General features: G+C 39.7%; 1 protein-coding gene across 3 annotated transcripts; it reads right to left on the bottom strand.

Moving 5' to 3' along the window:
• Positions 1-37,977: 37,977 nt before the first annotated feature.
• Positions 37,978-43,435, bottom strand: LOC107815729 (uncharacterized). Of its 3 annotated transcripts, XM_075220100.1 has the most exons (6): positions 40,338-43,435; positions 40,184-40,271; positions 39,874-40,088; positions 39,472-39,783; positions 38,422-38,692; positions 37,978-38,341 (listed from the first exon to the last, which is right to left on the bottom strand). In XM_075220100.1, the coding sequence occupies exon 1, from the start codon at positions 43,313-43,315 to the stop codon at positions 40,340-40,342; it is 2,976 nt and encodes a 991-aa protein (XP_075076201.1). In that variant the 5' UTR covers positions 43,316-43,435; the 3' UTR covers positions 37,978-38,341; positions 38,422-38,692; positions 39,472-39,783; positions 39,874-40,088; positions 40,184-40,271; positions 40,338-40,339. The 3 variants fall into 3 exon arrangements, with proteins under 3 accessions (XP_075076201.1, XP_075076200.1, XP_075076202.1); XM_075220099.1 differs by having other exon boundaries at positions 39,523-39,783; positions 40,184-43,434; XM_075220101.1 differs by lacking the exon at positions 39,472-39,783 and having other exon boundaries at positions 40,184-43,434.
• Between the last annotated feature and the right edge of the window lie 28,654 nt (positions 43,436-72,089).

Here is a 72,089-nt window from a genome sequence, read left to right as displayed (position 1 = left end):
TAAACAAGAAGGAAAGAGAAGTAAAACACAATACTAACTAAACAGATAGCCAACACCGTAAGCTCCCCAACAATGGCGCCAAAAAGTGATCGCTGCTGACTCGACACTACTCTATGGTAGGAAGAGCGGGTCGCAATAGCTTTTACCCGAATAGAGGTCCGAGATCGAATTTCCATAGGGAGCTAGTAGTGGAGTTGTATTTTTTGTCTAGCCTAGAGTTGCGGTTGTGCTTCTAATGTCACTTCAAACATTTTTTGAGTTTTTGTATTTATAACCACTATTATAAAACTAAGGATTAAAGCTAAATTATGGTAAGAGAATATTGCTAAGTTGTAATTAATGGGAAGAAGAGCACTAGGGTCGTAGCATCACCTAGGTGGCTAATTGATGAGTAGATGTTACTAAGGATAGATTAACATATTTGGGGATTATGCTGAAACCGTTGCACAATTGCACCCACTCTCACACCTCTCAGTAGAGAGAATGATTTTGCCCAATTGACTCTCTCAAGACCAATTGGATAGGCCAATGAGACCAATAGGGTTCAAGTAGGGTGATTACTCTCTCGAGATTTAACCCGTTAATTGGGACTACCATTTCTCATGGGTCCATCCCAATTTCTTGTTGAGTCAAATTTGGGGTCATGGACTCTCTTTCTCAAGAAGAGTTAAACCCACTAAGCTTGAATCAGCGTTTGCAACCACCAATTTTTGAATAAAAACATAAAATCAACCCAAATAGCAAACACCTAATATCAATCTAATCCTAGATAGCAACACCCATCAATTACCCATACTAGGGTTGAGCCACAACCCTAGCTAATGAGTTTAGCTACACATAATTAAAGAAGAAACTGAAGAAATAGATGAAGAACTAAACATATTAATTAATTTCTAAGAAAAAACTACAATAATCTATTGTTCATGGGAAGCAAAATATGCCAAAATGGCTACAACACCAAGCAGATCGCGTGATCAAAAGTTCCCTTCTCTGAACCTTATGAACGCGGACCGCACAAAGCAGGAGTGCGGCCGCGAAGCTTCACCACAGATCGGGCAAATCCTACCGCGACCATGTGACTTTAAGACTGAATATGTCATGTCTCTGAACCTCCTAGTGCGGCCGCGATCACTGTTACGCGGTCCGCACTAGGCCCTTTCTTCTTCAATTCTCTTGGTCTTTGATACTTGCCTGTTTCACTCCTTTTTGAGCCGATATTTGATATTTCGTCACTTTGTCGATCAAACCTACAATCAATCACAACTTGTGAGCAATTTGGGACTATTTTGTACCAATTTATACTCAAAGCATAGGCAAGTAAGGGCATAAACACGTAAAAAACCTAAGTTATCAGCAACCCGATCCATATATAATATTGTTGCGGCATGCAACCCGATCCATATATAATATTTACAATTATAACGAGAGTCCCGACAAGAGATCAATAAGGTCTACACTGTCCTGGAAAGGGATTCGACAACATAAGCAATCACGTCCCGGCAAGGGAGAAAAAGCTATAACCAAACTTGATACCACACCTAGTTACCTCAGCTATAACCAACCTCATTCCAATACCTAACTACCTCAGCTATACCCATAATCCCTACCCAAAACAAAGAATCATCAACCTAAGCATCCGTAATATCAATTAAGAACACAATGCAAAGGAACCACAATTCAACAATAGCCCGGCAAGGGGGCAACATAATGATCTCTTGTCTTTCTTACTTTTACTTCACAATTCACTTCACAACTCAAGCCAATGCTCTATAGTTTCAATTATCACTTATACTTTCACAACTCATTTCACAACTCGAGCCAATGCTCTAAAAGTTCAATTGTCACTTAAACTTTTACAATTTCGCTATACAACTTGAGCCAACGCTCCTCAATGTTCATAGGTCACAATTCTTTCCACAAACTTTATACAACAATTAAAAATCTTCACCAAGGCATGAATAATACAATGAAATCATGAAAATCACAATATAAGACTCACGATCATGCTTGACACTAAAGTATAGATACTCGTCACCATGCCTATACGTCGTACTCAACAAGAAGCAAATAGCAAATAGGACACAACTCCTAATCCCTCAAGCTAAGGTTAGACCAAACACATAATTCGATGCCACAAACACAATTCAAGCCTCAACTATCACTTTACCTCTTGATTCCACCACCAACTCGCTCGTATATAGCCACAAGTTACTTAATTATATTAATAAACGCTAAATGAATCAACCCCAATAGATGAAAATGAGTTTTCCAAAGTTTTACCCAAAAAGTCAAAATTGTCCCTCGGGCCCACATGGTCAAAACCCGAGGTTCGAACCAAAACCCGATTACCCATTCCCCACGAACTCAAATATATAATTTGTTTTGAAACCGGACCTCAAATCGAGGTCTAAAACCCCAATTTTGGAAAACCTAGGTTCTACCCAAAACACCCAATTTCCCCCATGAAACTCATTGATTTGAAGTTGAAATCATGTTAAAAGATGTTAATGATTGAATAAAACTAGTTAAAAATGACTTACAATTGATTTGGAGAAGAAAGGTTGTTTGAAAAATCGCCTTTTATGTTTTTTGTGTTTTTGAAAATTGCAAAATAACTGAAAATCTCGTCTATTTATACCCCTCTCAGACCCCCTGTGCGGACCGCATAAAAAGAATTGCGACCGCAAGAAATTGAGTGCGACCGCGAAGGCTTGGCCTTGCTCACCGCTGACCGCACAAATCCCACCGCAGTTGCGAAGTCCCCACCGCGGCCGCGAAGCTTCCACTGCGAGACCTGGCTTCAGAGAGCTGCACTCTCTCTGAATCTGTAACTTTTTTCCTATGTGTAAAAACATCCCGAAACTCACCCGAGCCCTCGGGGCTCCAAACCAAATGTCATACTAACTCAAAAACATCATATGGACTTACTCGTGTAATCAAATCATTAAAATAACCTCATGAACATCAAATTAAATCTCGAGATCAATGAAATTTTCTCAAAACTTCTTTAAACATAAATTTTGCAATTTAAGTCCGAATGACGTCATATGACATCCGTTTTCACCAAATTCTGCAGAAATGTCTTAAATCATATATAAGACCTACCGGGTGCCGGAACCAAAATACTGTCCCGATACCATCATGTTCTAGTCAAATTTTATTTCAAATTTCTTTAAGTAATTCCCGAAAACAATTTCCCTTAAAAATTCATTTCTCTGGCTTGGCACCTCAGAATTCGATTCCGGGTATAAGCCCAAGTCCCATATTTTCCTACGGACCCTCTGGGATCGTCAAATCAAGGGTCCGGATCCGTTTACCCAAAACGTTACCGAAGTCAAATTAGCTCATTTTACAATCAAAACTTATCATTTTTCACAAATTATCATATTTAAGCTTTCCGACTATGCGCCCGGACTGCGCATGCAAATCGAGGTGACTTTAAATGAGGTTTTCAACACCTCAGAACACAGAACTTGTCACGACCCGAAATTCCCACCACCGGGAGTCGTGATGGCGCCTACTCGTAGAAGCTAGGCAAGCCACAAACTTAGAAATCTTTAACTCTTCTGTTTTAATCCTTTTTACAACTTATATTAACAAGTGATAAACATCTAAATGACAGCGGAATGTGAGATTTAAGCGGAAGTCTTACATAAATATAAAACCAAAATATTTCGAAAGTCAACACATGCCTCTACCCAGAAACTGGTGTCACAATATCCACGGACTACTAAGAGTACTACATATAACAGTTTGAAAGAAAAATAACACTGTTTGTCTCGGATACATGTGAAAACAGAACATAATAAAAGATAGAGGAGACGCCGGGCCTGCGGACGCCTGCAAGGCTACCTCGATGTCTTGGTGGACTGAAGGATAGCTCCCATACTGCTACTGATCAAATGCCGCTCCGGTATCTGCACAGAGTGCAGAGTGTAGTATCAGCACAACCGACCCCATGTGTTGGTAAATGCTTGGCCTAACCTCAGCGAGGTAGTGACGAGTCTAGGACCAGACTCCAGATAACCTGTGCAGGTATATAATAAATGGCGGAAAAGAAATAGGAATAAGCAGTTTAAAATGGGAGGGGGTACATGCTTCGGGGAAACATATCAAGACCAACAGAAACTTAATAAAATATGAAAGGACAGCTCAATATCTACAACAATACAATAGCAATACTGTTTCAGCACACAACCCGATCCCTTATCATTTAACATTGTTGCAGCGTGCAACCCGATCCAATATAATATCTGTTGCGGCGTGCAACCCGATCCAATATAATATCTGTTGCGGCGCGCAACCCGTTCCAACAATACAGTCAACAATAATCATAATTAACCGTCCCCACAAGGGATCAACAATAGACTACACTATCCTGGCAAGGGATCAATAATAGACTACATTATCCCGTCAAGGAAACTCAGCAGTACAAGCATATATGTCCCGGAAAGGGAGAATCAGCTATAACCAATCTTAACTCAACTCCTACTTATTTCAATTACCACCATTTCTCAATCATAAGTGAATCCCACGATAAACGAACTAAGTCTTTGCTCAATATCAAGGATTTACTCACTATTTCAACCATAGTAATATTCAAGAATACAACAAGTATCAATTTAAGACTTACGGTCATGCTTGACACCAACGTATAGATACTTGTCACCATGCCTATACGCCGTACTCAACAAGAAGCAAATAGCAAATTGGACTCAACTCCTAATCCCTCAAGCTAAGGTTAGACCAGGCACTTACCTCAATGCCACTAACGCAATTCAAGCCTCAACTATCGCTTTACCTCTTGATTCTACCACCAACTCGCTCGTACCTAGTCACAAATTACTTAATTACATCAATAAATGCTAAATGAACCAACCCCAATGCATGAAAATGAGTTTTCCAAAGTTTTACCCAAAAAGTCAAAATCGCCCCAGGGCCCACATGGTCAAAACTCGAGGTTCGAACCAAAACCCGATTACCCATTCCCCCACGAACTCAAATATATAATTTGTTTTGAAATCAGACCTCAAATCAAGGTCTAAATCCCCAATTTTTGGAAAACCTAGGTTCTACCCAAAACACTCAATTTTCCCCATGAAAATCATTGATTTGAAGTTGAAATCATGTTAAAAGATGTTAATGATTGAAGATAACTAGTTAAAATGACTTACAATTGATTTGGAGAAGAAAGGTTGTTTGAAAAATCGCCTCTTATGTTTTTGGATTTTAAAAAATGAAAAATGACTTAAAATCCCGTCTATTTATACTCCTCTCAGACCCTCTCCACGGACCGCATAAAAACACTACAGCCGCGGAGCTCCACCGGATCGCATAAAAAGGACTACGACCGCGGAGCTCCACCTCTAGCACCTTTACCCCCACCTCTAGCTGGCTGGGCGATCTGTGGAACACTTGGGGCCTGAACCATAGCGCGAGAACCCTACTGCTGCGACTGAGTACCCACCAACCTCGGACAAGTCCTCCTGATATGACTATACTCGCCACACTCATAACATACACCTGAGTGCTCTAATACCAACTTGTCACGACCCAAATTTCTACCTCGGGAGTCGTGATGGCGCCTACTAATGTGAGCTAGGCAAGCCAATTATTGAATTATCTACCTTTTTACCAATTTTACTCTCTTTAATAATTACGAAGAAATAACATTTAAACGACGGAGTAAAACATAAGTGGAAGAAAACAATAGGCCATCGGAACATGAATATCTATTACAACTGTTTGAGTTTCGACTACCCAGAACTGGTGTCACAGTTTAAGAGACGATCTAAGAATACTACAAATAAAGGTCTAAAAGAATTAATTACAACACTATTTCTGGAAATACATGTAAGAAACAAAAAAGTAGATAGAAGGAGACGCCAAGGCCTGCAGACGCCTACAGGATTACCTCGGGTCGCCTGATGATCAAGAATCAACAATCTCACTGCGGTCCGAAGTCTACAACACTAGGATCTGCACAAAAGAGTGCAGAGTGTAGTATCAGCACAACCGACCCCATGTGCTGGTAAGTGCCTAGCCTAACCTCGGCGAAGTAGTGACGAGGCTAGGACCAGACTACCAAATAAACCTGTGCAGTTCAATTATATACAATGGAAAAGAAATACATAAATAAATAACTAAAGTTTGGAGGGGGAAACTTGCTTCGGGGAATAGCAGGTAAAACAAAATATCAAGAGAATTATTAAGGAATCAAAACCACCCGCTAACAAGAAAAGGGGAACAAAGGCAGATTTCACTTTCTTTTCATATCTCATGGCAGGCATGCCACCTGCTCCCATTTCACTTGTCTTGTGGTAGGCATACCACCCGCTCCCATTTTATTATATCCTGTGGTATGCGTACCACCCGCTCCGATTTCATTATATCTTTGTTGCGGCGTGCAACCCGATCCACATATAATATTATTGCGGCATGCAACCCGATCCACATATAATATTGTTGCGGCGTGCAACCCGATCCACATATAATATTGTTGCGGCGTGCAACCCGATCCACATATAATATTGTTGCGGCGTGCAACCCGATCCACATATATTTTTATTGCGGTGTGCAACCTGATCCACATATAATATTGTTGCGCCATGCAACCCGATCCACATATAATATTATTGCGGCATGCAACCCGATCCATATATAATATTGTTGCGGCGTGCAACCTGATCCATATATAATATTGTTGCGGCGTGCAACTCGATCCTTATATAATATTGTTGCAGTGTGAAACCCGATCCATATATAATATTTACAATTATAACGAGAGTCCCGATAAGAGATCAATAAGGTCTACACTGTCCTAGCAGGGGATTCGACAGCATAAGCAATCACGTCCCGACAAGGGAGAAACAACTATAACTAAACTTGATACCACACCTAACTACCTCAGCTATAACCAACCTCATTCCGACACCTAACTACCTCAGCTATAACCAACCTCATTCCGACACCTAACTACCTCAGCTATACCCATAATCCCTACCCAAAACAAAGAATCATCAACCTAAGCATCCGTAATATCAATTAAGAACACAATGTAAGGGAACCACAATTCAACAATAGCCCAATAAGGGGGCAACATAATGATCTCTTCTCTTTCTCACTCTTACTTCACAATTCACTTCACAACTCGAGCCAATGCTCTATAGTTTCAATTATCACTTATACTTTCACAACTAATTTCACAACTCGAGCCAATGCTCTAAAAGTTCAATTGTCACTTATACTTAACAATTTCGCTATACAACTTGAGTCAACGCTCCTCAATGTTCATAGGTCACAATTCTTTCCACAAACTTTATACAACAGTTAGAAATCTTCACCAAGGCATGAATAATACAATGAAATCATGAAAATCACAATATAAGACTCACCGGTCATGCTTGACACCAACGTATAGATACTCGTCACCATGCCTATACGTCGTACTCAACAAGAAGCAAATAGCAAATAGGACACAACTCATAATCCCTCAAGCTAAGGTTAGACCAAACACATACCTAGATGCCACGAACGCAATTCAAGCCTCAACTATCGCTTTACCTCTTGATTCTACCACCAACTCGCTTGTATCTAGCCACAAGTTACTTAATTATATTAATAAATGCTAAATAAATCAACCCCAATGCATAAAAATGAGTTTTCCAAAGTTTTACCCAAGAAGTCAAAATCGCCCCCGGGCCCACATGGTCAAAACCCGAGGTTCGAACCAAAACCCGATTACCCATCCCCCACAAACTCAAATATATAATTTATTTTGAAATCGGACCTCAAATCGAGGTCTAAATCCCCAATTTTTGGAAAACCTAGGTTCTACCCAAAACACCCAATTTCCCCTATGAAAATAATTGATTGGAAGTTGAAATCATGTTAAAATATATTAATGATTGGAAAAAACTAGTTAAAAATGACTTACAATTGATTTGGAGAAGAAAGCATTTTTGAAAAATCGCCTCTTATGTTTTTAGGGTTTTTGAAAAGTGCAAAATAACTGAAAATCTCGTCTATTTATACCCATCTCAGACCCCCTATGCGGACCGCATAAAAAGGATTGCGACCGCGGAGCTCCACCGCGGACTGCCTCAAAAGGACTGCGGCCGCAGAGCTCCACCACGGACCGCAAGAAATTGAGCGCGGCCACGAAGGCTTGGCCTTGCTCACCGCGGACCGCACAAATCCCTCCGCAGTCGCGGAGTCCCCACCGCGGCTGTGAAGCTTCCACCGCGGACCGTGAGACCTGACTACATAGACCTGCAACTTCTCTGAATCTGCAACATTTTTCCTATGTGTAAAAACATCCCGAAACTCACCCGAGCCCTCGGGGCTCCAAACCAAATGTCATACTAACTCAAAAATATCATATGGATTACTCGTGTAATCAAATCATTAAAATAACCTCATGAACATCAAATTAAATCTCGAGATCAATGAAATTTTCTCAAAACTTCTTTAAACATAAATTTTGCAATTTAAGTTCGAATCACGTCACACGACATTCGTTTTTCACCAAATTCCACAGAAATGTCTTAAATCATATATAAGACCTGTACTGGGCACCGAAACCAAAAATACGGGCTCGATACCATCATGTTTTCTTTAAACAATTCCACAAAAAATAATTTCCTTTAAAAAATTCATTTCTCGGGCTTGGGACCTCAGAATTCGATTTCGGGTATACCCCCAAGTCCCATATTTTCCTACGGACCCTCCAGGACCGTCAAATCACGGGCCCGGGTCCGTTTACCCAAAATGTTGACTGAAGTCAAATTAGCTCATTTTATAATCAAAACTTATCATTTTTCACAGATTATCATGTTTACGCTTTACGGCTACGTGCCCGGACTGCGCACGCAAATTGGGATTACTCTAAATGTGGCGTTCAAGGCCTCAGAACACGGAAGTTCGTTTTAAAATAAGTGATGACCTTTTGGATCATCACACTAAGATGGATAAGATTAAGAATGAAGATATTCGGGAGAAGGTGGGCATGACCCCCATGGGTGACAAGCTGCGGGAAGCAAGGCTCAGATGGTTTAGGCAAGTTCGGAGGAGAAGCCTAGATGAGCCGATGAAGAGGTGTGAGCGACTGGCTTTGATGGATACAACGAGAGGTAAAGGGCGTCCAAAGAAGTATTGAGGAGAGGTGTTCAGGCAGGACATGATGCAACTTCAGATTACCGAGGACATGACCCTAGATAGGAAGTTATGGAGGTCGAGCATTAAGGTCATAGGGTAGGAGGTAGTTGTGCATATTTCTACGGAGCTTTAGAGAGAGGCTAGTCTATTATGACTTAGTCTTAGACTGTTACTGGTTAATGTTGAATCACACTATTCGTTCCTCTTAGTGTCGGACTTTATCTATTGGTTATTGTTTTGTTTTTCTTCTATTTTCGGGTTCTGGTGATGCTGTTAATTGTTCCATGGTTTCTATTGATGGTACTGATATATTGCCTCTTTTTGTCTTCTTGGACCGAGAGTCTTTCGGAACAGTCTCTCTACCCCCTTGGGGTAGGGTTAAGGTCTGCGAACTGATATATCACTTCCAAATCTGTCTCGTTAGCAAATCATGGCGTTCTCTATTATCCACACCCGAAATCGCCACTCATATCAGTGTAGTTTCTGATAAAAAGTACACACTATTGAGTTACAATGATGTTACAAGCCCAATGATGTGATTTGGAAATTCAAAATTCCAATAGAATTGCTACCTTTTGAGTATGTGTTATTGAAACCTGTTAATGATATACTTTGTATTTGTGGACCATTATATTCCCATGTTTCTTATGTTTACTTGTGGAACCCTTTAACTAAGGAATTCAAAGCTATACCTAAGCCAAAAACTCATTTGGGATATGTTGCTGTTGAATTTGTCGCTGGTTATGTTCCTAAAACCAATGATTATAAAGTAGTGAGGATAGTAAATCATGAGAGAAAGACCGATTCGCGAATTCATAAAATTTACTCTTTGAATCGCAATTCTTGGAGAAGGGTTAATAGTTCGCGCTCGAATAGTTGTGCACCTATTGATTTGGAGAAAGAAGTGATCATTGATCCGGGTTATTCATATAATAGAAGAAGGGATCAGCAATGTGAAGATCAAATAACTTGGAGAAATGAAAGAGCTAATGCTATGTTATTGACATATCCTGAAGATGATCTGGTTTTATGTTACAATGGATATGAAGAGAGATATTCGTATTATTATATATTATCTGCAAGAAAATTCGCCTTTGTTGGGAGCCTTGTTTCACTCAATAGAAATCATGACAATCTTGGTTAATAGGTGGGAATCCTTTGAATATTCTTGATATTTGTGATTTGAGTTATATGAATCAACTACATATTTTTTTTATACTGTCAGCGTATAGAACATAAGTTCTTTGCGTTTTGCTTTTGTTCTCAAAAGTTTTTGGAACGTAGTGAAAAAATGGAATGTTAGGCCTTGAAGAGCTAGCATAATCTTTGTTATTGAGTAATAAAGAAGCTTTTAGTGGTGGTTTTCCGTTTGGCTAATGTAGCTAGTGATCAATTACAATAAATAATGGTAATCATTTTCCTACTAAAAAGACTTTAATTTAATTATAATTTTTAATACATAATTTACCAATTATATATAAATAAAATTATAAATAAGAATCTCTTAACATTAGAGATTTAATAGGGAATAACTTAGGGAAAATGCATAAGTACCCCTTGACCAATACCTGTATTCGCAACTACACACGTTTTCTTTGCGGGAATCCTATTACCCCTTCCCTTCCCAAACTTATTTTAAATGGAATTATTTGTACCCTTAATGCTGACGTGGCAGAATGTGTGTAAGGAGAGTGAGAAGCAAGAAAAAATAATTTTCAAATTATTTTTTATTCTTTTTTACCATTTTTTTCTTACTTTTTTTCCTTTTCCTTTTTCTTTGTCTTTTTTCTCTTACTTTTTTTTCGTTTCTTCTCTAATTCCGGCGGATATTCATTCACCGACGACTTTGTCTAATCGTTTTTCTTTCATTTTTTCTTTTCACACACAAATTAAACTCTCAAAAAGATCTATTCATAAGCAAAGCAAAATACACTCAGATTTGGGGGAAAAAATTTATCATCGGAAAACCTTCCCACGCCGAAAAAATGATGTATTGAAATTTTAACTGAAAAAAGTTTTCTCAGCCTATATTCGTTTTTATTTCTTTTGCTCTTCCTCCCATACATAAATTACACTTTCAAGAAATATTTATATATATATATAAAACAAAACACACTTAGATCGGGATAAAAATCTGTCGCTGGAAAAAATGTTGTTCGTGAAATTCCGACGACCACCATTTTATGCCGCCGGTGACCAAACAAAAAGAAAGAGAATGAAATAACCAAAAAAATGAGAATAATAAGAAATAAGAAAAAAGGATAAGAAAAGGAAGAAAGAATAAAAAAACTTCTAAAAATACATGTGGGGGCGCGTGTAGCTCACCACTTGCCAAGAGTTTGGTTGTCAGCGTTAAGGGTGCAAATAATTCCATCTAAAATAAGTTTAGGGGAGGTAATAGAATTCCTGCAAAGAAAAAGTGTGTAGTTGAAAATCTGGGTATTGGTCAGGAGGTACTTATGCATTTCCCGAATAACTTATGCACATATATATCTCTTTCTTGGTGTCTCTCTACCGTATTATACATTCTTTGGCAATTTTTAGTTTAAGAGGTCAAGAGACAGCTGTTTTGGTTAATTCTTCAAAATTTATTATTCATTAAAGTGCTTTGAATTTTATTAGGTTGACTAGCCAGGTGCAATTAAATTATAATATTAGGCTTTTCCTTTTCCACTTATGTAGTATATATTGATAGGTGTGTTGGGATTGTTGGTCATCACATCAAAAGACTAGTGGACCATGGCTTCACAAATTTACCAAAAAAAGATAGCTTGAAATTAAGGGATGTGATAAAATAAAAACTGTAAAGTAAAGAAATAGAAGACAAGTATAGATAGAGATTGATACATTATTAAATTTCAAACTGATGTACATAATGAACTGAAATCTTCTCTATTTATAGAAGAAAAGAAGTAGATGTGAGGCTTTTTAGGAAGCAGCTGCAAGGCTTTTCTTGAGCTGGTTGTAAGCTGTCTGCATGAGTTGCTCGCAACCTGCCTGTTTAATAAGAAGTTGTTGCAAGTTATTTCATTGAGTTGCTTACAACCTGCCTGTATCAACTGCTTAGAGATAAACTTCAATGCAATACTAAATGGATAATCTTTTTCAGGAAGATTATCTACAGCGGAGTAATAAATTGATATTCACAATAATATTTTCATAACACTCCCCCTTGGATGTTCATTATTAAGTGCCTCGTTAAAACCTTACGAGGAACAACCCCGTGAGAAAAAAATCCTAGTCGAAAAAAGTACAGTAATAATATTCATTGCAAGTTGCCTCATTAAAATTTTATCAGGAAAACCCAGTGGAAAAAAATCCGGGCAAGGGGAAAAGAGTATAGTGCATACTTTACTCCCCTGATAAAGATGTTGTTTCAAATACCCAAGTCTCCGCATTCCAATCTTGTATATCATCTTCTTGAAGGTTGTAGTTGGCAAGGATTTGTTGAAACAATCTGCATGATTTTTACTTGAACGGATTTTGTACACATCAGTCTCACCATTTTTCTAAAGATCGTGTATGTAGAATAGTTTTGTGAAATGTGATTCATTCTATATCCTTTTATAAGTCCTCACTTTAAATATCACAATGTATGCTTAATCCCGTTCTAATGTCCCCGTGTAGGAGAAGAACTATATCTTGCTAGTAAACTAACAAAAAATGTTATGTTAGGCCTTGTAGTATTAGCAAGATACACAAGTGCACCAATTGCGTTGAAATAGGGTATTTCAGGACCAAGGAGTTACTCATCATCTTCTGGAGGTCGGAACGGATCTTTATTCACTTCTAGTGATCAAACAACCATTGGTGTACTCAATGAATGTGTTTTCTCCATGTAAAAGCATTTTAAGACATTTTTTATATAGGCAAATTGATGGATAAATTTTCCGTCTGCTAAATATTCAATTTGCAGACCAAGATAAAGTTTTGTCTTTCCAAGATCTTTCATCACAAATTATTTCTTAAGATATTCAATTGTGTGAGTACGTGATTTTTGTCCTATATGAATTACTCTCATAAACTCTAAGAAAATAGTTTTTTCCCATTATTTGCAATTTTATAGATTTTTCGTAGGATTTTTGTTAATTGTTTGCATTTGTCTGTGCATGTTTATTTTATTTAAATCATGAAAAAAAAATACAAAAAATGGATTTATTTTTACATTTTTAGGTTAATTAATAAATTAGTTATCTTATTAAAAATGAAAATCACAAAAAATGGTTTACTTTTGCATTTTTAACCTCTTAGATTTAAATTAGTAATTTTCTTTTTTCAGGAGTAATTAATTTGTTGTAAATATTATATTAGATAATTATCTTAATTGTGTAAGTTAATTTAATTCAAGGGTTTAATCTAGGTTTTAATTAATTTAACAAGGAAAAGGGAAAAAACAATCAAAAATTGAAAAAAAAAAGAAAAAGAAAAAAGAGAATAAAAAATCAGGGCTGTTAAGCCCAAACCCCATTTAAACCCAATTTACCCGCCTAGTCCAACCTGCCCAATTCCCCAACCCGGTCCAGTCTCCAGCCTAACCAAACGACCCCGTTTGAGCCCCTCCCATCTCAACTGTTGGATCAACGAGATCCAACGGACCGGAATTCAAGCCCCTCATGTATAAATCTGTCGGAACCGGTCCACCCCCCTCCCGGTTTCATCTCCCATTCCCAACTTACCCAAACCCTAATAAAATCCACCGCCCCAAAATTCCTGCAACCCTCTGCCGGCGGCGTCACCCCACACAACCCCAATCCTCCCCAAAATTACACCATAAAATCCCTTCCATCCCATTATTCCAAATATCCAACTCGTTTCCTTCAAACCATCATCAAGTTCCTCGAATTTTAGATCAAAATCGGATCCCCCAAAACTCTAATTAACCCCAAACCCACCAAAATTAACATCCTACAGTTCCCAGGCTTCCCCAAACCCAAAGCCCTTGATGATTTTCCCAAGCAAGCTCTAGAGTGCGTTAGATTTGGAATTTAGGTTTTGACCTAATTTCAGAGTCGGAGTTGTCTCAAAGATTTCCACTCATCGGGGCTCGAAGCTTGCCCTGATAGAGCACTCCTGACTAAGGGTGTTCATGAGGGTAAGTTTTCGGCTTTAATGAAGCAGGTCGAGTGGCCATGCCGTTCATCTGCTGCTCTTGGCTAATGCTTCCGTTTGGTCAGTCAGTCTTTTCTTCTTCTTTTTCTCCTTGTTAATTAGTTACTTATTTCTGTTTCTTCTTGTTTCTTTCTTCTTCTTTTATTAGTTCAAATCGACTTCTGTTTGCATGTTAGACTTAAGTCATATTAGGTTATAGTAATATTAGCTTAATAATGTAGTTAACAGTTTCTTTTTAGTACTTTTGATTTCATACTTGCCTGTTGCTCCATTCTCCTTTTGTTTTGCTTCTTTAGAATTTTGATGCCAGGAGTTTCAAAATTCCATTGATTTGTTTGCTTGTGGGTTGTGGTTTTTGGACCAAAAATTGAGCTTTATAGTTCAGAAGCCCGAAGCAAAGGGGGAAGGTTCAAGCATGCTGGGGTCTAGCCCAATTAGTGGTACTTTCTGAAAAGGTTAATAACAGAAGTTTAAAGGGTATTTGGGGCATTTTTATTGAAAGAATCTTTTATAACTGCCTAGAAAAGTTCTTGGAAAGTGGGGAATGGGTTGGTTTTAACAAACTGATTCAAAATGCAGGGTCTAAAATGAAAAAATAAAAATTGGGGAAGGGGTAAATGGTGAAGTTAAGAATCAGATTTTGCTGCCCTAAAGCTGTATATAAAAAGGCTCATTTCCTGTATTTGTGATCAGAGATTAGAGACCTAAAAGTTAGCAAATGGCTGAAACTATACACACTGATATAAGTACCAAAATTAGAAAGAAAAATACAAAAAAGGATCATCAAGTACTGTTCTATTGCAGTTGGTTTGTTGATATTTCTTGGGTTTTAAAAGCTAGAGTAAATTGTTGTTTTCTTTTGGGTTCCAAACATGAAAAGCTGATTGATGAACTGCTGAATTATTGTGAGTATTTTTGGTTGTTTCAGGTATGTTTCGGACTTTGAAGTGCAAAATAAAGTTGGAGTTTCAATGTGTTTAAATGAAATTAGACTTCTCTTTCAGATTTTGTCTTCTTTTGTTTAACATTACTTGTATTAATTAGTTTGGTAGCCAATGTTTCTAGTTGTAACTAAATGTTAGCATCAACACCCTATTCCCTAGTAAGATTCAGAATTCGAGTGTTCAAAATCTAAGTCTGTATAGTACTCTAATTGCGATTTTGAGACTGTGCTAAACCATGGTTTGTGAGGCTGTCATATGAGTTTGGGCAGCTGAATATTTTGACATGTTTGGCATGAAATCAGTAAACATTCATGTTTTAAAGGACTGAAATTGGACAGGGTTGAATCCATGCTAGTAAATGTATTTTTTGAAATCATGTTAGTGTTTGATTAAAAGTCGAATTCTGTTATGTTTAACAATGAGATAAATTGTGTATGAGTTGTTATAACATCAGGGGCTGCATATTCATTATAGTAATGTGATTTGACATTGAAATATGCTTTACATTTGGTTAAAACTTGCAAGAACTTGGGTTGTAATAGGGAAATTTAGCCGAGTCTTCAAATGAGGCTTGTCATGGGCCTGAATCAAGGTGGCCCATTCCCCAATTAGGGCATTTTTTCGTTTTAAGTTGATCGGACGTTTTATTTTCATTCATACTTTGTCAATACATGATTCAATACCAAGGTTATCATGTGATGTAATTTGCTTCAGGCAACCACGACTAGTTGTGCAACTGGGCCGTTGTCGTTAGCCCATTTATGCCTAAATACCTCTCGTTGATTCTATTCTTAGTCTGGGCTTCATGTTGAGCCTGGTTTTCTTTTTATTTTGTCATGGAAGCTTGCAAATGACATTGGGCTTTCTGCTAGCCTAGGCTCTTTCAAGTAACCAAATACCTGGATCTCGTCCAATGTGGGTCTATTAATCACTAGTTTTGGATTGAACACTAACTTGGAATAAATTTGAACTCCTTTAGACCCTTAAATTAATTATGATTCTTTTAATTAGGTTAAGGTGTGACATACCAAATAAGACCTATAATTTATGGCCCTCAAAGATTAGATCAAAGAATCACTTGAAGAAAGAGAATTGAAGTGTGCCATAAACAAATTAAATCATCTATGGCCCTCATGCGTGTATAATTTAGTATTAAAATGAAATTCATAGTTTGCTTTAGGCGCGCTAATTATATAATTATCACACTTACTACTAAAATCCGAGGGTACATTTCATGTGACCCGGTTCTAATTTCCAACAAGGTTAAATAGAATGTGTCGTGAACCACGGGTGCATTTCATGTAGCGGGGGCTTGCGATGTGTTTTAAATAACCTTGAAATTTTTCAAAAAAATATTAGAAGCGGTTAGAAAGTTAAAAGGGCACTAGGTTTAAAAGTGTTTTAAAATTAGATAATTAGGCCAATAATAATAGTTGAGCGATCGTGCTAGAACAACGGAACCCGGGAATGCCTAACACCTTCTCCCGGATTAACAGAATTTCTTATCCGGATTTCTGTGTTCGCGAACCATTAATACATAGTCAAATTTTCTCGATTCGGGATTTTAAACCGGTGACTTGGGACACCATAAATTATCCCAAGTGACGACTCTGATTTTTGAAATAAATGATCTCGTTTTGATTGTCACTTAAATTGGAAAAATCTCCCTTATACCCTTTCCGGGGGTAGTAAAAAGGAGGTGTGACAAATTGCCTTTTGGAGCTCTTCTAGAGTTCCAACAAGATTTATGTCATCAACATAAACAACATGTATAACAAATTTCGATGACATTTTCATTATAAAAATATATAGACAAATATCGTCACTTATGTAACCTTCTTTCAACATATATTCGTTGAGACGATTATACCACATGCACCTAGATTGCTTTAAATCATACAAAGACCTTTGTAATCTGATCAAGTACATTTCTCGAGATTTTGAACTATATGCTTGATCTTTATACAGATTTAATCAAATGAGTCATATAGGTTATGACTTGCATTTAAATGGCATGACATCTTCAGGTGTTTGGACTGCAGGTCTGATCCTCACAATCTTTTACAATATTGTGAACTATATTGTATCAAATATATCATCGACGATCATTTCGTCGGTTCGCAAGCGACATAAGTTGTTGAGATCTCATCACTTTCTTTATTAGGTACTTGAACTTCTTCTGGAGTTTCATGAAATTTTATGTTGTGGGCTCTTCTAGAGCTTATTTCCTCCTTATTATGATCATTTTTATCATTTGTTCCAATTCTTCTCAAGGATTGTTACTTTTGGGACCGATTGGTCTACCACGCTTCATGCGTACAGTAAACTCTATCCTTCAGGGACTTTAATTTTAATAGGAGCATTTGCAGCTGAAATATGATATTTTATTTTGAACCAACAAATGCTTCTGGCATTTGACTTGAATTATCTTTTGATAAAGGATCATACTAATGATAATTCGATTCATATAACATATTTTTCAGCTACTTATTCTATCTCCCCTAATGTTAGAAAAACTAACATATATCCAAATCTTCTTTGGAAAACTTATCTTTGTGTTTTGTGGTAGAGAAATTAATCATATACGACGCATATCACGACCCTAAATGCCCGGTCGTGATGGCGTCTATCACATTACTAGGCAAGACAACCTAACCACATAACCACAACGAATTTCCTTTCATAAAATCATCTTTCTAACACGGATTTGAATACCAATTTTCATAAAGAGTGTTTAAAACAACTAAAATATGAGAAAATCAATAAAACATAAGACAACACAGCCCAGACATCTGGTGTCACGAGTCTAGAGCCTCTAAATATATAACAGACTGTCTAATACATCATGAGTCTAAAAATGCAGAAGAAGAACAAGATAGGAAGGAGGAAAGCAGGGCTGCGGATTCCATATAGCTATCTTGCAATCTCCGGCAACCTCTGGAAATGTTGAGGACTCCCACTCTGCCACTCGGGCACCTGGATCTGCACACAAGGTGCAAGAAGTAACGTGAGTACGTCAATTCAGTAAGTAATAAAGTAAATAAGGTCTGGAAGCAGTGACGAGCAGTTAAAAATCATATAAAGGAATAAAGAACAAAATAACAGATCAAACTCCATAGTTTAAAACTAGTTTTGTCATAAAATCATCAATTTCAGTTTAAATACTTGAAATCATATACTTAGCAGTTTTTCAACAGAGGCTTATTTTTAAAGAAGAGCGAAATTAGTGAAAATATCATAACTGGGTCCCTCGGGCAAGGTATCACTCAGACTATGGCCTCTCGGGCAGCCTCTCAGTCACTCGTGACTCAACTCTCGTCACTCAGTACTCACTCTCAGCACTCAAGCTCATTAGTATCTCATAATAATAATAATCATAGTAATCGCTGCGGCGTGCAGCTCGATCCGTAATTTATAGTCCACTACGCTCACTAGGGGTGTACAGACTCCGAAGCAGCTCCTACAGCCCAAGCATCATATCGCTGCGGTGCGCAGCCCGATCCAATATATATATCGCTGCGGCATGCAACCCGATCCATATAAGTATCGCTGCGGCATGTAGCCTGATCCACAATATATATAGACATATATGTATATATCCTCACCATTAGGTCCTCAACCTCTTACAGTCATTAACCTCATAGCCTCTCGGGCATAATAATAAAAATCAAGGAACTCAGTCCGAACAGTGCTCACATTTTTAATAAGTACGGTGGTAAAACCAGTTTTAAATAATAACAGGTAAAACATGACTAAAGATGTGCTTTTCAAACAAATAGAGTGAGAAAAAACAGTAGAAATACCCCTAAAGGTCTCAACAGGTCGACACAAGGCCCCAAACATGGAATACAATCCATAATACAGTATAAATGTCTAAAATACGGAATATCATAAGATTTCAAATCAAATACGCAGCTTCATAGTCGCTACGGGACGGACCAAGTGACAATCCCTACTGGTGCACGCCCACACGCTCGTCATGTGGCATGTGCATCACCGCATTTATCAAAACAATTCGAATACCGAGATTTTATACCCTCAGTTCCAGATTTACAATGGTTACTTACCTCAAACCGGTGAAAATACTACTCCGCGATGCCTTTGCCCCTCGAATCGGCCTCCACTCGCATCGAATCTATCTAAAATCAGAATCACGACGTCAAAATATGCTAAGGGAACGAAGACCAAGCAAAAATAATCAAATAATACCAAAAATCTCGATATTGACCAAACCCAACCCCCGGGTTTGCGTCTCAAAACTCGATAAAATCACATCAACGGAATCCTTATCCTCCCAAGAGTTCATTCATACCAAAAGCATCAAAATCCAACCACAAATGACCCCTCAAATTCCAATTTCTAGGTCTCCAATTTCAAGCCCTAGTTCTTCAATTTTAGGCTTAAATTGCATGATTAACTAGGTAGATTTCACATTAGAATCGAGTTTTAAGTCCAAGAATGTTACCTCCAAGTGATTCCCTTTGAATCTCTCTTCAATCCTCTTCAAAAAGCTCCAAAAACGATAAAAAATGGAGGAAATAAACCCCACAATCACGGACAAGACGACTATTTAAACATTCTGCCAAGGCCTCAAATCCTTCTTCGCGAACGGGGTCAACGCCTCACGTTCGCGAAGCACAAAAATAACTTGATCAAAAATTCCTCCTTCACGATCGCGACCTGACCATCGGGAACACGATGCTTTCTCAGACCACTCTTCGCGAACGCATCCCTACACTCGCGAACACGATGAATAACTTGACCTCAAACCTAGTTGGCCCATTTCCTCTACGCGAACGCGGAGCTTCACCCGCGAAAAGGATGCTCAAACACTCAGCCCTTCGCGAACGCGGAGCCTTCCTCGCAAAAGCGAAGGCTAAAATTCCAGTCTTCACCAGCTAACCCTTCCCGAACGCGAGGGCCTACTTGCGAACGCAAAGGCCAATTCTCTACAACACTGATCAACAATTTTTTGCAATTCTAAACAACATGAAATGGTCTAATTGACCACCCGAAACTCACCCGAGGCCCCCGGGACCTCAACCAAATATGCCAACATATCCCATAACCTCATTCAAACTTATACCAATCTTCAAAACACCTCAAATAACATCGAATCAACCAAAACTCATCAGATTCAAGCCTAAGTTTTCAAAATCTTCTAAATTACGCTTTTGATAAAAAACCCAACCAAACCACATCCGAATGACCTAAAAGTTTGCACACACATCCCAAATGACACAATAGAACTAATTCAACTCTCGAAATTTCATTCCGACCCTATATCTAAATCAGACCTATCAACCGGAAATCGCCAAAAAATCAATTTCGCCAATTCAAGCCTAAATCTACTCCGGACCTCCAAAACTCATTCCGATCACGCTCCTAAGTCCCAAATCACCTCCCGAAGCTATCCGAACCATCGAAACTCACATCCAAGCCCTCTAACACATAAGTCAACATCTGATTGACTTTTTCCAACTTAAGCTTCCTCAAAAGAGACTAAGTATCTCAAACCTTACCAAATCCTTTCCGAACCTGAGCCAATCAACCCGATCACATATAAAACCGATAAATAAAGCAATAAGAAGCAGAAATGGGGGAAACGGAGCGATAACGCATGAGACGGCTGGCCAGGTCGTCACATCCTCCCCAACTTAAACGTACGTTCGTCCTCGAACGAGTCAAGAAACATACCTGAAGACTCAAACAGGTGAGGATATCTGCTACGCATCTCCCGCTCAGCCTCCCAGGTAGCCTCCTCCACGGGCCGACCTCTCCACTGCACTTTCACTGAAGCTATATCCTTTGACCTCAACTTTTAATCCTAAAGACCCAAAATAGCTACTGGATCCACATCATAGGTCAAATCATCATCCAACTAAACCGTGCTGAAATTAAGAACATGAGACGGATCCCCAATATACTTCCAGACCATAGAAACATGAAATACCGGATGCACACTTGACAAGCTGGGTGGCAAAGCAATCTCATAAGCCACTTCCCCAATCCTTTGAAGTACCTCAAAAGTCCCAATGAACCGAGGACTCAATTTCCCTTTCTTCTCAAATCTCATAACACCCTTCATGGGCGAAACTTTCAACAAGACCTTCTCATCAACCATATAGGACACATCCTGAACCTTCCTGTCAGCATAACTTTTTTGTCTCGGCTGCGTTATACGAAGCCTCTCCTGAATCACCTTTACCTTGTATAAAGCATCCTGCACCAAGTCTGTACCCAGTAGTCTAGCCTCACCTAGCTCAAACCAACCAACTAGAGATCTACACCGCCTCCCATACAAAGCCTCATACGGAGCCATTTGAATACTCGACTAGTAGCTGTTGTTATAAGCAAACTTTGCAAGCGGTAGAAACTCATGCCATGACCCTCCGAAATCAATGACACAAGCACACAACATGTCCTCCAATATCTGAATAGTGCGCTCGGACTGCCCGTCTGTCTGCGGTGAATAGCTGTGCTCAACTCAACCTGAGTACCCAACTATCTCTACACGGCCCTCCAAAACTGCGAAGTAACTTGAGTACCTCTATCTGAAATGATGGAAACCGGAATACCATGCAATCGAACAATCTCTATGATATAGATCCCTGCCAACCGTTCTAAAGAATAGGTAGTACACACAGGAATGAAGTGCGTGGACTTGGTCAGCCGATCCATAATCACCCAAATAGCATCGAACTTCTTCAAAGTCCGTGGAAGTCCAACTACAAAATCCATAGTGATCCTCTCCCACTTCCACTCTAGAATATCCATCTGCTGAAGCAAGCCACCCGATCTCTAATGCTCATATTTCACCTGCTGACAATTGAGACACCGAGCTACAAATCCCACAATGTCTTTCTTCATTCTCCGCCACCAATAGTGCTATCTCAGATCCTGATATATCTTCGTGGCACCTGGATGAATGGAATACTGCGAGTTATGGGCCTCCTCCAGAATCAACTCCCGAAGCCAATCCACATTAGGCATACATATCCAGCCCTGCATCCTCAACACCCCATCATCACCAATGGTCATATTTCTGGCATCATCGTGCTAAACTATGTCCTTAAGGACAAGTAAATGTGGATCATCATATTGGCGCTTTCTGATGCGATCATATAAGGAAGACCGAGAAACCACACAAGCCAATACCTAACGAAATATCTAACCTCACGAACCGATTGGCCAAGGACTGAACATCAACTGCAAGAGGTCTCTCCCCAACTGGAATATACGCCAAACTCCCCATACTCACCGCCTTTCAGCTCAAAGCATTGGCCACCATATTGCCCTTCCCCGGATTGTGCACGATAGTGATATCATAATCTTTTAGCAACTCCAACCATCTCCGCTGCCTCAAATTAAGATCCTTCTGTTTGAACAAGTGCTGGAGGCTACGATGATCAGTAAACACCTCACAAGACACACCATACAAGTAATGCCTCCAAATCTTCACCGTGTGAATTATGGCAGCCAACTCCAAATCATGAACAAGGTAGTTCTTCTCATGGGGCTTCAATTGACGAGAAGCATAAGCGATAACTCTACCCTCCTGCATCAATACACAACCAATACCAACTCTCGAAACATCACAATACACGGTATATGAACCTGAAGCTGATGGCAAAACTAACACTAGAGTCGTGGTCAATACTGTCTTAAGCTTCTAAAAGCTCTACTCACACTCGTCCGACCATACAAACGAAGCACCCTTCTGAGTCAACTTGGTCAATGGCAATGCAATAGATGAAAATTTCTGAACAAACTGGCGATAATAACCCGCCAAACCAAGAAAGCTGCGAATCTATGTAGCTGAGGACGGTCTGGGTCAACTCTAAACCGCCTCTATCTTCTTCGGATCAACCTGAATACCATCACTGGACACCACGTGCCCCAAGAAAGCCCTGAACTGAGCGAGAACTCACATTTGGAGAACTTTGCATAAAGCTTCTCCTCCCTCAACCTCTGCAACACAACTCTCAAATGCTCCGCATGCTCCTCCTGACTATGCGAGTACACCAGAATATCATCAATGAAGACAATCACAAATGAATCAAGATAAGGCTAAAACACATTGTTCATCAGATGCATGAACGTTGTTGGGGCATTGGTCAGCCCGAAAGACATAACAAGGAACTCATAATGACCATATCTGGTCCTGAAGGCAGTCTTGAGAATATACGAGTCCCTGATTTTCAACTGGTGATAAACTAAATGGAGATAAATCTTGGAGAACACTCTCGCTCTCTAAAGCTAGTCGGATAAATCATTAATACGAGGCAAATGATATTTGTTCTTAAATGTTATTTTGTTCAATTGTCTATAATCAATGCATATCCTCATTGTGCCATCCTTCTTCTTCATAAATAGAACTGGCGCACTATAAGGTGACACACTAGGCCGAATGAACCCCTTATCGAGGAGTTCCTAAAGCTGATCCTTTAACTCATTTAACTCCGCTGATGCCATACGATACGGTGGAATAGAGATGGGCTGAGTGCCCAGAACTAGATCAATACCAAAATCGATATCCCTATCTGGTGGCATGCCCAGCAGGTCTGCAGAAAACACATCGGGAAAATCCCTCACAACTAGAACAGAATCAATACTGGGAGTCTCAACACTGACATCCCTCACAAAGGCTAGATAAGAAAGACATCCCTTCCCAACCATACGCTGGGCCTTCAAGAATGAGATCACTCCACTAGGAACATAATTAGTCAAACCTCTCCCCTCGATCTGTGGCATACCCTGTATAGCCAATGTGACTGTCTTGGCATGACAGTCCAGAATAGCATGACACAGAGATAGTCATTCCATGACCAAAATGACATCGAGATCCACCATACACAATAATAAAAGATTCGCTCGGGTCTCTAGACCCCCAATAGTCACCATACATGATTGGTACACACGGTCTACAACAACAGTATCGCCCACCGGAGTAGATACATGAACAGGTGAAATAAGAGACTCACGGGGCGTATCCAGATAACTGCAAAGTATGATGACACATAAGAAAAGGTGAAACCGGGATCAAATAATACAGAGGCATCTGTGTGGCAGACTGAAACAATACTTGAAATAATGGCATCTGAAGTAGCAGCATCTAGTTTACTTGGGAGGGCATAGAAATGAGCCTGACCGCCACCTGATCGACCTCCCCCTCTAGGGCGACCCCTGGCTGATTGACCTCCACCCCTAGCTGACTGGGTGGGTGATGAAGTAACTAGAGCTGAAGTCAAGGGTTGACCCCTCTGCTGAGATGGACTATCATGAAGATGAGGACACTGCCTCCTCATATTCCCAAACTCTCCACACTCGTAGCGAATCCCCGGTGCTGGAGATGAGGACTGAAGGGAACCCCTAGCACCGAAATGAACAGTAGAAGGACCTGGCATGGAAGAACCCTGAACTAATGGAGCACAGGACGAACTCTAGGCTGGAAGGCACTGAGTGATGAATGGCCCTGATGAGAACTGTGAGAACCATGACCCGATGATGCCCCATGATAACCTAGCTGAGCTGACTGAGCTTGCCTGAATGGACGACCTCTACCCTACTGGAACTGACCTCTCGACGGAGCGCCGCTGTAACTACCAGATCATCGAGGCCTCTTGGCCTCCCTCTCCTCTCACTCTTGGCGACAAATCGACTCAATCTCACGAGCAATGTCTACAACCTCTTCAAAGGTAGCACTAGTCACCCACTCTCTAGTCATAAGAATACGAAGCTGATAAGTGAGGCCATCAACAGACCTCCTGATCCTCTCTCGATCTGTGGGAACCAACCTGACCGTATGACGAGCTAACTCAGAGAACTACATCTCATACTGCGTCACAGTCATCTCTACGTGACACAACTGCTCGAACTGCCTGCGCAGCTCCTCTCAGCGAGACTATGGCACATACTTCTCTTGAAAGAGAATAGATAACTGCTTCCAGGTAAGGGGCGCTGCACCAACAGGCCTATGCCTTTCATATGCCTCCCACCAAGTGAAGGCAGCCCAGAAACTGAAAGGTAGTGAATGCTACACCACTGGTCTCTAGAATACCCGTTGTACGAAGCATCCTCTGGCACTTATCCAAGAAACCCTAGGCGTCCTCTCCCTCTGCACCGCTGAAAGTCAGAGGCTGAAGTCTGCCAAACCTCTCTAGTGGACGCTACTCGTTGTCCGGCATAACTGGTACCACATACTCCTGAGCTGGTGCAACCGGCTGGGCTGGAGGTGCCCCCGGTATTTGAAGTTACTACACAACCTGCTCAGGTGTGCAAGCAATGGGAGTCTGGGTGCCTCCCCTTCCTGAGAAGTAGCTGCGGCCGTAGTAACTAAGACTGCCTGAGCCAAACCGTTACACACTGATAAAATCTGAGCTAAAGCCTTCTGAAGGCCTGGAATCATAATAGGCAAAGTTGGTGCCTGAGCTGGTGTTGTTGTAGCGTCCACAACTGGGACCTGATCCTGAACTGGGGCAGCTGGTGGATCTGCAGGTGCTGCCCTAGCTGCTCTGCCCCTACCACGGCCTCGACCGCATCCTCGGCCTCTAGTGACCCCAGCTGGTGGTACTGGTGGTCATCCATCCTGCCCGGTAGCATGTGTCCTCACCATCTGTGAGAGAATGGAATAACAAAAGTTTAGTACTCGGGTCAACAAATTCGTACGACAAGAATTTCAAAAATATGAAATGTTTCCTAAAGGTTCTACAGCCTCTCAAGGATAAATACAGACGTCTCTGTACTGATCCGTGAGACTCTACTAAATCGGCTCATGACTCGCGAGACCTATGTAACCTAGGCTGTGATACCAACTTGTCACGACCCCAAATGCCCGGTTATGATGGCGCCTATCATATTACTAGGAAAGCCAACCTAACCACATAACCATAATGAATTTCTTTTCATAAAATCATCTTTCTAACACGAGTTTGAATACTAAATTTCATAAGGAGTGTTTAAAATAACTAAATATGCGGAAATCAATAAAACATAAGACAACATAGCCCAAACATCTGGTGTCACGAGTCTAAAGTCTCTAAATACATAACCGACTGTCTAATATATCATGAGTCTAAAAATGCGGAAAAAAACAAGATAGGAAGGAGGAAAGCAGGGCTGCAGACGCCATGCAACTACCTTGCAATCTCCAGCAATCTCTGGAAATGCTGAGGACTCTCACTCCGCCACTCGAGCACCTGGATCTGCACACAAGGTGCAGAGAGTAACATGAGTACGCCAACTCAGTAAGTAACTAAAGTAAATAAGGTCTGAAAGCAGTGACGAACAGTTAAAAATCATATAAAGGAATAAACAACAAAATAACAGATCAAACTCCACAGTTTAAAACCAGTTTCATCATAAAATTATCAATTTCAGTTTAAATACTTGAAATCATATACTTAGCAATTTTTCAACAGAGACTTATTTTTAAAGAAGAGTGAAATCAGTGAAAATATCATAACTGGGCCCCTCGGGCAAGGTATCACTCAGACTATGGCCTCTCGGGCAACCTCTCAGTCACTCGTGACTCAACTCTCGTCACTCAGTACTCCCTCTCAGCACTCAGGCTCATTAGTATCTCATAATAATAATAATAATCATAATAACCATTGCGACATGCAGCCCGATCCGTAATTTATAGTCGACTATGTTCACTGAGGGTGTACAGACTTTGGAGGGGCTCCTACAGCCCAAGTGTCATATCGTTGTGGCACGCAACTCGATCCAATATATATATCACTGTGGTGTGCAGCCCGATCCATATAAGTATCGATGCGGCGTGCAACTCGATCTATAATATATTTAGACATATATGTATATATATTCACCATTAGGTCCTCAACCTCTCTCAGTCATTAACCTCACAGCCTCTCGAGCATAACAGTAGAAATCAGGGAACTCAGTCCAAACAGTGCACACATTTTTAATAAGTACGGTGGTAAAACCAGTTTTAAACAATAATAGGTAAAACATGACTGAGGATCTGCTTTTCAAACAAATAGAGTGAGGAAAAACAGTAGAAATGCCCCTAAATGTCTCAACAGGTCGGCACAAGGCCCCAAACATGGCATACATCCCATAATACAGTATAAATGTCTAAAATACGGAATATCAAAAGATTTAAAATCAAATACGTGGCTTAATAGTCGCTACAGGACGAACCAAGTCACAATCCCTACTGATGCACGCTCACACGCTCGTCACATAGTATGTGCGTCACCGTATTTATCAAAACAATTCGAATACCGGGGTTTTATACCCTCAGTTCCAGATTTACAATGGTTACCTATCTCAAACCGATGAAAATACTACTCTGCAATACCTTTGCCCCTCGAATCGGCCTCCATTCGCATCGAATCTATCCAAAATCAGAATCACGACATCAAAATATGCTAAGGGAACGAAGCCCAAGCAAAAATAATCAAATAATACCAAAAATCTCGAAATTGGCCAAACCCGACCCCCGGGCCCACATCTCGAAACTCAATAAAAATCACATCAACGGAATACTTATCCTCCCACGAGTTCATTCATACCAAAAGCATCAAAATCCAACTAGAAACGTCCCCTCAAATCCCAATTTCTAGATCTCCAATTTCAAGCCCTAGTTCTTCAATTTTAGGCTTAAATTCCATGATTAACTAGGTAGATTTCACATTAGAATCGAGTTTAAGTCCAAGAATCTTACCTCCAAGTGATTCCCCTTGAATCCCTCTTCAATCCTCTTCAAAGAGCTTCAAAAACGATCAAAAATTATGGAAATAAATCCCAAAATCGCGGACAAGACGACTATTTAAACATTCTACCCAGGCCTCAAATCCTTCTTCGTGAACGCGGTCAACACCTCGTGTTCGCGAAGCACAAAATAACTTGACCAAAAATTCCTCCTTCGCGATCGCGACCTGACCATCGTGAATGCGATGCTTCCTCAGACAACTCTTTGCGAACGCATCCCTACACTCGCGAACGCGATGAATAACTTGACCTCAAACCCAGCTGGCCCATTTCCTCTACGCGAACACAGAGCTTCACCCGCGAACGCGATGCTCAAACACTCAGCCGTTCGCGAACGTGGAGCCTTCCTCGCGAACGCGAAGGCTAAAATTCCAGTCTTCACCAGCTAACCATTCGCGAAAGCGAGGGCCTACTCGCAAACGCGAAGGCCAATTCTCTGCAATACTGATCAACAATTTTCTGCAATCCAAAACATGAAATGGTCCGATTGACCACCCGAAACTCACTCGAGGCCCCCGGGACCTCAATCAAACATGCCAACATATCCAATAACCTCATTCAAACTTATAACAATCTTCAAAACACCTCAAACAACATCGAATCAACCAAAACTCATTGGATTCAAGCCTAAGTTTCCAAATCTTCTAAATTACGCTTTTGATCAAAAACCCAACCAAACCACATCCGAATGACCTGAAATTTTGCACACACATCCTAAATGACACAACAGAACTACTTGAACTCTCAAAATTCCATTTCGACCCCTATATCAAAATCTCACCTATCAACCGAAAATCGCCAAAAATCTAATTTCGTCAATTCAAGCCTAAATATACTCCGGACCTCCAAAACTCATTTCGATCACGCTCCTAAGTCTCAAATCAGCTCCCGAAGCTATCCGAACCATCGTAACTCACATACGAGCCCTCTAAAACATAAGTCAACATCCGGTTGACATTTTTCAACTGAAACTTCCTCAAAAGAGACTAAGTGTCTCAAACCTTACCAAATCCTCTCCAAACCCGAGCCAACCAACCCGATCACATATAGAACCGATAAGTAAAGCAATAAGAAGCAGAAATGGGAAAAATGGAGCGGTAACTCATAAGAGGACTGACTGGGTCGTCACAACGCATCAAAAGTTATAAGATAGTAAAATATTTGATTTTTTATCCGAAACAAATTGTGAAAAGAGGACTTATCATATCTGTTATTCTAATGCATACATGTGTTTTTGTATGAAATTTAAAAAATCTTAAACCAATACGGGAAGCATTGGTCTCATAAGAAATGTTTAACTATTAATAGAAGGTATTCAATGTTAAATCAGCTTAGACATAAAACCAGCATTATCAATAGGAACTATCTTGATTGTATAATCAGAAAATTGTGCTCTTAATTAAGAAAATTAATTTCAAATGCCAAACTGCAGGTTGACAATAAACACATATGTCACCATCTCATATATGCATCTATATGTGGTTTACATGATAGGTGAATGGGCACATATTCACTTTTTATATATTCTAGAATTCAAGGGTCTTAGTCCCAATTTTAGATGGTATAATCAATTTATTATGAGAATAAGTAACACAAGCGAATTTTTGAAGAGTCTTATGGTTCTTAATATATGCTTATCATAATTCTCAATTAGCTCATCATATTTAAATCAGATGGCAAATGAAAACTTCAAATTTATCATGATATGTGCTATCTTTTAGTAAACTTCTGGTTTCCTATGGTATAAACTTTTATATTACTAAACTTATGAATTACTGTGGTTACTTTTGTATCAGTAAATTTCTGATTTACTGTAGTTACTTTTGCCTTAGTAAAACTTCTGATTTACCGTAACTGCTTTTGCATTAGTAAACGGAGTAAAGTGAGTACTCCATCTCAATGAGTAACAAATGCAAATAACGACTGAAAGTAATAAAACACGTAAAACACAAGGCATTCTATACTGAAGCAGTAAAAAATACTTAAAACAGTAAAACAGTGAAGAGTCAAGTAAAATCCCTTTTCAACAAGTAAAACAAGTAATTGACAGGTAAATAAACAAATAGAAGTTCGCCCCTCGGGCACAGTATCAACGAATCTACCCCTCGGGCAATATCTCAGAACAGTACCAGCCCCTCGGGCTCAATCTCACATCACAATGGGTACCCGCGCTCACTAGGGGGTGTACAGACTCCGAGATTGGCCCCTTACAGCCCAAGCACAATATCAAGTCATCTCGTGGCATCAAATCTAGGCCCTCGGCCTCATATCAATCAAGCCACCTCGTGGCATCAAATCTAGGCCCTCGACCTCATATCAATCAAGCCACCTCATGGCATATTTATGTATCCCAGGCCCTCGGCCTCATATCAGTATCAATGTATCCTCACAACTAGGCCATCGGCCTTACTCAGTCCAAAAATCATCACAAGCCCCTCGGGCAATAGTAAAATAGTATTTCTCAGCCCAAAACATCATTTAAAATATCATTTAAGTCTCAAAACTAAGTAAAAATGGCTGAGTAGTAAAACAGTGGAACAATAACATGACCGAGTTCAAGTAATAAGTCAAAACAGTGAGGAAATAGCAATAAACATCCCTGAAGGGTTCAAATAGTTGGCACGAAGCCCAAATATGGCAATCAACCCAAATCATGATGATAGCAAATAAGTTTCAGTCAAATACGCGGTAAAATCATCAATCGGGACGGACTAAGTCGCAATCCCCAATAGTGCACGACCCCACGCTCGTCATCAAGCGCGTGTCTCACCTCAATATAGCACTATGATGTGCAAATCCGGAATTTCAAACCCTCAGAGCATCATTTACAATCATTATTCACCTCGAACTGGCTAAATCTCTCGCTCACGACGCCTTTGCCCCTCAAATCAGACTCCACGCGCGTTGAATCTATCTAAAATCAGAACAAATACGTCATAATATGCTAAGGGAACAAAGCCCAAGCGAGAACAATTAACAAAGGGCATGATTCCCGAAATTACCAAAACCCGAGCCCCAGGCCTATGTCTCAGAATCGGGTAAATTTTACATTTTCAGAATCCTCATACCCTCACGAGTCTAACCATACCAAAATTATCAAATTCCGGTACCATTTGGTTCTTCAAATCATCATTTTATATTTTTGGAAGATTCCACAAATTTTCTTCCCAAATTCCATCCCAAATCACGAATTAAATGATGAATTCAATGATAGATTCATGTACTCTAGCCAAATCTGAGTTTGAATCACTTACCCCGATGGATTTCTTGAAAAACCTTCAAAAAGTCGCCAAAATCCGAGCTCTCTAGGTCAAAATATTAAATAAAACTCAAAACCTCATATTTGTAGGCATGTGATTTTTTACCCTCCCCAAGATTTTACATATTTTAACATTTAAATATTTAGTTTAGGTCTAATATCGCTATTTTAACTAGGTTTAACCTTTTTTGCTTTATTTTATCACAAAAATAGTTTTCCTTTTTTTAAGTTACTTGGTATTTTGTCAAGTTATTTTTGATTTATTCTACTTTTGATAAAATCTTAAATGAAAAAGAGTTGATTTAAGCTACTAAGATTTTCTTAACTTTGTTGCTATTTTACACCTTATATCAAAAGAAAAGAAAAAATATCTTTTTTTTAGTCCTTACGATAGAATAGTTCAAATTTTCTTTATTTTCTTATTTACTACTTTTGAATAACTAAAATTGAAGAAAGAAAATTGAAACAATTGAAAATTAAGTGGTCCTCTCCTTTCAATTCTTGATCATATTATACATACTGTACATGGCAATTTAATTCACACACTCCATTTTATTCTCACACACACATACTTGGCAGATTTTACCTATTGCAATGGGACCACACGTTTTGGGGGGTTAAACCTTTCTTTTTCTCCAAGAATTTGACAAAAAAACTTAGAATCACGAACGAAGATGATCATGAACGAATCTAAATAAGGCCTAAACACTCGGTTCATCCATAAAAGCTGTTGGGGCATTTGTCAAACCAAATGACATAACCAAGAACTCATAATGTTCGTACCAAGTGCAGAAAGCTATCTTAGGGACATCGGATGCCCTAATCCTCAATTGATGGTATCCAGATCTCAAGTCAATCTTCGAAAATACCTTGGCACCCTGAAGCTGATCAAACAAATCATCAATCCTCGGCAATGGATACTTATTCTTGATTGTAACCTTATTCAACTGTCGATAATCTATACACATCCTTATCGATTTGTCCTTCTTCTTAACAAACAACACTGGCACACCCCAAGGCAAAACACTGGGTCTAATAAAATCCTTCTCCAGCAAGTCTTGCAACTGCTCCTTTAACTCTTTCAACTCAAGCGGGGCTATACAACACGACATAATAGAAATAGGCCGAGTGCCCGGAGCCAAATCAATGAAAAAGTCAATATCCCTGTTGGGTGGCATACCCGGCAGGTCTGAAGGGAAAACCTTAGGAAACTCACGAACAACGGGCACAAAACCAATAGAGGGAACCTCAGCACTAGAATTATGAACATATGCCAAATAGGCCAAACACCCCTTTCTCGACCATATGCCGAGCCTTCACATACGAGATAACACTACGGGTAGAATGACCAGGAGTCTCTCTCTACTCTAAACGAGGCAAACCCGGTAAGGCTAAGGTCACAGTCTTGGCATGATAGTCCAAGATAGCGTGGTAAGGTGATAACCAGTCCATCCCCAATATAACATCAAAATCGACCATGTCTAGAAGCAACAAATCCACACAAGTCTCAAGACCCCTAATCACCACAATACAAGAACGATGAACTCGATCTACCACAATAGAATCACCTACCGGTGTAGACACATAGACAGGACTACTCAATGAGTCACTAGGTATGACCAGATACGGTGCAAAATAAGATGACACATACGAGTAGGTAGACCCTGGATCAAATAACACTGAAGCATCTCTATCACAAACCAGAATAGTACCTATAATAACTGCATCTAAAGCCTTAGCCTCGGGCCTGGCTGGAAGGGCGTAACATCGGGGCTGGGCCCCACCACCCTAAACTACATCTCTAGGATGGCCTGTTGCTGGCTGACCTCTACCTCTAGTGCCTCTACCTCCACCTCTAGCACCTCTACCCCCACCTCTAGCTGGCTAGGCGGGCTGTGGAATACCCGGTGCCTGTACCATAGCACGAGAACCCTGGTGCTGAGAGCTACTCGATGCTCGAGGGCAAAACTTGGCAACGTGACCTGGATCACCACAAGTGTAACAAGCCCTCGGCTACTGAGACTGCTGGCCCTGACGACCTGAATGACCACCCCGGAAACTCTGAAACAGCGGTGCACTGATAGGAGCAAGGGGGTATATTGTAGGACTGCTGGTTGGGATACTGCATCTAGGGACCACGGCCACCTGAAGTACCGTAAGAAACCTGGAGCGCTAACTGAAAGGGCCTAGGAGGATGGCCTCTGCCATATGAATCTCTACCTCCAGACGAGGTACCACTGGATCGGCCTGAATGACAGGGCTTCTTGTCTGACCCATGACCGCCTCCCTGGGACAGAACCATCTCAACTCTATGGGCCACATTGGCCGCCTCCTGAAAAGTAATCTCACTCCCAACCTCTCTAGCCATCTGAAGACGAATTGGCTGGATAAGACCGTCAATAAACCTCCTCACCCTCTCTCTCGGTGGGGAGTATGATGAGAGCATGGCGAGCCAAATCGATGAACCTGGTCTCATACTGGGTAACCGTCATGGAACCCTACTAGAGGTGCTCAAACTGCCTCTGATAGGCCTCTCTCTGAGTAACAGGGAGAAACTTCTCCAGAAACAACACTGTAAACTGCTCCCAAGTCAAGGTTGGCGATCCAGCTGGTCTAGCTAAGCAATAATCCCTCCACCAAGTCTTGGCGGATCCAAACAAGCGAAATGTAACAAAATCGACCCCATTGGTCTCAACAATACCCATGTTCCTAAGAACCTCATAACAGCTGTCTAGATAATCCTGGGGATCCTCAGTAGATGCACCGCTGAAAGTAGTAGTGAAGAGCTTGGTGAACCTATCTAGCCTTCACAAAGCATCGGCAGACATAGCTGCTCCATCACCGGTCTGAGCTACCACACCCCGCTGAACTGATCCAACTGGCTGAACTGCTGGAGTCTGAATCTGGGGAGCTACCTGCTCTGGAGTGCGAGTAGCAGGAGTCTGGGCTCCTCCTCTAGCCTGAGAGACGGCTGGTGCTACAGGAAGCAAACTTGCCCAGGTGACACTCTCCATAAGGCCCACTAGACGGATCAGAGCATCCTAAAGAATTGGGGTAGCAATAAAACCCTTTGGGACCTGAGCTGGGCCTACCGGAACTGCTGGGGCCAGAACCTCATCATCAAAATCAACTTGAGGCTCCGCTACTGGTGCTGCTGCTCGAGACTGAGCTCTACCCCTGCCTTGGGCTCTAGCACGACCTCGGCCTCGCCCTCTGCCCCTCGTGGGAGCTGCTGCTGGGGGCTCGGGCTGCTGAGCGGTGGATGAGGAAGCGCATGTTCTCGCCATCTGCAAAAGAACAGAGTAGAAGTTCGATTAGCATTGAGGAACCAAACCGCATGATAGCAAAGAATAAATGTGAAGTTTTCCTAACTCTGTAGCCTCTGGGGGATAAATACAGACGATTCCGTACCGATCCCTCAGACTCTACTAAGCTTGTCTGTGAACTGTGAGCCCCATGTAACCTAGAGCTCTAATACTAACTTGTCACGACCCAGATTTATCACCCTCGGGAGTCGTGATGGCGCCTACTAATGAGAGCTAGGCAAGCCAACCTTAACAACTTACTTCATTAACAAATTACTTCTTTTTAAAAAATACAGGCGATAATATGATAAAAGTAGAATTTTAAATAAATAAGCGGAAGTCAACTATTATATGTCTTAAGGCTACGTCTATTACAACTTTTAAAACCTCAAATACCCCAAAACCTAGTGTCGCAGTGTCACAGACTATCTAAGAGTTACTACATACAAGGTCCGAAGAAATACAATACACTGTTTCTGAACAAAAGGAAATAAAACAGGAAATAGAGATAGAGGGAGACGCCAGGGCCTGCGGACGCCTGCAGGTCTACCTTGGGTCTCCGAGTGGACTGAAGGAAGCCCTCCAACTACTGTCCGAAAGCTGCTCCTAGATCTGCACACAGTGCAGAGTGTAGCATCAGCACAATCGACCCCATGTGCTAGTAAGTGTCTAGCCTAACCTCGACGAAGTAGTGACGAGGCTAGGACCAGACTACCAAATAAACCTGTGTAGTTCAAATATATATATATATATATATATATATATATATATATATTCAAATGTATATACAACAAAAAAGAAATATAGAAAATAACCAGTCAATGTGGGAGGGGGAAACATGCTTTGGAGGAGATAACAGTTCCGAATAGAAAGCATCAAGTAAGGAAAGAAACAACATAACTCGAATATCAACAAGTATCAGAAATCAACAATATGCACGGCATCACCCTTCGTGCTTTTACTCTCGTCCGCACCAAATCAATCATATAATAAAGATGTGCACGACATCATCCTTCGTACTTTTACTCTCTTTCCTCACCATATAATCAATGAAAATCGGTATGGAATGGTACATCGTATGACACGATGTCACCCTTCGTGCTTTACACTCTTTCCTCACAATAACAAACAATGCACGACATCATCCTTCGTGCTTTAACACTCTTCCTCACTCAAACAACAATCACAAACAAAGGGGCAAGGGAATAACCAAAATAATAATAGAAATCCCGGCAAGGGAACACAATTAAACAATTAAATTTCGGCAAGGGAACAACATCAAACAACATCCCGACAAGGGAGATAATCAACAAAGCAACAATATCCCGGCGAGGGAACAATTTAATAACTCTTTCTTTTTCTTTCACTTTTGTTTCATAACTCACTTTACCACCTAAGCCAAGGCTCCAAAGGGTTCAATCGTCTCATATGCTTTCACAATTTGTAATATAACTTGAGCCAATGTTCCTCGATGTTCAAAGGTCACAATTACCTTCCACAAGCTTTTCACAACAAGTAGAAATCATCACCAAGGCATGAAAGATACAACGAAATCAAGATATTCACAATTAAAAGACTTACGGTCATACTCGTCACTATGCCTATACGTCATACTCAACAATTACCACATAGAAAATAAGACTCAACTCCTAATCTCTCAAGCTAAGGTTAGACCAAACACTTACCTCGATGCCACAAACACAACTCAAGGTTCAATTATAGCTTTACCCCTTGATACCTCTGCCAATTCACTCGTATCTAGTCACAAGTTACTTAATTACATCAATAAACGCTAAATGAATCAACCCCAATGCATAAAAATGAGTTTTCCAAAGTTTTACCCAAAAAGTTAAAAATCGCCCCGGGCCCACATGGTCAAAACCCGATGTTCGAACCAAAATTCGATTACCCATTCCCCCACAAACCCAAATATATGATTTGTTTTGAAATCGGACCTCAAATCGAGGTCTAAATTCCCAATTTTGAAAAACCTAGGTTCTACCCAAAACACCCAATTTCCCCATGAAAATCATTGATTTGAAGTTGAAATTATGTTAAAAGATGTTAATGATTGAAGAAAACTAGTTAAAAATGACTTTCACTTGATTTGGAGAAGAAAGGTTGTTTGAAAAATTGCCTCTTATGTTCTTGGGGTTTGAAAAATGAAAAAATAACTGAAAATCTCGTCTATTTATACTATTCTCAGGTGCTCTGTGCGGACCGCATAAAATGGACTACGGCCACACAGTTCTTCTTGAGGGTACTGCAGTCCAGAGCCCTGTGCGAACAGCACAAAACTGACCGTGGCCGCACAGCCCAGTGAAAAGCTGCGCGGACCGCACAAAACTGACTGCGACCACACAGTCTCCACCGCGCACTGCACGAACCTTACGCAGACCGCACTGGCCCTTCCGCGATTGCACACAATTTCTCGCGGACCGCACTAGCGGGTTCAGAGACCCGCAAATTTCTCTGAACCTGCAACAACTGTGTTTTTAGACCCAAGGCATCCCGGAACCTACCCGAAACTCACCCGAGCCCTCGGGGCTCCTAACCAAGCATATGTACTAACTCAATGACATCATACGAATTTATCTGTGCGATCAAATCGCCAAAATAACTCAATAACAACAAATTGACCTCAAAATCAAAGAATTTTTCTCAAACTTCGTAAAACATCAATTTTCGCAATTCAAGCCCGATTCACGTCAAATGACATCCGTTTTCACCAGATTTTACAGAAATGTCTTAAATTATATATAAGACCTGTACCGAGCATCGAAACCAAAAATACGGGCTTGATACCACCATGTTCCAATCAAATTTCATTTCAAATTTCCTTAAACAATTTCAGAAAATAATTTTCTTTGAAAATTCATTTCTCGGGCTTGGGACCTCGAAATTCGATTCCGGGCATATGCCTAAGTCCCATGTTTTCTACGAACCCTCCGGGAGCGTCGAATCACTGATCCGGATCCGTTTACCTAAAATATTGACCGAAGTCAAACTAACTCATTTTATAACCAAATTTTATCATTTTTCACAGAATTTCATATTTAAGCTTTTCGGTTACGCTCCCAGATTGCGCACGTAAATTGAGGTGACACTAAATGAGATTTTCAAGACCTCAGAACACAGAATTTCGTTTTAAACAAGTGATGACCTAAAAGGTAATCACATATGAAAAAAATGAAAAGCTGCAATGTTCAATAATGAACCATAGTCAATAGTTCAACTAATGTCAACATTAGCCTGAAATAGTTTAAATCTTGATAAGCCAGCCGTGCTTAGAACAGGCCCAACAATTTGAACCGCGATGTTCTCTCGTCAATTGGCATATTTTGATTTTTTAAGTAGGGAACTGCGGTGCAGAAATTACACTTTTTTTGACAATTAGAAATTGCACATTTTGCCAACAAGAGCAGTTAAGGAAAGCAAGATTTACACTAATAAAGAAGCTAAACTACAAAATAAAAATTGCAAAATATATATGTGTTACTTGCCTCCTCATTATTGCACATGAAACATCTGCTACAAATTGATACACCTCTCTCTGCTAGTCGTTTTGTGTGAGACAAGCATCATGCACATGATTGCATTGCCAAGTCTTTTCACAACAACAAAGCTGATTCTTCAAGATCATTCATAAGTGTACACACCCTCTTCTACCGATTTCAGTTGAACTGAAGAACTTGATTTCGTTTCTACAGTTACTATCAAAAAGGGAGGAAATTGAAACCACAGACTCTGCTTCATTGGTGTCCAAAGGGGTGGCTGTTCCTCTGGCACAGTCCAATATATGTGTGCAAAATATCTAGCATGTCAGTGACCTGCAATAAAATAAGATGTTGAAGTAACACCAACAAGACAAACCTTATAATAGAAGAAGAATATTAGAAGAAACTAAAACCTCTTTCTTGCTTAAAAAATAGCTTTGAAATGCTGGGGAGCCGCATCACAGTGTTCACTTTCAATGGCAGTATCAAGCAGGATGAATTTTTCATCAAGCGAAGATATAACAAGCAAAATGACACTTCCAATTCACCAACCCTTTCTAACAAGAAAGAAGCTGTATCTACAATTCCATGCTCCCGGCATAAATGCAAGCAGCGTTCCACCCTATAGTTTTCGAAAGTCTCCAAGAATCGGAGCACTGACTTGCGCTCATACCTGCATAATAGCTACACACAAAAGAATGTATAAGGAAGACGTTGGACTTACACATAATAAACTAAATTGCATCCGCAGAATTATGATTTGTAACTAGGCTCTATATGGAAGTGGCTTCTGAAGCAGACTTTTATGCAAAAACTCTATATTCTGGTAGTTATAGTCACTAACGGTTGACAATGTGTACTAAAAATTGCCAGAGCACTTTTTTCGGAACCAATAAGACACTGACTGGAAAAAAAAAACCAAGATAGCTTTAAAGAAACAGGCTGACAAGCAGTCAATCCTCTCTGCTGGAGGCAAAAGAGAAGAGGTATTTCCATCAATACAGGGCATATCAGGAGAAAATTTCATACTAGATAAGTTGAAACGACATTGAAGGAAAAGAAAGTGAACTAGAAAGGCTTTCTCACTTATATAGCATAAAAGGTAGGCCTCTAATATGGAGAGCTGTTGACAATGAATGAGTACAAGACCAAAAAGTCAGTACGAAACAAAATTTTCTTCCATGTTTAGACAAAATTTGACTTTTGCTCAGAACATCAAAGACTAACTTTTTTGATGATCAGGTTTAACTATTTTTGTGGAAGGTATAGGATAGAAGCAAAGATATGAATAATCACAGGAAGGGATTGGGGCAGCCTAAAAGGGAATTGGTATTGAGACAGCACAACCAACTACCAAGGACTGAAGTCAAACTTATGTACAGAGGATGTAATTGGTAATACTACTCCCCTCTTAAAGACCAATCCCCCTCACTTTACAATCTGTCACGGAATACTACTCTCACCTTGGCACAAAGCAGAGAAAATAACAATTGGAACATAAACTTTAGGAGGACCTTCATTGATTGGGAGATGGGAAGTATCTCTGATTTTTTCAGCTTTCCTCATTCCAAAGGTTCCAACAGCAGTGATTATAAGCTCATCTGGAAAGGTCAAGGAAATGGCTCCGTCACTGTTAAATCTTGATATAGAATACCTCTCAAAGATACCAATCAGACTACTTTGGACCGTGGAAGCAGATATGGTAAGCAATTGATTAGTCAAAGTTTGTGTTTTGTGGAGCTGGAATCTAAGAAGCTTCTCTGACTCAAGATAATCTACAAAGAAGGGGCACACATGTATTCATCAGATCACTTGTAGAATGTAAAACCAACAAGCACTTGTTTATGCACTGTTCTGTTACTTACAAGTCCGCCAGTTTTTCTTTAATCAGTTAGGAATGAAATGGGCCATGCCAAGAATAACCGCACAGTTCCTTTTGAGCTGGAACAAGAAGGTACCAAGAATTTAAACAAGGCATGATATAGAATCCTCTTAGTAGAGTGGCTGGCTATGGAGCATAATCACGTAGATTAGCTCCCGAGTTCTGCTACGAATGCATTTCAAATAGGATTATGCACACCTGAGAACCACCAAGTCATCAACAACTCAACGTCAGAATCCAGAGAATACCAGACTACTTAGAAACATCAAACAAAAATAAGAGTTAAGACATACACGTAGCCAGTGGCTTAAAACAGTTTACGAAAGGGAGTTCTGAGGGTACTCAAGCTAGAAGGTATAGCTCCACAGAAAAGTCCATATCCTGCTCATGCAGACGCATCAGTAAGGGGATGAAGCCCAGCAATATCAGAGAGATTGCATAACCAACCTCTAGCTTGTGTACACCATAAATCTTCTTTTGTTAAGGAGCAAATCATTCATAAGACGAGCTTCATGCGACTTATTTTCTTCATCTAGCATACAAATTAACAATTTAAGATTATGGCCACAAGGGACATATTTATGGGCTAGCATATCTTCACATATCTTCAGTGCATGAACACTCCAATTATTAGCACAAAGAGAAGTGAGAAGATTCTCATATGATGCTTTAGAAGGGGCAAATCCTTTTTTGAGCATTGTGTATGAGATTGAAAGAGCATCAATGAGCCTTCCATTCTTGCATAGACCTCTTATTAAAGTGTTATACACAATTTTATCAGGAGAACAACCCTGTGCATTCATTCTGTTGAAGAGACTAACAGCAAGATCAATTTCGCCACTTCGGAAATGCCCATCAATTAGAATAGTAAAAGTAACTTGATTCGGTTGGACACCCTCACTTTGCATCATATCCAGCTGCTTATATGCATCCTGCGTCTTCTCTGCCCAGCAAAACCCTGAAATTATGCCATTATACAAGTACAAATTTGGCATTAGGGGAGTGTTCTTCACTTTGTTTATCAGCCTAAGTGCAAGAAATTTAATTTGTTCCTGAGAGCTAATTGAGATTTTCAAACATTTTTCCCTAGAAAACATAGCACTCTGATGAAGTAGACGAAACAACATTTCCTTGGATTTTTCATACTGTTTCTGCGGAACAAGCCACTTCCCATGAAGTGACCTAATATTTCTAGAGACGCCACTGACCAAAGTAATATAGGTTACCAGGTCTCGCTCAATCTCACTTCTTTCCATCAAATCAACCAACTTAAATGCAAATTCAAACTCTCTTTTCCTTAAAAATTGTTTTATTAGAGAAGTATAAAGAACAGTATTTGGCATGAAACCCTCTTCTATCATTCGATCAAGGTATACACAGCCCTTTTCAATCATGTTCTTCTTAACTAACCCATGTATAAGAGCAGTATAAGCATAGTGGCTTGGTTGAACTCCATCTTCCAACATTTTGTCGAAGAGCTCATGGGCCTGAATAGCTCGTCCATTTATTGATAGAGCATTAATCATTGTCACAAACATAGTTTCATCAGGATAAATTCTAGCCTCGAGCATTCTCCGGAAAACTTCAAGGGCCTCATCTATTCTCTTTTGTCTGCCCAAACACCCAATGATGGAGTCATATATCGCAACACTAGGCTTCAATCCACTCTCTTCCATTTGGTCCAGAACTTCAAATGCTGATTGTATGTCACCCTGTTTGCAGTATTCATTCACCATAATCAAGAATGTTGCTTGATTTGGAACTTGACCTTGTTCTTGCATAACTTCAACAAAGGATTTGGCATCCTCAAGTAGTCCGTTTTGGTAAAGGCACTTGATCATAGAGTTATAAGCTGACAGTGAAGGCTGAAGAGAAAGGCTTGCCATCTTGTCCATGCAAAGAAGAGCAGAATCAAGTTTTCCTCCTAAACATAAAGCAACCATGTATATATTGAAAGCAACATTGGCCAGAGATAAATTTCTTGCCACAATTTCTCCCAAGAGATGATCAATATCAGACATGATATCTGCAGTAACTTTTTGACTGGTAGTGCTAGGGATGTTAGAAAGGTCAATACCACAACCATTTTTGGCAATTGCCCGCAAAAATGTGCATGCTAGAGTAATCTCTGACCCTCTTGGAAGATTGTTGACCAAGGTAAAAAACAAAACATGGTCAGGAACCAATCCATTATCCAACATCTTATTGTACAAGACATCTACTTCTGCTAACCGATTCTCTTTATAAAGCGCAGCAATTAAAGCAGTATAAGAGTGCACACTGGGAGCAACGTTGCACTGAATCATGTTATTTAACAGCATCAACGCACAATCAACTTTATGATCCTTGCAATACTTGCCAATCATGATTTGGTAACTTACTGCATCAGGTTCTAATCCAAATTCAGCCATCTGCTGATGAAGCACCCAACCCTTGTCCAACATGCCCAAGTTAAAAAACCCGTGCATCAGCGTGTTGTAAGTATACTTATCCGGTGCACATCCCAACTTAAGCATTCTAATAAACATCCTCATAGCCATTTTCATTTTCTTGTTCTTCGAATACCCGTTAATAAGAGTTGTGTACATGACTTTATCCAGAACAAAACCATAAGACTCCATATCCATGCTCAACAACTCAGCTTCCTCGACTCGACCCCTCTTACACAACGAAAGAACCAATGTCTTAAACAAATGAACATTGGGTGTCACACCTCTCTCACACATTATATCAAACACATAAAGTGCCTCATCTAAGAACCCCCGATGGCACAAGCCATCCACTAACCTATTGTAACAACTGAAACTTAGTGATACTCCAGCATCAACAGCCACTACAAAAACATCAAACCCATCCAAGATGATATGTTGGCCACAAAATCCCTTAATAAGCGCAGTACACGTGCTACTACAAGGCCTCAATTTCATATCCAATAGTTTATCAAAAAGCAATTTTGCTTCCTCTAATTTACCCAAATTACAATAACAAATGGCCATTGAATTCAATAAAGACTGGTCTTTCGGTTCAATACCTCTCTTCAAAATGCAATATACATAAATATCCTCAGCCATTTGGGTTTCACCAGATGCCACGAGTTGTCGAATGAGAAAACTGTAGCTAGTTGCATCAGGCTCGATACCGCGAGAAATGGAGAATTCAACGGCTGAGATAGCTTCAGAGACTGATGAGGATTGCTTGATGATTCTCTGAATCACTTTCTGAGCTGAACCGAATAACCCGCGAAGTATTAACTGCTCTGCAAGTGAAAAACACAAGGTCTTGTGATTATTAATTGGGGAGGATGTGGGAACATCACATGATATTGCTTCACTAGGTAAATGGCAAGCAGTAAAACGTCTCTTTATTGTTCTAGAGAGATAGGAGAAGCACAACCAATGGTGTAGTCCAAGTCTATGCTTGCTCATGGCGTTGGTCAGGAACTGAGAAAAGACCGCCGGCGACGTGGGGAGGAAAGAGACGGCGGGTTCCGCATTTTTTAGGTTAATAAGGGTAACGTCGTAAAGACAAACGATTTAACTTCGGTTAACATATAAATTAATCACAATTAATTCTGACTAGCACAATATGGTCGCTTTGGAAGTTTAGAAATTTATTCAAATTGAATAAGATTATTACTATTGCTCACTTGTTTTGTACCCTTTTAATTGTATTTTATAATTCAAATAAATAGCAGTTTTTATGATATGTATTTGATTTTGAAAATCTTAATTTTTAATTAAAATATTGTAACAATTGACACGATTTATACATGCAATGCTAGAAACAAAAACAAAAGAACCAAAAAAAAAAAGGAAAAGAAATAATTAGAATCTAAATCTATATATCTATATTATTTACCAAATTTCAAGAATAAATTATTTATATTTATTAAAGACTATTAAAAAGATAATAAGCAAGATATTAATTAAATTATTAAGCTAATAAAAAATTATATGATAGTATAATAATATTAAATAATAAATAATACAATAACTATAAGAAAAGAACAAAAATAAAAAGGAATTTGCATAAAATGATGTGATGAATAAGACATATTTGACTTTCAGTCAAAAACAAAATGATAATAAGAATTTTCTTAAAATAATATGATATAATGTGCTCAAACAACACATATCACAACATGATATTTAGTATTTTTTAATATTGACACCGAAACGAAATACAAGTACTAAAATCAAGGGATTAGGTTGCTACAAATAAAATAAAGTTGTCTACTACGAGATTTGAATAATAATTTCATATCTTGCTTCAAAATTAATATCTAATGTTATATAATTTTTATATGAAAGGTTTATATTTTAAGGTTATTTGCACCTAATTCAAACAACATAGATTACAATTTGACATAATTTGTGTCCGCGCATCGTGCGAGTACTAATACTAGTATATATTAAAACAAGAAAGTTTGCATTATGGTTAAGCCAAGTGGCAAGCTACTATAAAGCCACTTGGCAATCTTAAAGAATTTGTGGGAGATTGTCAAATAAGGAAATATCACTTAAGAACTATATATGGAATTTCATTTATTAAAATAAGAATTCTTTTTTTAAAATAAAGTTCAATCACTGTACTAATATTTTCTAACTGAATTTTTTTATTTGGAAAGTAAAGAATTTTGATATCAATAGTATTTGGATTCATTTTCTAATATCGAGTGAGAAGAATATATCCTACCGTAATCTAATATGCAATTTTAATTTATTTTAAAAATTCAATACTTTTTAATGAGTTGAAGAATATGCTTTAAGGTTTTAACCTAAAGTTTAGAATGTAGATACATTTAATAATTTATTTATTTCATAATGGATAATTTAATGTATCTGTTTTAGACTAAGTTTTCTGAATTTTAAACAAGTATACAATAAAAATAATTTTTTTAAAGGCTAAAAGCTTCAACGGAAATAATAATTACTAGAAGTTTAATAATAAAAATACCATAATATTTTGTTGAAGTACTATATAGTTTGATCATATGCGCATTTCTTTTTGTCTATTATTGAATAAAACACTAAATGAAAAAAGTAAATAAAATATCATATAGTATATTAAAACAAGAAAGTTTTCATTATGGTTAAGCCAAGTGGCAAGCTACTATGAAGCCACTTGGCAATCTTAAAGAGTTCGTGGGAGATTGTCAAATAAGAAATTAAGAACTATATATGGAATTTCATTTATTGAAACAAGAATTCTTTTTAAAAAAAAAAATTAAGTTCAATCATTGTACTAATATTTTCTAAATGAAATTTTTTATTTGGAAAGTAAAGAATTTTGATATCAATAGTATTTGGATTCCTTTTCTAATATTAAGTGAGAAGAATATACCCTACCGTAATCTAATATGCAATTTTAATTTATTTTAAAAATTCAATACTTTTTAATGAGTCGAAGAATATATAAACTTCAAGAGGACCTTCACTGATTGGGATATGAGAAGTATCTCTGATTTTTTCAGCTTTCCTCATTCCAAAGGTTCCAACAGCAGTGATGATAAGCTCATCTAGAAAGGTCAAGGAAATGGCTCCTTCACTGTTAAATCTTGATATAGACAGGGGCGGAGCCACAGTGTTGGTTGCGGGTTCGACCGAACCCAGTAACTTTTATTTTAACCCTGTATTTGTATTAAAAATCCAATGAATATGGACAAATTATTAATTTAGAACCCAGTAACTTAAAAGGACTATAATTCCGAACCCATAAGGTTCAAATCCTTGCTCCGCCTCTGGATATAGAATACCTCTCAAAGATACCAATCAGACTACTTTGGACCGTGGAAGCAGATATGGTAAGCTAATGCATCAGTCAAAGTTTGTGTTTTGTGGGGCTGGTATCTAAGAAGCTTCTCTGAATCAAGATAATCTACAAAGAAGGGGCACACATGTATTCATCAGATCACTTGTAGAATGTAAAACCAACAAGCACTTGTTTATGCACTGTTCTGTTACTTACAAGTCCGCCAGTTTTTCTTTAATCAGTTAGGAATGAAATGGGCCATGCCAAGAACAACCGCACAGTTCCTTTTGAGCTGGAACAAGAAAGTACCAAGAATTTAAACAAGGCATGGTATAGAATCCTCTTAGTAGAGTGGCTGGCTATGGAGCATAATCACGTAGATTAGCTCCCGAGTTCTGCTACAAATGCATTTCAAATAGGATTATGCACACCCGAGAACCACCAAGTCATCAACAACTCAACGTCAGAATCCATAGAATACCAAACTACTTAGAAACATCAAACAAAAATAAGAGTTAAGACATACACGTAGCCAGAGGCTTAAAACAGTTTACCAAAGGGAGTTCTGAGGGTACTCAAGCTACAAGGTATAGCTCCACAGAAAAGTCCATATCCTGCTCATGCACATGCATTAGTAAGGGGATGAAGCCCAACAATATCAAAGAGATTGCATAACCAACCTCTAGCTTGTGTACACCACAAATCTTCTTTTGTTAAGGAGCAAATCATTCATAAGACGAGCAAATCATTCATAACACTGTTATTTTCTCCTCTTTTTCACGATTTTTTTTAATCTGTTAAAAATGATGACAACATACAAAATCTTTTGAATTTTCATGCTTTTTTTTATTATTATTTTTTAAAAAATGTGGCATGGGAGACATAAGGATTTCCAAGACATCTTGGATTCCGCAAATGTTCCCCATGCGCTTTTCCCAAAATATAAAGCATGGGGGACATAGGGAATTCCAAGACTTCTTGGATTCCACAAATGTTCCCCATGTGCTTTTCCCAAAAATGAAGCATGGGGGACATACGAAATTCCAAGACTTCTTGGATTCCACAAATGTTCCCCGTGTGCTTTTCCCAAAAATGAAGCATGGGGGACATAGGGAATTCCAAGACTTCTTGGATTTCACAAATGTTCCCCATGTGCTTTTGATTAAAATAACACCATGCTGGAAAAAAACGTGCGGCCTTCTTATTAAACGTGATCAACATACCAAGGTGTGCCATTTGTCCGCAACTATCATTGGTCCGCCAAATGACCCATTCACCCTTGAATAAATACAACATGTAGCACATACGATGCCAAAAGATGGTCCATTATTTTCAGGTTGCTTGTCCTAGACGGACCCAACCCCTGTGTTGAGTCCCCTAAGTCAAATGCAACGTGATGCAAATAAACGTTCCTACTAGGGATCCGGCATGAAGTCACGTTATTCTATGTTCAAAACCTGGGTCGGTGTTCTAGACAGTGTACCCGAGCGGACAACTCGAGTTGAGGATGGAGCTCCTTTCCGGGAACCAAAAGGCCAGCCGGCTTAGAAACTTTCCGAGCCTCTTTTATTTAGGGTATGACACTAACAGAATAGGGAATCTCAACCAGTAAACACATCCCCGGAGGTAAGAAGAGAAAGGTTTCGGCACAATTTATATACAGTTCAGATAATATCAAAGCGGTAAAAGCAGCATTTAGCACATTAGGCTCAAAATACGTAAAAATCAAATAAAGCCAAATATAACAATTCATCTAAGCTCGAATTTCTAACCCTGAACCAGTGGTTCTGGGTCATATCCCCAGCAGAGTCGCCAGAGCTGTCACACCTCCTTTTTCCGCACCCGAGAGGGTGCAAGGGAGTTTTTTCCAATTAAAGGACAATCGAAACGAGATTTGTTTATTTATTTCAGAGTCGCCACTTGGGAGATTTAGGGTGTCCCAAGTCACCAATTTTAATCCCGAATCGAGGAAAAGAATGACTCCATATTACAGTCTGCGTACCAAAAATCCGGATAAGGAATTCTGTTAACCCGGGAGAAGGTGTTAGGCATTCCCGAGTTCTGTGGTTCTAGCACGGTCGCTCAACTGTTATATTCGGCTTGATTATCTGATTTTTTATATATTGAACTTATGTGCGAATTTTAACTTTTTACTGCTTTCATTATTATATTTTACGAGAATTGCAACGTCGTGAAAACATATCTCGAACCACGTTACATCAATGCACCCGTGGTTGTTTGACATATCTCGACTCGGTTGAGATTTGGATTTAGGTCACATAAATGTGCACCCGAGTTAAGGAAAATAAATTATTAAAGGCGTGCCTAACGCAACTAGCGTATTGTTATTTTGGGGAAGGCCGTAAAATTCAGTAAACGGCATGTCCCGAATTCTAAGTGTTTTAATATATATACATTTAGAGGGCCTCGCAGCTTGTGCATTTTTGTTCGTCCAGGCTCGTCTCATTCATTATTTAAAAAAAGAATTTGCAACGTCATGGAAATGCATCTCAGACCACGTCACAATCAATGTACCCGTGATTAGAGACACATTTTGACTCCGCTGAGATTTGGATATGGGTCACATAAATGTGCACCCAAGTTAAGGAAAATAAATTATTAAAGGCGCGCCTAAAGCAACTAGCGTATTGTTATTTTGGGTAGGGCCGTGAAATTTGCTAAACGGCCCGTCCCGGAATCTAAGTATTTAATACATATATTTTTGTGAGGGCTCCGCAATCTGTACATTTTTTATTTGGCGAAGCTTGTCTCGTTTTTTATTTTTATTTTAAAAGGATGCCATTTTTATGCCTTTAACACTACTAAACCTTACAGCCTCTTTACAACTAAAATCCCATAACTTGTTAGAAATTTAATAAAAGGAGTTTAGCGAATGAGTGTTTTGGGAGTAGTAACAGCATGTATTAATACTAATTTTGTCTGAATGACCTAAGCAAAGGAAGGGACGAACCAATTAACATCAAACTGTGTCATAGAACACGTAATACAACTTAATCAAATGACATCAAATAAACAAGAATAACATAACATAAAAATGAAGCAAAATGCATACAGCGAAACATAGGCAGAAAATTACCATACCAATTTCTATATTGCATCTTTGAACATTCCGTAACATTTCCTTGTCTAATACTTGGGGTTTACTAACCTGAACAAACAGAGACGGACAGAGCCACGGACCAGCCCTCAACATCGACCTCAACGGATAACCTCGAACGGGAAACCGTAGAAAAGGTCATCAAAGCTCGGACGGAATAGCTCGTGCCAGAAACTCGAACACGAACGGACTGAAAATGAGTCATGGCTGCGACTGGTTTTTCCAGGTGGTCATTTGGATGTGAGGGGGCTGAACGGAACAGCAGTGATGGTCGGATTTAATAGAGGATCGCCGGACTGGTTTTTTGGTTATGACGAAGGAGAAGAAGTGGTCGTGGGCTGGTAGTTTGGATGTAGGGTCGACGGGCAGTGACGGGTGAAGAAGGAGGCAGAAGCAGCGACGGGTGGTGGCGATCGTGCTGGTTCAACTGGTAGCGGGCAGCGATGGTGGTAGATGACCGGAGCTGGGCGTCGCTTGTGGTCGACGAAGGGAGTTTGGACAGGAGGATGGTCGACTGTTGCAGCGATGGTTGCTCAACAAAACGAGGGGTCGTGGGTTATGGTCAGTGACGACGCAGCAGCAACAGCTGTGGTCGTCGGATTTAATGGAGGACCCGGACTGGTTTGATGGAGCTAGGAGGAGGAGTGGTCGTATGGGCAGTGACGACGGGACTGGTGCGTGGTGGATGATGGTGGTGTTTGGGCGTGGACGCAGATGGTTTCACGTTTCTTTTGGGTAGGCTCCTAGGGTTTTTTGTTCTTCTCCTTTTGGAGAAGATGAATGAATAGTGCCCAATTCAAAAAACTGTCCAAGTCCCTTTTCAAATCCCCCCTTTGTCCGTGTGTTTGTAGTTTTTGCCAAGAGAAATGGACCCCCATGCGTGGTGGGGTTCAAGATTTGTGTCCCCCACGCGTGGTGGGGTTCCCCGTGTGTGGGGTTTCGTCCGTGTTCCCCACGCGTGTCCCCCATGTGTGGTGGACTCGGATTATCATGGGCTAGGTCCGAAAATTAGGCCTAAAAACGGGTAATTTGAACCCGAATATTATTCTTTTGCCCGGACCCGAGAATAAGAACACGACGTTGCTCAACTAGTCCTATATAAATAAAATAACTACAAAAATAAGACTAATATTTAAAACAAAACTAGATCTTTTTTAATATTTTTTCAAGATTAAAATAGCTACAAAATATTAATAAAACTATTTTTTGTAATTTTCGTTTTTATATAAAGATAAAATATAAAGTAATATTTTTGTATTTTTCAAAAAATTAAAATGACTACAAAACATTAATAGAACAATATTTTTTTATAATTTTCGAAATTATATAAAGTACAAAAGTAAGGTACAATTTTTTATATTTTTTCAAGTTTATGAGAAATACATAAACTAAAATTTATATATATATATTTTTGTAATTTTCTCTTTTGCCACGAAATAAAGTAAAATAGTTCAAATAGCTATATTGGACCTAAATTAAAATATTCACGCTAAAAATGTGAAAATTCTCGGGGAGGGTCAAAAATCACGTGTCTACACATACATATATAAGTATGCCCAAGTGTTTTAGTATTTTTCCAATTTTTTAAATTGATTTATTGCTCAATAATTATTCCCAAAATTATCACTTTGGTGAATAACTTATTTTATTCTCATATTTATACCAAAATATAGGTAGGTTACTTCTCATATATTTTTACAAATTAATTTAGTATTTTAAAAGCTAAATTGCATATAATTACAATTTTAGCCTGCTTTAAGATTTAATAGCATTTTATAATTATGAAACTGGTTCCAATATTTTAAATTAATATTTATATACTATTAACGGATCCAGTGCTTTTAATTTGCTTTCAAAATTATTTTTTACTATTTTTATAAAATAAAAAGGGAAAACTGGCAATTTAAATTTTGGCCTAAGTTCATTTCAATTGTAGCCCCATTACATTTCGATTTTAGCCTAAAATTGACCCAATTTCAAACTCAAATTCGGACCAGCCCAATTCCTTTTGACTCAACCCCTAACCCAACTCAAACGACCTAACCCGATTCCCCACCTACTTTCTTAAATCTAGTCGTTGATCATTCGGATAAACGACCACTATTCGCCCTACCATAATTAAACACAGGTGACTACCCTAATCCCTCATTCTCACCTGGCCCGCCGCCTTTGAATCCCAAACCCTCTCAAATCCTCTCAAAAACTCTCCGAAACCCTAGCCTCCTCCTACCCTCTTTTCAACCACCGGTCACCGGAATCCATGGCTTCTCAGGCCATGGATAGTTGGTACTCACCTATATTCGCCAGTAAGCCAGGGTTGTTCGAAGCTTTGAGGCCTGACCTCGACGATTCCCTCTCCGATTTTCTCAGACCTTTGATTTCATGGCTCCTCCAGCCATACTCCGGCATATTCAAGACTGAGGATCCTGATTCTTGACCTCTCCGACTCAAGATCGGACCTGTTTCCAAGCCTTTCTCATTTCTAGGGTTTCTCCGAAACCCTAAGCTATTAAAGGTCCTTTCACCGTTATTTGCTTAGATCTATAGTGTATCTATGCTTTTCTTGCCATCTAAAGTGTTTTCCCCAAAAGTTTCTTTTCAAAATCGTTTCTCTTCGATTTTAAGGTTTCTGAAAGGATTTTTTGGGGAAAATCTTTCTGATTTTTCTTCTTCTTTACTTTATGTGTGTTTGTCCATACCCTGCTGGTGTGATTTCTCTTTATTACGCATGTAATGTCTTCTACCTTTTCTTTTCTGCTATGCATGTTACTCATGTTAATCCATGCTTAGTTTTCTTTACTCTTTTACTATGTGTGTTTACCGTTAAGTTATTTGATCTTATTTACTGGACTTTGTTTATGTTCTTACATACTTCATCTACTTGTGTTCACGTTTGTATTATCTCTTTCTTCTGAACTTGTTTAGCTTCCAAGTTTTCTCAAATATGTTCTTCATGATTTTTCTTCCTTTGTCATTCAAACATGCTATCATATCTGTTTTGTTGAGACTCTGAAACAAATGACTTGCTTTCTCACTTCCATGTCTGATTCAATTTTGAAACCCTAGGATTTGGGGGTTTCCTTTGACGATTTTGATTTTTGTGTTCGAGTTAAGGCTCCACTTTGGGACCCTGAACTCTCAGACTCACTATGAGTCTGCAAATTGAACCTGTATCTTTTTGCTTATGATTCTGAACTTCTCTTCGATTAAACTTTCTTCTAAATAATTTAACAGCCTCTTCTTGATTCACATATTTGTGTGCCTTATATATGAGAACTCTTCTTTCAAAAGGTTTTGCCAACTACTAATTGATTCTGAATTCCTTTAATGGTGTTTACTTGATTGTTACTGATATTCCCTAATTGAACCTTTCTTTACCCTTTTTCTGACTTGGTTCATTCGAACAAAGCTTGCAGCTTTGATTTTACTGGCTTTTTGATTGATTCTCTTTCCTTATTTTTCACAAACCATGTACTATTGGACTTTTGCCTTAAAATAAACCCTGTGTATTTACCCTTATTATGTTACTTTGGAAAAGGTTTTAATCAAATTCTTTCCTTAATTGTCTTATGCCCGTTTGAAATGAGAATCCCTTAACCAAAGGGAGACTTTATGTGATTGATTGCAAACTATTTCCTTACATTTTATTACTTGTTTTCTGCACTATAAAAGGGGACTACCCTTCTGCACTTGAACACACTTTGAATTGCATACTCTTACACACACACTCTCTCAATTACAATACTTTTTCAATTCTCTACTCTCTTCTGAAATCTTTTGTACTGCTTGCTTGCAATTTGGCTTACAAGACTTCTGCTTTCACTTATTTATCCTGAAACTAGTATGTCCTAATTTTGATTCCAACATCATCCCTATGTGTTTACTTTACAGTTGCTACACTCTTGGCTACTTTCCTGTTCATGTTCTGTATTGAATATGCTACTCTCTCTTTGCATCTGTTGTTTGTTGTGAATTCCCCATACCCCTACTCCCTTCTATGTGTTTGAGTTAAGGTTTATGGCCTAGCAGTATTCAAATTGTTGCTCAGGTCTAAACCTGATCCTCAATGGATCTTAACCCCCAAAATGTGGCCTAGTAGACTGGTTAGGGTGTGCCAGCACTCCTTATTGTTGGGTATGACCACCAGTTTACGCTGGACTTCCCCTAATTCCCCTCTATTGAACTTGCACTTACTCCTTAGCCTCTAAGTTCTGCCCCCTCATATGAGCCTTGCCTTGGGACTTTGAGTTCCCTCTGAGCTTGGACATTTGAGAGCTGACCCTTCCACACTGTACTATAATCTGATTCTGCAATGATATTTGGGGGTGTAAACATTTCCTAGAGTTCTTGAAGCTCCTTGGAACTTTGACACATCCCAAATAAGAGAAAGGCTTTGGAAATTTGATCTTTGGAAGTTGGTTTATTTCATATCTCAGACCTGGGGTCTGAATTAGGCTCTCCTTGGTTGGAATCTTTAATTTCTGATATATTTCTTATCTTTTTCTTATTCATTCTGGTCTGTAATAATCTTGTAATAAACTGTTGGGGGTGTTAGTGAAAAAGGGAGGGTCAGTCCTGCATGCAAAGAGGTAGATACCATGTTTTTAGGGAATTACTATACTTCTGAAATTCTGCATCTCATGTAGATACCATGTTCATAGGGAATTACTATACTTCTGAAATTCTGCATCTCATGTAGATACCATGTTCATAGGGAATTACTATACTTCTGAAATTCTGCATCTCATGTAGATACCATGTTCATAGGGAATTCCTATACTTCTGAAATTCTGCATTTCATGTAGATACCATGTTCATAGGTTTTTCTGCACTTCATATAGATACCATGTCTATAAGTCGTTTTTGAAATTCTGCATATCATATAGGTAATATGCCTATAGGACTTCCTGCATTTTGCATATGCATCTGTCACTAGGCAAACCTGTTTATAAGATTTAAATAACTAACTGCATATAGATGACCTGCCTATAGGATTTCTGCATGACAATAACAATGCTCAAAATCAGTAACGCCTAGAAAGCATGACTATAGGAGCTATCAACCAAACCTGAATCGTCAACTCACTTATAAGCCTAAAATCAATAGCAATAATGTGTAACGCCTGCAGATCTTATGTCCCTGCAATTGACAATTCTTTTTCCTGCAATCAGTTTACTTCTTTATTTCTGAAACTAATAGATATCATGCATATAGGTTCCGTTTAACACCTAGGCAAGCTTTAGGGTAAAAAATATAATTGCATCAGTCTTTGATAATTACAACCAGCAGGCAGGCCTAATTCGGACTTCTAATCTGAAAATATGTGATAAATCATCATGCCTTAATGTTTAAGTTTAATTCAGACCTGATTAGTACGTGTAAGACATGCTAAACTATATGATTTTCTCTGATTTAAGGAGGTTTATTTGAGCCATATCTGCTTACTTGCTTTCCCAATACTTGCTGTATATGTTTTGAATGTCGCCTTAGAATTTTATCCTTTAAAAAAAACTACAAAAGCCCCAGCTCCCTCCCCTTTAGGATTAGTAGTCCCATATGTCTCCGGGACTAATAGGATTGGGACGGGTAATAGCATGCAATACGTAACTGTCACACCTCCTTTTTCCCCGCGCCACCTCAAAGGGCGCAGAGGGGAGTTTTTCCAATTAAAGGACAATCGAAACGGGATTTTATTTACAGATTCAGAGTCGCCACTTGGGAGATTTGTGGTGTCCCAAGTCACCGATTGAATCCCAAATTGAGGAAAAGAATGACTCTGTTTAACAGTCTGCGCACCAAAAATCCGGATAAGGAATTCTGTTAACTCGGGAGAAGGTGTTAGGCATTCCCGAGTTCCGTGGTTCTAGCACGGTCGCTCAACTGTCATATTCGGCTTAATTATCTGATTTTATACAATTATGAACCTACGTGCAAATTTTAACTGTTTACTGATTTTGTTATTATTTATTCAAAGAATTGCAACGTCGTAAGAATGCATCTCGAATTGCGCCACATAAATGTACCCGCAATTTTCGATACGTTCCAACTTCGTTGAGATTTGGATTTGGGTCACGTAAATGTGCACCCGAGTTTAGGAAGATAACATTATTAAATACGTGCCTAAAGATACTAACGCGTTGTTATTTTGAGAAAAACTGTAAGGTTCGCTATGCGGCCTGTCTCGAAATCTAAGCATTTGAAATAACTGTCTGTTGAGGGCCCCGCAGTTTGTGTATTCTTGTTTGTCGAGGCTCGTCTCATTCATTATATATATTTTTTAAAAAGGAATTTGCAACGTCATGGAAATGCATCTCGAACCACGTCACAATCAATGTACCCGTGATTAACGACACATTTCGACTTCGTTGAGATTTGGATTTGGGTCACATAAATATGCACCCGAGTTTAAGAAAGTAAATTATTAAAAGTACGCGCCTTACAGTGACTAACGCGTTGTCACGCCTATTTTTTCCGTCCCCGTGAGGGGTGAAGGAGTTTTTTCCAATTAAAGGACAATCGAAACGGGATTTGTTTGTTTATTTCAGAGTCGCCACTTGGAAGATTTAGGGTGTCCCAAGTCACCGATTTTAATCCCGAATCGAGGAAAAGAATGACTCTATATTACAGTCCGCGAACTAGAAATCCGGATAAGGAATTCTGTTAACCCGAGAGAAGGTGTTAGGCATTCCCGAGTTCCGTGGTTCTAGCACGGTCGCTCAACTGTTATATTCGGCTTGACTATCTGATATAATACATATTATAAACTTATGTGCAAATTTTATCCTTTAGCTGCTTTTATTATTATTATTATTATTATTATAGAGAATTGCAACATTGTGAAAATATATCTTGAATCACGTCACATCAATGTACCCGTGGTTATTGACATATTTCGACTCTGTCGAGATTTGGATTTGGGTCACATAAATGTGCACCCAAGTTTAAAGAAAATTAAATTATTAAAGGCGCGCCTACAACGACTAGCGTATCCTTTACTTTGGGTAGGGCCGTGAAAATTTGCTACACAGTCCATTCCGAAGTCTAACCAAATTTTAAAATACATATTTACCGAGGGCCCCGCACTTTTTATATTTTATTCGGCGAGGCTCATCTCATTCTTTTTAAAAGAACGGTCCTAAAGTGACTACATTTCTATTTGGGTTGATCTCTAAAATAAAAGAAAATAATCCTAGTTAATTACATGATAAAAAAACGTAACATATTAATTGCTAGATTAAGACAAATTTTATTGGAAGAGAAGATTACTAAAATTGAAATATTAAATAAAATACGACATCGACAAATAACATATTCAAAAGAAACTAATTAACCTATAGCTAGATTAAACTCGCATTGTTAGACGAATTGATTTATTGGGACTAAACGCTTTTCAACTATTTGAAACTAAACTCACCTTAATTACTGGTGCTTACAAAAGTTTGTTGAAGCTAACTCGTTAACTTGGATAACCTATCGGATTAAGGTTCTTATCCTTTCTACATTGAATCGCGCTTTAAATATGTCAAGCCTACGGATTCTACAAAATTAATGGCCTTTTTATTTCTGCCTAAAACTGGCAGAACTAAACCTATTCAAACACTTACCCCTTCAAACCAAACAAATCCCCTTTTAAAAAAATGAGTTGCCTGAACCAAACCTTAATACCTAATTCACACAATTAGTCCAAATTTATGCCTTAACTACGTTTATCGGCAGGTTCACGATTAACTTGTTATTTCAGACCGATGTGGGCTCCAATTAGGATTACCTAAACTTGTTTAATTCCAACAACTTAATAAACTTAATTCTAAATGAAATAGAATTCTAACTAACATACACTGGAAAACTATTAATAGTTTACAAATTACAGTTTATAATCAAAAGCAAATAGTTCTAGCCGAATATAAATTCCATCGTCCATATTCTTAATTTGAATTACAAAGATAGATTATACATCTGCCTATCATTTGACTATTAAACATGCAAATACAAATTAAATACTTGACTACTTGAATATTTCTTTTCACTATAACAGCCGCGTCACAATGATTCGAAAGTGTACCTGATAGTAGAAACAAAAGAAGAAAGTGAAGATCAGTAGACCAGTAGCTAACAACAACGACAATCAGCACCAAGCAGTACAACAACAACCAGTAAACCCAGCTCAAACGAAACTGAAAACCCCAGCAATACCAAAATGAAACATAGACAGATGCAAGGAAACAATAGTTTCTGATTTTCAAATACTCAAGAAAAGCAGCCTGACAACTCTTAGTGCAAAAGTTCAAACTCAACACTCTAACTCTTAATGTAAAAGTTCTGATTTTTACTTTCTAAATTTTTCCCTCTCTTTTCCAGTATCTTTTTCAAGATCTTTTCTTTCTTTTTTTTAGTCCAGTTTTTTTCTCTCTTTTTCAGTCTGCTTTTTTTCTTCTAAAATCTGTTGTTGTCTTTTTTTTTCTTCTGTCCAGACCCTCCCCTCTCTTTATACAAGTTTGTCCCCTCTCTCTAAGTGCTGCCCGACCCCTCTTCTTTTCAACAAAATCAGAATTCCCACTAAAAATCTGCTCTTTTTACTTTAAATCCCACTAGGGAAGCCTTTTCCCTGATTTTCAGCTCCCCATTACCTTTTGTTCCCCATTAATGCATTAGTTAATACCCCCATTAACAAAGCACTAATACTAAAGTATGAACTTAACTGTTTCAATCCCAAATTGCCCCTGAAAACCCTTAAACTGTAGCTATAACCAATTCTCCTAAGTTCTGGACTGAATTTCAACTAAAATGCAACCTTCTAACTCAATACTATCCAATTAACACTTGTAAAACTGAATTCAAACCAATGTCATATCCACATCAGGCCCTATTCTTCAACAAGAAACATTATGATTCAAATCATTAATCCTATCAAACAATTATGACCTTACATTGGATCACACAGCATTACAATATAGATGAAGGATTCAGGGAACAGACTGACTAAAACAAAACAAAGGAACAATTTTAATACACTAAACGAAACCAAACTGAATTTAAACCAAAACATCACATTAACACCACACAGAACTTGACAAAACAGTGAAGCTAAAGTTGAACCAACAATCACATTAATACTGCACATCAAACTTCAATGACAGTTCGTACTCACATCCCAAACCAAATCGAACAGTCATTGAAACCAAGATAAATGGTTGAAGTGAGATAGTACACAGGGAACTAGGCTGAAATGAAAGGCTAACTACACAGGGAACGCCTTAAGCTTCAATAAATTCAAAAATGAAAGAGGTGTGGCATTGAATTCGCATATGTAAAACTAATACATAATGTAGAGCAACCTTGGCAAAATGATCATTTTGAACAAAATAAAAGAAAAGAACAAAGGAAAGTAATAATCGAAACAACACTAAATACACAAACTTAGACAGACAAAATAATAAAACAAAAACTCACCAGATGAACGGGAACTCAAAACCTGGTGCCCTTAACTTGCATTCAGACTCTCATTTTGGCTTTTGAGATCGAAATGAACCTTAATCGAATGTTCTCGGCTGAGAACATTCGACTAAGGTCGATTACGACCTTAATTTCTTCTAATTTTCCTTAACCCCAGAATTAGGGTTTCTTAGTCGATTTTTCTGATCGAAAGTCCGACCCCTTTGATACTGATTCGAGGAAAACTGTTAGGATAGTGGGAATGGGGTGGCTCAGGTGGTCAAATGGTGTTAGTTTGGGACCGGTTGGAATGACGCCGCCACCAGGGAATCTCATGGCGGCGCTAGGGTTCTTGGCTTCGATTCGATATTCGAGAGGTTCCAGGTCGATTCGAAGGAAACCAAATGAGGTTCTAGTGGTGAGAGAGGTCCATGGGTTAAAAGGTGTGAGTTTGGTGGTCGTCAGATGAACTAGGGTTTCTGGCTGCATCTTCGATCGAAGATTCGAAGATGTTGGCTGGTATTTGGAGGATAAGGTTCAAGGATTTAGGATAGGGAGGTTGAAGTAAGTTCAAGGTGTGAAAATGGAGAGGTTTGGCCACCGTCCGCCGCCGTGGGCGACTTCCGGTGGGCGGAGGGCGGTGGCTCGAGGTTTGGTCTCTGAAAACTCGGGGAAGAAGAGAGGAGAGGGGGTCTGGCCTGGGGGTATGGGGTGAAGCTTTAGGCTTATATGCTGGGGTAGAGAATGGATCCTGGCCGTTAGATCAAATGAGATCCACGGCTTGGATCGCTTACTTAAGTGAAACGACATCGTTTCATTTTCTTTAAGACCGGATCGGTCTCTGACGGGAACGGGTCGGGTAAAGGGGAATGTTTTTGGAACGTTGATCAATTCAAAATCAACGGCCCTTATCAAAGCTTCCCCAAAACGACATCATTTGGGGTGTCTTTGAGACGGACTGGACCTGGGGTCGTTTAGGCCTGTTTGAACGGGCAACAATGGCAGGTTTAGGGTATATTTCGTTTGGGCCTTGAAGCTTTTGGCCCAAACCAGGATATTCTAATTTTGAACTCTTTTCCTTTTTCTTCTTTAATTCCTAATTTTACACAATTCCTAATTAAATTGTAAAATCAAAAATACAACTAACCAAATATTAATTAACACTTGACAATAAATATCACACAAGTTAAACATTTAATTAAAAATAAAATCACACAAAGACATACTTAAATGACAAAATTACAACAATTACATATTTTTTGTGATTTTCCCTCTTTTAAAACCAACTATGGTTTATTTAATTCCTAAATATATTTTTATTTTATTTTATCCTTCTATATAAACCAATGATTAATTAATTATGAAAATGCAACATTAATTCCTAAATGCACATGTACCTATATTACTATTTTTCTGTATTTTTCTTTAATTAGAATAAAATAAACATGTACAGATAAAATGCCACGAAAAATTCAAAATCGTATACAAAGAAAAATTATTTATGATTTCTTTTGGAGTAATTCTTGTGAGGCTAAAATCACGTGCTCACAGCTGCCCCTCTTTGTCCGAAAACATGAAGAGTTTTTGTACAAAGATAAAGTGAGCGGAAACGAGCGATTTTTGCCCGTTGGAATACTCCGTGTGAAGCATTTTTTGAAAACGATTTAACCGAACCTTTGCTTCAAAGGTTTCCTACATATCCCTGGCTAGAAAGGAATCAGGTTAATATAGTTCGAGAAGTTTTGGTTGCTGGGACTACCATGGAACTGGTTTTTGCTGTTATTGTTGTTGCTACTGCCTCCCGATCTCCTTATTACACCGTGCCAAAAGAAAATATGAAGCTAGACTAAGCTAGGAATTACAAAATCTTATCTGTCTTCCCCTTTCTCTGGTTACCTCGCTCTTGTCGGCTTGTGTTTCCTCCGGTGCCTTTCTTTCGAAAAATGCTGGGGATGACACTGGCCTTTTGCCTTTTTGAGCATAAGTTTTATTATTCCGTTCTGTCTGCTGGGACACTACTTCCTACATTAAAGCTTGTTATGCTGGGGATCTTTGTTGTACTCCTCCTGATTACTGACTTCTGTTTGATCTTGAAATGTATTCCTCTGTTCTGCAGGCGGGCTCATGACTTCAACATCTTCCTCAAAATTTTAACACCTCCATTCTCCAGGCGGGCTCCTGACTTCTTCAACTTCCCAAAATAATCCAGCCTCCATTCTCCAGGCGGGCTCCTGACTTCAATAACTTCTTAAATTCTAACACCTCCATTTTCCAGGCGGGCTCCTGACTTCTTCAACTTTCTCAAAATTTTATCACCTCCATTCTCCAGGCGGGCTCCTGACTTCTTCAACTTCCTCAAAATTGGTGTTTTATTCCTCTGAAAATTGCTGGGGATAACACCGATATTTTATTTCATCAATGTGTCATTTTCTTTCTTCAAAGACTATTTCCTTTAAAGCTGGTGCTTTCACTTCCCTGAAACCTGCCGGGACTAACACTGCTGGGGAATTATCTTTCTCCTTTTAACAATGGTGGGGATGATACTGATTATCTTGCTTCTTCCAAGATTGCTTTTCTCTTAAACTTGTACCTCCCTTCTCGTATACTGCTGGGGATTTTTCTTCCTTCAACACTTGTGTTGTCTTCTCTCTTTCCCAAATGACTATCTGATTTCAAGAAAATTTTCGTAATGAGAGAAAATTTTTTGCCCCAGTTTGATAATCTTCTTGGTGACCCTGTCTTCCTGCGGTCAATAATATTTCCTTTCCCTGTTTCAAATCAAAGAAAAATTTATTAGTTTAAAACGGGGCGAGTGGTCGTGCCACTTCTGCTGAGGATGGTTTTTCCCTTTTCTTTTCCTTGCATTGCTATAAAACTTGTTGGGGAGAATATTGATTGCTGGGGCTGATATTCCTGCTGGGGATGGTTGTCGTTTCTCTTCCTTCCCCGCCCGTGTTGTCCGACCATTGTGGAGTTTGGTCGAGAATCTATCGGAGTTGTTCCTGTATCTCACAAATCTGCTGAGGATCATCTTGGAATTTGATCCATAACTTTCCTTGGAAATTTGGGCCTCTTAGGATCTAGACCCATTCATCATTTGGTCTTGCGACAAACTTCTTTTCGCTTTGTCGCCTTATCTTTGGCTTGTCCTTTTCGCATTTTGCCTTGCACCATTTTGGCAACTGGAAGTAAACTCTGAAAATCCTTTTCAAAAATAAACTGCTGGGGAAATAAAATCTTTTAAACCAAGAAATGAAAGAGTGATAATTTTAAAGATAGAAAAAGAAGTCTTTCTGAACAAATGCTGGGGAAAAAGAAAAGAAAAGAACTTATTTGAATGATATAACCAATCCCAACGATCATGTCGTGCATTCCGGATTGATCAACCCAGTCTATTTGTATCAATCAATCTTTCAGATGGCCTCTCTCATTTCTCTCAACTCCCGTCGCCTCATGGTGCCTGTGAAGGTTTTCACCGATAAGACTCTCTCATTTTATTTTATTTTTCAGCTGGGGATTGGAGCGTTGTCGATATGACGCTCTTTGTTGGGGATTCTTTCGGCTATCAATTCATTTCCAGTTTATGATCCTCTTCTCTGCTGGGGATCAGAGTGTTGTTCCCGACTTCCACATGCATGAACTTGGCACTTCTCGGATACTGATCGGGAGGTCTTTTTTGGACATCAATATGGTTTTTTTTGTGTATGGCTAAAAGGAAAAGGGGTATCAAAAGTTTAAAATAATTTGGAGGGGTGAAACAGTACAACTCTTGGAATCAAACTTTTTTTTCACAACTTCTGCCCTAGTTCTTCTTACTTGGGGATTTTTATTTTTTGGTTACACTATGACCGAGCCGTGAGGCGCCTACGTATCCTTCAATGAGGAATCAGGTCAAACGTAGTTCCCAATTCCTTTGTTTTTTTTGTGTCTTTATTATTGTTTTTCTCTCTTTTTATCTTTATTTTTAATTACTGACTCCAAAAGAGGGATATGAAAGAATAAATAAGGCTCAAAAGGGTAAGCAAAGGTTAAAGTGTTTTGATAGAAGAAAGAATTGCCTTCGTCATTTCATTCTCCGATAAATGCCAACCACAAACAAATGACAATTACAATCAAAAGAGATCATACATAATATCTTTTAACTGCGTCGGAATTGATAGCCATGTAGACGCATTTCCCTTCGATATCTGTTAAACATAAAGCACCATTGGACAACACTATGGTTACAATGAATGGTCCTTGCCAATTTGGGGCGAACTTGCCCTTTGCTTCTGCTTGGTGTAGCAGGATTCGTTTCAATACTTGTTGCCCCACTTCAAATTTTCTGGGGCGCACCCTCTTGTTGTAGGCTCTTGCTATTCTCCTTTGATATAACTGGCCATGACACACAACTGCCAATCTCTTTTCATCAATCAAGTTCAACTGTTCCAAACGGGTTTTGACCCACTCATCATCATTAATCTCAGCCTCGGCGACAATCCGAAGGGATGGAATTTCAATTTCCGCCGGTATTACTGCTTCAGTTCCATATACTAACAAATAAGGGGTTGCACCTACTAAAGTCCGGACGGTAGTGCGATAACCCAACAATGCAAATGGTAATTTTTCATACCATTGCCTGGATCCTTCTACCATCTTCCTCAGTATCTTTTTGATGTTCTTGTTGGTTGCTTCAACAGCTCCATTCGCCTTGGGACGATATGGTGTGGAATTACGGTGTGTAATCTTAAACTGTTCACATACTTCTCTCATCAAATTGCTGTTAAGATTAGCACCATTGTCCGTGATTATCACTTTCGGGATCCCAAATCTACAGATGATATGGGAATGGACAAAATCCACCACTGCCTTCTTGGTTACTGACTTGAAAGTTTTGGCTTCAACCCACTTAGTAAAATAATCGATGGCCACCAGAATGAACCTGTGACCGTTCGAAGCTGCCGGCTCAATAGGCCCAATGACATCCATGCCCCATGCCACAAATGGTCATGGTGCTGACATTGTGTGCAATTCCGTTAGTGGAGAATGAATCAGATCTCCGTGTATCTGACACTGATGGCATTTTCGTACGAAACTGATACAATCATGCTCCATAGTGAGCCAATAATATCCTGCTCGAAGAATCTTCTTCGCCAATATATACCCGCTCATATGTGGCCCACAAACTCCAGCATGTACCTCTGTCATAACTGCCGTGGCTTGGCTGGCGTCCATACATCTCAGCAATCCCAAATCTGGGGTTCTTTTGTACAACACTCCTCCACTGAGGAAGAAACCATTTGGCAATCGCCGAATGGCTCTTTTTTTATCTCCGGTGTCCTGCTCTGGGTATATCCCCATCCTGAGGTACTCTTTGACGTCATAAAACCATGGCTTGCCATCCACCTCTTCCTCTATCATGTTGCAATAGGCATGCTGATCGCAAACCTGGATGTGCAACGGGTCAACATGAATTTTGTCTGGGTGGTGAAACATTGATGCTAAAGTGGCCAATGCATCGGCAACCTTATTGTGAACTCTTGGGATGTGTCTGAACTCCACTAATCGAAATCGCTTGCTCAGATCGTGCAAACATTGTCGATATGGTATGAGCTTCAAATCCCGTGTTACCCATTCGCCCTGAATTTGATGTACCAGGAGGTTCGAGTTCCCCAAGACCAAGACGTCCTGTACATCCATGTCTGCAGCTAATCGCAAACCCAAAATGCATGCTTCATACTCTGCCATGTTGTTGGTGCAATAGAAACGCAGTTGAGCTGTAACAGGATAATGACATCCTATTTCAGAAATAAGCACCGCTCCTATTCTAACTCCCTTCGCATTTGCGGCTCCATCAAAGAAAAGCTTCCAACCTGGTTCCTCAAGTAAGTCCAACTCATTTATATTCATTACTTCCTCGTCAGGAAAATACGTCCTCAATGGCTCGTATTCTTCATCAACAGGATTCTCAACCAAGTGATCTGCCAACGCCTGGGCCTTCATGGTTGTCCTCGTCACATAGACGATGTCAAACTCCGTGAGTAATATTTGCCATTTTGCTAACCTTCCTGTGGGCATAGGCTTCTGGAAAATATACTTTAACGGATCCAAACGGGAAATGAGATAAGTAGTATATGAGGATAAATAATGCTTCAATTTCTGGGCCACCCAAGTTAGGGCGCAACATGTCTTCTCGAGTTGAGTGTACTTAACCTCATATACTGTAAACTTCTTGCTGAGATAATAGATGGCTTGCTCCTTTCTTCCTGTAATGTCGTGTTGCCCCAACACGCAGCCAAACGAATTCTCCAAGACCGTTAGATAAAGAATTAACGGTCTCCCCGGCTCAGGTGGAACCAATACAGGTGGATTTGATAAATATTCTTTGATCTGGTCGAATGCTTCCTGGCATTCCGCTATCCATCCTACCGCAGCATCCTTCTTCACAGGTTGCTGTGAGTTGAGCAATAAATCTGCTGATGTAATTCAACCTTCCCAACAGACTCATTACTTATGCCTTGTTCTTCGGCGGTGGCAAATCTTGGATAAATTTGATCTTTGACGGATCCAGTTCAATACCTCGCCGACTGACGATGAATCCCAAAAGCTTCCCAGATGGAACACCAAATGCGCATTTGGCTGGGTTGAGCTTAATATCATACCTTCGAAGTCTTTGAAAGAACTTCCTTAGGTCGGCTACATGGTCTTCCTGATGCTTGGACTTTATGATTACATCGTCTACGTACACTTCAATTTCTTTGTGGATCATGTCATGTAACACAGTGGTCATTGCTCTCATGTACGTTGCCCCAGCATTCTTCAAACCAAATGGCATTACCCTGTAGCAATAAGTTCCCCACGGCATAATGAAGGCTGTCTTTTCCGCATCTTCCTCATCCATCAGAATCTGATGATACCCAGCATAGCAATCCACAAAAGATCCGATCTCATGTCCGGCACAATTGTCGATCAAGATATGGATGTTGGGTAAAGGAAAGTTGTCTTTAGGGCTTGCCCTGTTCAAATTGCGGTAATCGACACATACCCTGATCTTTCCATCTTTCTTTGGTACCAGCACCACATTAGCCAACCAATCAGGATATCGAGTGACACGAATAACCTTTGCTTGCAGCTGCTTGGTTACTTCTTATTTAATCTTCACACTCATATCCATTTTGAACCTCCTCAATTTTTGCTTGACGGGAGGGCAGGCAGGGTCAGTGGGCAATTTATGAACCACTAAATCTGTGCTTAACCCCGGCATGTCATCATACGACCATGCGAAAACATCTTTGAACTCAATAAGTGTTTTGATCAATTCCTCCCTGATATTTGGTGCAATGTGGATGTTTATTTTAGTTTCTCTGATATCGCCGGCATCCCCTAAATTGATGGCTTATGTGTCATTTAAGTTGGGTTTGCATTTTTCTTCAAACTGGCTTAACTCCCTGTTTATCTCCTCGAATGCTTCATCCTCATCGTATTCTAATTCATTATCATAATCGACCTCTTGTATGGTTAGCTCGGAATCAGATTGATCTTTTAGACTAGGTTGAAGATCCGTTGTGCATGCCATGTCATTAGAACCAGTATGAAAAGAATTGTTCAGAAAAAGAAACGAAAGAAACAAAATTAAAAATAATAAAAAAATAAGATAAGAAATAAAGAAGAAACTTTTTGTTTTATTGAATTATGGGATAACAAGGTTTCACATTGTATTGAACACAATAAAAAGAAATCTGGATTACAACCCTGGAATAATCCAGAAAACAGAAAAGGAAAATCAGAGCCAACTACCAGGACTCCCTCCAAGTAGGAAGAGGAGTAGCTATCCAATTGTTGACCTTGACTTTAGGACCTACAAACTGTACTTCTGCCTTACTGGAACCCTCTCCAGTTTCTATCATGTTGACGTCGGCAAACACTCTTCCAAAGCTTTCATTCAAATCTCCGTCTGGCCCCATCAGAGGTCCAAGAACTTCCGGGACCGGTAACTTTCTGCACCCTGCTTTGACAAATGATCTGGACAGGCGTGAGACTGGCTTAGGAAGGACCCAGACTCTTTTCTTCAATTTGCGGGCCCGCTTCACATCCGCTGCGGTTGGCTTGAATCCCAACCCAAAAGTTTCCAGGTTCTTGAGCAAAGAAACTGGCTGGATCATTCCCTGTAGATCAACCTCCAGACCTTTCCTTGGTACAAACCCATTATTCAACATTTCTGATGTTATCATGAAGGTTGCAGCTGTGGTTCTGGGAAGTGGAAGGCCCCCACCCTCAGGAATTTTGTCTACTGAGACTGCGTCGAAAACCTGATAAACCCATGGGCCCTTATCATCGTCGGTTTCTATGAAGGGAACAATAGCATTGCTAACGGCATGTGTGCCGTCATCCCCGTGTACCACAATCTCTTGTCTATCCCATTCAAATTTGACCACTTGATGCAGTGTAGAAGGCACTGCCTTAGCTGCATGGATCCATGGTCGCCCCAACAAAAGATTGTATGACACTGCCACATCTATTACTTGAAATTCCATGGTGAACTCGACTGGGCCAATGGTTAATTCCAGTACGATATCACCTACTGTGTCAATGCCGCCCCCATCAAAACCTCGGACACAGACATTGTTCTTGTGGATCCTATCATCCGCAACCTTTAGTTTGTTCAGAGTGTCCAAAGGGCAGATATTGGCACTTGACCCATTATCAATTAGTGCTCTAGTGACCACCGATTCTTCGTATTTTACCGTCAGATAGAGTGCTCTGTTGTGTTCAGTACCCTCTATCGGTAACTCATCGTCCGAGAATGTCACTCGGTTTACTTCAAAAATCTTGTGCACTACTTTCTCCAAATGGTTCACTGAGAGCTTGTCCGGAACATAGGCCTCGTTAAGAATCTTCATTAAGGCCTGACAATGATCGTTTGAATGGATTAACAAGGATAGCAACGAAATCTGGGCTGGGATCTTTCTCAATTGTTCTATAATTGAGTAATCATGCGCCTTCATCTTCTTCAAAAATTCCTCTGCTTCTTCCTCCGTTACACATTTCTTTATTGTTTCAGGATTGACCCTTCTCAATTCTGCGGGAGCAAAACACCTTACCGACCGAGTTAACCCTTGTGCCTCGCATACGTCTTCCATAACCTCCTTCCCCTTATGAGTCACTGTCACTTGACTGTAACTCCATGGCACAACTTTCTTACTTGTTATCGGCAACTGTATGACCGGCTTGATAACAACTGGTTCCACGTGGACCCCTTTTACTACCAACATTGGTTTGTTTGCTACTCCCTGCAACACTGCTCTGACTGACTCTGGCTTCTTCGCAGTAATAGACGATCCTTTCCCTACTACCACAAATGGCATGTCATATACCTTTCCCGACTGTACCACTGCCTTTTCACTGGTCGATTCTTCATTAGGACTTGCGCGAATCATCATTATCATTTGTGAGGGTGTTTTTGGTTTCCCTCCTTCATGCACTAGTTCGATCATGTGGGCTTCATGGTGCACCGGTAACGGATTTTCATTGATGTTGGGTGCCTCTGGTGCCTGAACCTCGATCCTATTTGTGTCAATAAGATCTTGTATGGCAGTCTTCAACTTCCAACATTTCTTAGTATCATGCCCGGGAGTACCCGAACAATATTCGCAGCTTACTGAATGGTCCAGATTTCTGGGAAGGGGATTTGGCAATTTGGTTTCAACAGGACTTAGTAGACCTATCTGCTTCAACTTGTGAAACAGAGTAGTATAGGTTTCTCCCGACGGAGTGAATGTTCTTGGCTTCTGCATCCTTTCGTTCCTGAAAGCCTGATTTCCGCGGAAGTTTGGCCCTGAAGGATTCCTGTAGGCCCTCGGTGGTGGATATGTGTTTTGTGAAGGTGGATATGTGTTTTGTGGAGGTAGATATGTATGTTGGGGAGCCGGTACACGCCATTGCGGATGAGCCGGAGGCTGGGTGTAAGTTTGGGCGTGATGGACAGAAAAATGTTGTTCTTGTGGTGGGTAGTAGGGTTGTTGAGGGTTGTATGGATTGTATGAGTAGTTTAGATGATGGGGTCTGGGTTGGTAATGAGGGAAAGGACCTTTAGATCTGGACCAATTGCCTGCCTCTATTGTCGTGACCCCCTCTCTCCTTTTCTTTCCGAGCGCACCTCCCGTGCCGCTCTGAATGGCCTGAGTTGTTGCCTTAATTGCCGAGTAACTCAGGATCTTATTGGACTTAAGTCCCTATTCTATCATACCTCCCATCTTCACCACTTCATTGAAGGATTTGCCAACTGACGTCTCCAAGTGACCAAAGTAAGTCGGCTCTAGAGTTTGTAGAAAGTAATCTACCATTTCTCCCTCTCTCATTGGAGGATCAACTCTAGCTGCATGTTCTCTCCATCGGAACCCAAATTCCCTGAAGCTCTCTCCGGGTTTCTTCTCAAGATTTAGCAATGTGAGACGGTCTGGGACTATCTCAAGGTTGTATTGGAAGTGTCCTGCGAAAGCCTGTGCCAAGTCATCCCAGGTGTACCACCTGCTCGGATCTTGTCTTGTATACCACTCTAGTGCCGACCCGCTTAAACTCTGGCCAAAGTAAGCTATCAGTAGCTCATCTTTTCCCCCTTCTCCCCTCATTTTGCTACAAAAGCCCCGTAGATGTGCCATAGGATCGCCATGCCCTTCGTACAAATCGAACTTGGGCATCTTTAACCCTGTTGGTAATTGAACGTCAGGGAAAGGGCATAGATCCTTGTAGGCCACGCTGACCTGGTTGCCTAACCCGTGTATGTTCCTGAAGGACTGCTCCAGACTTTTAAATTTTTGCATCACCTCGTCCTGCTCTAGGCTCTTAGCCGGCTTTTCAATCTTTGTTGGGACCTCAAAGTGGGGATTATAGGTATGTGGCTTGGGTGCTTTGAATGTGAGTTTAGGGGGTTAATATTGTGTGTTGTGAGCCTGAAACAGCGACTCACTGGATGATCTGTGCAATGGGGCTGGGCGAGGTGCCACAAAGACGGGAACATTTGGTGGAGGAGGGTTTTGACTGGGTGGTGGAGCTTGGGGATCATAAGCCTTTCTTCCCTGATAGTAGTGATGGCTTGGGAAACTCGTTGAAGGACCGGGAGAGGGGTATTCTGACGTGTGTCCTGGTTGGAGAGTAGGAGTAACAGGTAGTTCCTGCCCCTTTTGGGCTCTAGCTAAGGCTATCTGCATTTCATTCATTTCCAGCCTCATCTTTTCCATTTTTCCATGGCTTCCTTCAGCATCTGATTTGTCGTCTTTTCTGACTCAACACTGTTGTCTGAACCAGTCATGCTCTCTGGTATGGGCCCTTTTGATCTTGTTTGATAATGGTACGGTGCCAGTACGCTTTAACAAACTAACTGATAGTGATTGGAAAAACAACAAACTTGTCAGTGTTAGAGTCTTAACAGATATTGTATTTGCACGTTGGGGGGGATGCAATGTTCTTAGGCAGTTAATCATTTCTAACATGCTTTTGCTCTGACCGCATGCATCATCCCAGCTTATTTTATTTGTGCCTCTTTTGAGCGTTTCAGGGACCTCTCTTTTCTTTTTCTCTCTTTTTCCTTTTTTAAATTTTTTTTTAATTACGGTCGAATCTTATAGAGATTGCCTATGTATCGTGACCTCGCACGAATAAGACGAAGCGTAGTTCATGCAATAAGTAAAATAAAGACCCAATTTTACGTTTTGTTACCCAAATATGCTATTACAAGCCATCATTTGAAAGAAAAACAAACGAAAATACAGACTCCATACTTTTTAAGAATGTTTGAAGAGAACATAAGGGTAGACAACAGACTCTGAAAAACAAACAAGTGCTAGGGATACATTAAAGCCTTGAATTTTGGTGCCCATGAGGCATCATTCAGCCTTTCCGCGGGTTTTGGTGTTAGGCCTCTTTGCAAGCTTTTTAATTCCTCCATGATCTGGTGGACATAACCCATGACTAAGGCAAAAAGGATATCACGGGACATTTCTTCACATGTTAGGCATTTCGTGGTGATGTAGCGCCCAATCTCATTGATCCTACCCCTGATTCTATCCCTCTCTTTGCACAGCTGTTCTATTCGTTGATTTTTTAGTCCCAATATTCGAGTATTGTCAATGAGCTGATCTTGGAACCTCTCCATTTGTTCTTCCATTTGGGTTATTGACTCATAGCAGCGTTCCCTATCTGTTCTAGCATCCCGGGCTTGTTTAAGGACCCGATCACTGAGAGTGGAATTTATTTCTCTCAATGTTGTAACACTCATTTCGTAATCCCTTTTCACTTGCCATAGGTGCTTTCTCCGCGTTGCTGTAACTTTTGCCCACCTGGTCCGTAATCTTACTATGCTAGCCTTGGATCTTTCCAAGTCTTTCTGGCCCTCAACGACCTGATTCCTTAACCCTGCTATCAACCTTTTATCAGTCCGGCTTCTTAGTTGGTTGTCGGCATCCTTTTTCATCCTCCGGATCTGAGCTTTGAGGATCTCCCCTTCTCTGGCTAATCTGTTCTTTTCTCCCTTGTTGGCAGCAAACTGCACTTTGCTTTCAAATTTCAGATCCTAAATCTGTTGTTTCAGTTTGCCTATTTCGGCAAGATATTCCCGTTCTTTGGCCAACCAGTCCCAATGCTCTTGTGAGGACTTGGCAAATTCTTGAAGGTGAGATCTTTTAGTCGGCCTTCCAGACGACATTTCCCCTTTGTACCAAGCCTGATATCCAGGTGAAACTTCCCATCTTGCCTGATTCAGCTTACAAGTATTTGCCTCTAAGTATTGACATTGGCTCCAAATCTGGCGGACTCTGGCTTCAGGAAACTGACCATCGGAACTGATCTCAATTACCTGGGTACTTAGATCCTCATCTTTGGGCACTATCTGACACCTGCCTAGTTGCCTCAACACCCGATACGGCGCATAAGGTTGAATGCTCTTAAGTCCCATCAAGAGAAAATGGGGCCTAGCTGCTGGTATGTATATGACTTCGTCGACCGGTAACCATCCCAATGTCCACTGTATTTGACTGGCGTTGAGGGTCCGAAAATATGAGGTCCATGCCGAGACTCCTTCAAGTATGTGGGCCTCATTAATTCTGGTGTAGAACTCCTCTATGCAGGTCTTTTCAGAAGATCCATGGCTCAGGAACTGGGCTCGGTGACATAGGTGTTCGGTCATCCACATTTGCAACAACAAGTTACAACCTTCGAAAAAGTTTCCTCCGGCTTTGCAGGCCGTGAGAGCTCGGAACATATCAGATACAATCATGGGCGCCATCGTGCTATATTTTTGAGTGAGTAAAGTACTGACGACCCCAGCTATCTTTATGTCGATATTCCCGTCTTTTCTTGGGAACACTAAAAGCCCTAAGAAGGTTATCATGAAAGCAACCCGTCTATGTTCATCCCATTTTCGACGGTTACTTTTGCTGCATAACTTGTTTTCTAGCTTGTCGAATCCTCCTATGTGACCATATCTTTGGTATATGAAACTCATAGTGCAAAAACCTTTTGCCAAGTCAGGGTTATGGATTGTTCTGACTATCTTTAATGAGTCCAAAAACCGGTGTACCGCTACGGCTCTTGGAGCAACCAGGTATTTATGCCTCAATGGAACCTCAGCACTGCCGATATACCCTGCTATTTCCTCTAAAGTTGGGGTAAGTACAAAGTCCGAGAAGTGGAAGACATTGTGCGCGGGGTCCTAGTGAGGGACCAGTGCCCTTATGATATCTCCTCGAGGGCTGATATCCAACAAACTCGTGAGACCTTTCAGATGTTTCTTGATTTCGTCATGTCCTTATTTGCCTAAATCATTCCACCATAGACGCAATTGGAGGGCAATTTTATTCATGATTGAAAAAGGTTCATTTTGAGTCGTGCTCATTCTGCACATTTATTAATAAGATTTAAACAAG

This window comes from Nicotiana tabacum, chromosome 8, assembly GCF_000715075.1.
Source record: "Nicotiana tabacum cultivar K326 chromosome 8, ASM71507v2, whole genome shotgun sequence".
NCBI lineage: Eukaryota > Viridiplantae > Streptophyta > Magnoliopsida > Solanales > Solanaceae > Nicotiana > Nicotiana tabacum.
This window is presented reverse-complemented; position numbering and strand designations above follow the sequence as displayed.

Excerpts from the sequence above, each read along its gene's own strand:
- LOC107815729 (XM_075220100.1), bottom strand. The coding sequence starts at position 43,315 with ATGAGCAAGCATAGACTTGGACTACACCATTGGTTGTGCTTCTCCTAT.